Consider the following 61,913-nt stretch of genomic DNA (forward strand, 5'->3'; position numbering starts at 1 on the left):
AGATTTCATTATTTGCTGAAGCATGTGATAAATTGTTGTGCACAGGCATGAACAGTTTAGGCAGAGCATTAGTCCTGAATGGTCCACTAATGAGATTTTAACCCTGTGAAAGCTAAGCACATCACCCATGCACAAAATCCCCCTTATTTAGATATTGCTAATTTAACCTCAGAAGATGTAATTATTTGTTAGTAACTGCAGAGTCCCACCTAAAATAACAACAATAATAAAATTATACATATATATGATAAATATTTATATATACCTATGACAGTCTGCACCATCTAATAAAAAACTGCAGCTTCATAGGACAAAGGTTATTGTTTGTCTGTTTTTTGTTTTGTTTTTTTCTGAATGATATAAAGGGGATTTCTTTCAGGATTCAGAGGATTAGAGATCAGGCCTTCAAAGTTATTTCCGGGGATTTTTGTTTAATTTTTGCTCTCCACCGTAATAATAAAAACTACAAAATCTTATTTGTACTGTGACATACCTTACCATGCCCAACTACTGCCCAAGCTTTCATTTTCCTCATGGCAGTGCTCTTCAAGCTTTTATGGCACTAACCCCCTCTAGAGGTGATAGAAGGAAATGTTTCTCCCTCTGCTGATGCACAGAGCAGAGGGGCAATCTCCCTGTACATGAGAACCCCCCCTCCCCTGAATTCAAATATAAAAGGCCTTCAGAGGTTGTGGTCAGTGATTAGACCTCCTTCTCCCTCTGCCCTTAACCTATATGCTACCTGGTGCAAGAGGCAGTTATTTCCCCAGGAAACATCCTGAGCACTGCTGTCCCCTGTAGTACTGGAGAATAACTTTAGGTATCTCAGTCACTTTTAAATACATAAATAAATAAAGTAGCCTAAATATACCACATCCTGTACGCACAGATGAATTCATCTCGAGAGCTAAAAAGAGCTGCGGTGATGCAGTAATAATTTACACATTTAAGTCTCCATAGGAATGTGATTTTTGCGGTATAGGGACAGTGTGCTCTTTTTAATCTCTGTATTGTATTGCAACCCTCTGTGGATGAATTATTACCTTACCTCGGTGAATAATAGCCTAATAATCTGTCTTTTGAGCGCCCCCCCCTCCCCTCCTTCTCTCTCTCTCTCTCCCTCTCACACACACACACGCACAAACTCAGGCACAAAATTAACTACACGAGTTAACACCTCTGCCACTAGATCATTAATTTTTCTCATCCAGATTTGATATAATCTCACCCACTGGGAACTGAAACTAGAAAGTAGAGGTGTTTAACTGATCCTTTTGGTTGGACAGAGGACTGCCAAAGCTGACATCAACTTTATTGTGTAAAAAAGAACTGTCCTGTCAGATCTCTAGAGCTCTTTTTAAAATAATGAGGTTCACTCAGTTGCAAGTATATCAGAATCATAATTATTTGAATCAGTGTATGTGGAAAAAAGGTCCATCTTTGTCTCGGACACGGATGAATCCTGTCAGGTTCAAGTGGCCTGCATCAGCTCATGTTAACAATAAATGCGACGTATATGAATAAATGTACAGATGTTAAAGGCAACAGTTTTAACATTTTAATAGCCACCAAAGATCTAAAGAGTTCATATTTCTAGATTTCTAAACTCTGATAAATCGGCTCCTCTATAAATAACTCTTGAACAACTTTATTCTCTCTCTCTCTCTCTCTCTCTCTCTCTCTCTCGACAGAGAGAGAGAGAGAGAGAGGGAGAGAGAGAGAGGCTTGCCCTCTAAATAAACTTTGGAGCTCAGAGGGGGAGAGAGAGAGAAAGAGAGACTGCAGAGGGCTGAAGTCATCAGCGGGCCGGCAGGAGTGGAGTGAATGGGTCCTGCACGCAAAGCAGAAAAGCGCTGAAACTGCGGAGATTTACTTTTGGTTCAATCGCCTGCCGCCGACAGCGAGGAGAGGTGTGTGACAATCAAAAGAACAACAAAACATTCAGCATAGCAATTTATCGTACGGTCACCAGTAGTGATCCTGTGATGGCTTGTAGCTTTTGTGCCACCTCTGATGCTGAGATGAAGCCGGGACCCTCTCCGCGCCTGGCACAGTAGAGTATCCCGGGACGCACGGCGCATCTCCACAGAGAGAGAGAGCCAGGGAACAGAGAAAAAGATCAGTTTGGAATACAAGGCAAGGATAAGATGTGTCAAACTCTTGGGGAATTTGTGTTAACCCTAATTAACCATTTTAATTAGTATTTTGACTTACACTACACGATTGAGTCTGATTTCCCTTTGCGCGCAGTGGATGATAGTCGAGTGTTTTGTGGTGGGAATGCTTTTCATCACGGCACGGATAACGGCTACCTGACTCAGTCTGTCTTTCCTGGTACATATGAGGATTCTGTCCAGGATGTTACTGTCTAAGGGGCCCAGGCATCATTGGGCCACCGTACATTATCACCACCACATATCTCATGCGTCTGCATCGGGTTGGGGGTCCTGCTCTGTCTAGGAATTACATACCCTCTACCCTCTGCCTCGTCTGGGGGGGAAGAAAACGGAATCATATCCAATAAGTGATTTGGTGGACATTGACATTGGCTTTAGGAGTCTCACCTCTGGGCTACTATGCAATTACAACTGATCTCCTTTGTTTTGATCATCTTGCACTGCATGGAATACACTGGTTGTCAGCAGCACAGCAGCTCCAGGCACCGGCAACATAAACGTGAGTAGGTTAAAGCACTGTGTGTGGGGCGAGATGCTGCCTGGTGTGTGTGTGTGTGTGTGTGTGTGTGTGTGTGTGTGTGTGTGTGTGTGTGTGTGTGTGTGTGTGTGTGTGTGTGTGTGTGTGTGGCGCACGCACTCGCCCAGTCAGCACGTCTCTGTATAACCAGTTGGTATCACTCACTGCAAATTCACCATCGGTTTGACTGTTTTCCTCACAATAAACACTTTGACAGGCCTCTGGCATCATTTGCCACCAAAACTTCGACATATGGGGAAAAGTGGGTAAATGACTGATGACTGGCAGAATATTAATATTTGGTCAGTGATAACTTGTTAGGTGTAGGGTGTAGGTCACTGACGTGGTGGGACGGGGGGCAGAGCGCTCCTCTCACTGGTTTGGCTGTCTAAATCAGATCGGTGGGATCTCATTTGCAGAGCTGCACACTTTATTATTATTTTTTTAATATCATGTGCATCTTTTATCTGTAGACTACAGCACCTGCAGTTATCCTTGGACACGTGTTTTTTTTTTTTTTTTTTTTTTTTTTTTTTTTTTTTTTTAGTGTTAAAGGAGATCACTGCTCCTGAATATCCCACGTTTATTTTCTTTTTCTAAAAAATTCTCCCAAAGTTGACCTCACCTATAGAGCCATATCAAGCCGAAAAAAGGTAATTATTGAGAGCATTAACAGAGAGCATTAACGCTCTCTGATCCTTTCCACAAGCCCACCGGTTACATAGCCACAATGCTGGTAATCATGTATGTAAATCCGTGTGATGCCGGACAGTTAACACACTCAAGTCTCACAATTTCTCATTTAAATTGGGTTAATTGACTATTGATCTAATAAACCCTAATTTTTACACTTAGAACAGGCCATTACTGTTACTGTTAATGACTGACCGATTGATTGATTGATTGATTGATTGATTGATTGACACCTGCAACCGTGCTCCAGCCCTTGCGCACTAGCTCTTTGGGAATTGCAGAGTCTATAACAGGCTCATTAGTTTGGATAATGGTACAGTAATGATTTCAGTCCCGGCGGGTTTCCTCTGAAACTTGGTCGGGGACACCTGAAGCCTCCCTGGCCGCCGCGCTTCGCCCTCACTCTGGCTCCCGTCGCTCCCTAGCGGTCAGAGCTGAGGACTCACGGCGTGTGCAGCCTCCTTCGTCATGATATGAATCACTGCTGCAAAATTCACAACTTCCCCCATTGTTTTGAATATGCGGTTATCTGACAAATTACTGTCTCATGTGTTAGGCGTATCCTCTTTAATTTAATAAATAAACTAAATGAATAAATAAATAAGGTATGAGAAAAGTTCCTTCTGAGCAGATCATAGTTAGACTAAACCATTTCACATTTAGCTACTGAATGCCAGGGAGATATTGGAAACAGTCTACCTTATGTCACACAAGATCTCTCATTACTGCGAAAAGTAAAGCGCACAGACCTTCCTTTTTTTTTAGTTTATTAGTACTAAGCTGGTCAAGATGCAGATCCTTTTTGTTTATATTCATTATTGTTCAGAAACCGCAGTAATAATGCAGCATGTTGGGTCCATCAAAAGACTAAAGAAGCTCCATACTGAGAGACGCTCTAAATCTCCTGGTATTTCATATCCCATATATCTCTCTATGGTCCAACAATATGTCTCATCCCTTGAGCTATGACCAGCCGTTTTCCATGACATTATGAAATGAGTATCAATAAAGTATATTTTTGTATTCTTCCTACGCACCCTTTATCACTGAGGGCCTCCAGATGTGCTTTCTGACTAAGTCTGTTAGAGGAGAGCGGCGATAACTGGAATATTCCATGTATCACTTGCCAGCGTGGCCGAGAACTGTCTGTGATCTGCTGTGATAGACCCTGAGAGTGATGTTTTTATCTCTGCCACCTGGGCTCAGAACATCCCTCAGTATCTCTTTCTACAGCTCTTACATACAGCCCTGATTGGCACCTCTCTGACCTAGAAAAGCCTTGAGTTTGTTGTTGTTGTTTTCTCCTGAAACCCTTGCATGAGCACCAAAGTGGATGTTTATCCAAAGTGGAACATTGCAGCTTTTGAGGTCAGTTATGTGGTGTTTATTGTGTAGTTTTACAGTGGTTCTGAGGTTACTATCACTTTTGGAAAAGTGATCCCAGTGCAGAATAGCTTGTTTCATCCTTGAAGAGCAAAGCTTGGATCAGACTGCTGTGGTTCAGCGCTGTGAAACACCCTCTACAGCTGTAGATGACCCCTGACACTATCACTGCTCATAAAAAGTCAGGGAAATTCAAGATGTATATGGCTATTGTAGATGTCTACCATTTTTACATGCTTGCTTGTTGCACTGGGGTTCATATAATACCAGTGCACCATGGATGGACAAAGCCTGTGCATTTTTATTTCTATGAATTTTTAATCTTCCTTTAAAGAATATTGAAGAGAAATCATTTTTACTTTAGAAGAATTTTAAACTGTGCGTACTGTACAGTCTGAGTGAGACTAACAAAACACAGCTGGCCAGGGAAAACCATGTATCTCAAACTATATATTTTAATTTAATTTGAGGATTTACCTGCTTCTCTGTGGATGCAGAGAGTGCTATAGCCCTTGGGTTTATGAGAGTTTTTCAAAACTAATTATATGAACAATGTAAAATGCCTAGTTGTTAAGGTAAAAACAAGATTTTCCTCTTTTGAAAAAATAATATATTGGAAATCATGGTTTTCACTGGACAGCAGTGATATCTATATATACTGTATAGACATTACGAGAGAAATACTAAAGCAGTCTTTTGGTTACTGGGCTGATAAAGTTAAGAGCTCCTGTTGTAACACTGAAGCATATCTACATGCTGAACCTCTCTTTCTGATATAAGACCTAGTTCACTTCTGCCTCAGGAATTTCAAGGCTTGATTTGAGCTTTGGTGTAAGGAGCAGGATGAACTTCTTGCCTTCCAAATTGGCTCAGCACCCCTTAATTGACCAGTGCCTCTAAAGGTCCAAACATCCACCAAGGATACAGATATCCAACACATCCAGAGGATGGAGGGATTAGTGGGTGAGGGGGGTGAATGAGTACAGACTTCAGAGAGGAAGAAGGGGTAGGAGAGAGTTGAGAGTCAATGACCAGTCAGTCAACTGGCCAAAATTACCACGCGGAGGCTGAACCCGAGCTCCGGGCTTCCTGTATGTGTTGATGCATCCAAAAATGAATGCATATGGGTGCCTGGGTGCTAACACCCCAGAGGTCACGGATTATGAAGAGAGGGCAATTTACTGGGAGGCGAAGAGGGGTGGCAAAATACACCCTGCCTCCTCTGTTAACTAGGTTTAAGAATAAATCTCATGTAACATAATGACAAGGCAATGAAATTAAGTTTGTGGCAAGATGTGAAAGAGGTTTATCACTGTATACACATCAGATTTTATTATTTGATTGTAAAAAGTCCATTTCTTTTTACTAACCATATGTGTGCATGAGTGTCTGTGTGTGTGCGTGTGTGTGTGTCCACACGTGTGTTTTCATGTGTGCAGGCATACGAGTGCATTGGTCTGTATAAGTGTATGGGTATGTTAGAAACGATACCACTGCCCACCTGAGGTTGTGTCAGTGCACATGCAAGGGCAAGGCCAAATTCCTGCGTCTTAAGACTTCTGCGAAGCGGCGTAGCTTGGCAAGAACACATGTGGGCAAATGGACAGCAGTTGTAAAGATGGTGGAGATACGTCAAACACAGTATTCATGATCTACGGCAAACTGGCAGATAAATCCTGGACTTAAAAAAGTAAGAAAAAGGCCAGCTAAACCCTGTGGCACGAAATGCCCAGAGTCTCAGAGGGAAAAGCATCACCTTGGATATTTGCAGAGGTAGACTTTGTAGAAAGCAGCTTTCACTTCATGGTTTTCCAAATAATTCCTTTGGGGAATGGAGCAACAATGCCGTACATACTTGATACATACTTGTCAGTAATGTGAAACATGGGACCAAGGGCGGCTCGGTGGCACAGTGGTTAGCACTGGGTCCTCTCTGTGTGGAGTTTGCATGTTCTCCCCATGTCTGCCTGGGCTGAGCGTGCTTATTTGTCTTGTTTTGTCTGTCTTCCCTGTGATGGACTGGTGAGCTGTCCAGGGGGTTCCCCTGCCTTCCACCCAACGAGTCCTGGGATAGGCTCCAGACCACTGCCACCCTAATTAGGATAATCAGTTTGGAAAATGAATGAATGTATTTTTACCAGAGGATATCACTGAAAATGTCCAATAAAATATGAAAAACACATCAATCAGTTTTCCAAGGTCTTTAAAAATGTCTTTCTGCAGGTCACCGACTGCATGAAATTCCATTCTCCTTCATCAATACACTCAGTTCTTTAAATGTGCAGTAGTTGTTGTGAAACCTAAGTATCATAAACTTCAGGTTTTTTGACAAAAGCGCCTGCAGCAGGCTAATAGCGTGACACACAATACCCATATGATTTAAATCATCGTCTTAACCATACACTGTCACATTAGGATACATTTATTGTAACTAGGGAGACATTTGTAAATGCCTCTGACAGGGCTGTCTTCACAGGATTTAAATGATTACAACCTCCATCCCAGGATTTCATCCATGAAAACCGCATGAAAGAAAGATCACACAACATTTTCTGTGCCGTCACAAAGATTTATACTCTATCCTGAATTAGTCTATAAAATATCTTGTTAAGTAATCCTGTGTGCAGTAATGTAGCTGTCTCTGTTCTTCTGCTTAAGAGCATGTGAAACAAAGTTTATACTTTTCTTAGTTAAATAGCACATCAATATTTATCAGACGGGAAAAGATGCAATGCCCTGTTGTTTCCTTATCTGAAAAGCGATGTGGGCACATTAGTCTGTAAAGTGTGAAAATCCTTTTTCTACTATAAGAACAATTTTTCTTTTGAAGGACAAGTTTACTGATATTATAGGTTTTGTCAAACCAGGCCATCATGTCCATGTCTCACCTCCTTACTGCACTTATCAACTGAAAGTGATATGAAACACACTAATATTTTTAATATCCAAACAAAAGATGCAGCCAGTGTAGTAGTCTCATATTTAACACGCTTTCTGAGTGCTGTTGTGCTGTTGCTCCACCCCAACCTTTAAAGAAATGTTTGAAAATCCTACAGTACTTGGTGAGCGGAGTGCTACAATGGAAGTGATTGTTGGTGCTTGAGAAATGTACATTATCTCCACCAAAAACATAATGTAACAATGTATGCCAGAAAATTATCATTTTAAACAGCTAGACTCACTGCCACATTCTTTACATTCAGCAAATGTTTTCTAGAGGCTCTCAGATGGGAATAATATTCGGACTAAGTGAGAACAGTCACGGTAACTTAACAGACAGGAATGAAACTGGCTTTTGACGGTTTCATTCTTGTCTGTGAAATGTGAAATCAATTTTTCAGACACGTTATACGAACATGTTGTCATTATTGTCTTGCCTCCCTGAAGACAATACAGTACATATTTTAATTCACCTAACCGAGTTCACTCGGTTTTCTTTGTGATTGGTGGTTATGCAAAACATGTTGTGTTAGGTGGTGGCATTTCTCTTGCATGTGAAAGTAAGAGTGCATGTTGTTTTGTGTCTCTGTCCACAAACACAACTATGCTGAACCATGACAATGAATTTCAGCATGTTCACTAAGGTCATGGGACAAAAATGAGTCCATTACTTGATCCCCGCTGGCCTGGGAAGGTACATTGTAATTACATATGAGATTTGAAATGTTTTCAGGGCCGTAACACCCACACCATGGGTCCAATAATTATCACACTAAATGATTACATAGCCTCGAAGTAGTAATTGGTACAGCTGAACGTGCTAGATAAGGTTACCAGTGGGATCATCAAAGTATCTCATGAAGGATTTGCTCCCTTCTGCAGTTCCTTGAAAATAAGATACTTCCCTCAGGCTTTCTATTTTAATTTGGATTTATACACTTCAAACCTGGAACATAATATTATTGAACTGACAGGACATACATACATCATTTTATACAATCATCAAGTGTGTTATGTGCAAAAAAAAAGAAAAAGAAGGAGCCAGGGCTGCAAAGCCATTCAAAAATCAACTGACAGGTGCACCACAAATGCCAAAAATGTATCTTTTTAATCTGTCCAGTTGAAGTTTATAAAATATGCTACAAATCCTATAGAGCCAAGTGCCTGTCCAAACCTAAAATCATGTTTGATTGTTAGATGTGGGTACGGTTTGTCACGGCAAGTCTATAACTCTGCATGCCTTCGACCTATATTGTTATAAATTACAGGACCTCATTTTGAATGTATATACCTACGTTTAAGTGTAAGAGCTTGAACAGCTGCAGGCATATGGGAGAATACTTTGATCTGTCTGGGCAGCAAGGTTAAATAAAAAAAAAAAAATTGCCTCAATATAGGGATAAGTAGTTGCGAGACAAGTATAGAGGGAAGAGAGCAAGAAAAAGATAGAGAAACGCAACAAATTTTGCCAGCTATTTCTCTGAGGTTAAATACTTGTTGAAAACCCGCAAAGTAGAAATAACTGTATGCACAACAGTGTTGACAGTCCAGTGTTGATGCTCAGTTATCAACTGACCAAAATAGATGTTCATCTGAATATCTGTCTAACTCTAACTCTATCCCTGACCTCAACCCTGATGTAATTCAGACATTGCATATATACAACTTTTCCCTCTATTGTATCAGCTGAAACTCAGTGACATGAAATTGTCAATTGATAAGTAATTTCATTTCAGTGACTGAAATTATACATCTGTGCATCATTACCTGCAACTTTAGGTTAAGCTTATTAGAATTAAATCATTAGGCATGCTGGGTAGGAAAGCTGAACTTGATGCGCTTTCCAACCGGAGGAACTTTTTCATGGCTCTAAGAACTGTTGGAGGAACTACCTGCTCTTTTTGCACCACAAGAACTGGAAACCATTGCACTACGTAGTTGAACTTCATTTTGAGGGACTTTTTTTAGCTCCTATTTTAGGGTCTTTTTCTTCTCAAGCAGAAGAGGACCCTTGAGTGACTCAAGTGTATGTTGATTGGTCGAACACATGAGTCAATGCAGCACAGGCTACTGCTATTTTTGAAAAAAAGTGTTAAACGAGAGCCGTGTGCAGAGCAGCTCTTAGCATTAGCCTTTAAAAATGGAACAAAATACGGTCAGCTATCCAGCTCCATTATTATCTTGAAACCCATGACACACAACAAATCATGGTCTCCTCCATCTTGTTGTTGTTGTTGTATCATGAACAGAAATGCTGTTGGATACTAACCACCAGTTTACGTCACTTCAATGTTCCTGGCACTGCAAACACAAACATAAAAAAGCCCTTGAAAGTTCGGAGATCTCAGGGAACCTCCCCAGTGGGTAGTTCCTCTCAGAAAAGTCCCTGGAACTGTCCAGTCAGAGAGTGCCTTCAGCACTAGAATATACAACCTCATACTAAATCTTACCACGTGGTTTCTTAAATTATGGTCTGGAACACAAAGTGGTCTCTGAACTTCATTTTTGGTTTCCCAGATGATAATAGAAGTAATCCATTTCAATAAAGTGTGCTGCATAATGACACTGAATTCAGTTTTCATTTGTCTCTGTGATTAAAACAATATCAAAAGTCATTTTTGTCCTAAAATCTATTGGTATTTGCAGAGCAGCAACTATTGCTCCCTCTAACACGTCCAAAGTGCCTTTTGGAAATGCACTTAACATGGGTGCTGTGCTGCAGCTGATTCTACATGCTCTGATGTCTCTGATTAAATTTATGTATATGTAGTTGCATGAAATTACTTGTGTAATATGTTACACAATATTTGGTGTAATACACTTGTATAATATTTTAACTTTACTCTTGATTTCTCCTCGTGCTCGTGTCAACAGAGATCTCTGGTGTGAGCTCAGGGTGCCAGCAGGGCGGCTGTCTGACCTGCTCGGACTACAATGGCTGCCTGTCCTGCAAGCCGCGCTTCTTCATGCATTTGGAGAGGATTGGGATGAAGCAGATCGGGGTGTGTATGACTTCATGTCCTCCGGGCTTTTACGGCACGCGCTCCCCAGACAGAAACACTTGCACAAGTAAGTAATTACAGTGAGAATAACGAACTTTATTTGGACAGCACTTAAAATAAGAGTTAGAGTTGCAAAACACTTTAAATAAACAACAAAACGAAAAGCCCACAAGAACAGAGGAGGGTTATTTCCCCTTAATCAGACAGAAAGTAACATGTGGTCTCAGAACAAAATATTTTAATGGCATTTTTAGACTTTATATGGCTTCTGTCCATATAAAGCCTTTGGCAACATCAGCTGCAGAACCTGCATGTGAAATCTTGACTTTACCTATACCTTTGTACTTGTTAAACTGATCATCATAAGTAGTCATGTTCCTTATCCATACTCACTTTTTAAATTACAAAGCAAGGCAGAAGTATATTGCATTTTGGTGACTTCTCTGAAAACATAAAAAACATCAATCTGTCTATAGAAGGTTACATTCCTGCATCCCAGTGGCACAGATGCCTGCACACACAGTGATAAACTTTGCAACTCCCTCGAAGTATATACAGACACAAGTGGTTTTCTTGCTACTGATGGGTTTATTAGAAGGCTTCACTTTTCCTCCAACTCCACCATGAAAACTAAATAATAACAAATACATCACATTAACACAACATAACACCAGGCACGGCAGGTACAAGAAACATTTCACCGGAGCAAAATATAGACAAAACAAACACATACCTCGTTGGCTGCATGCTATACGAAGGAACAAATCCCCAGAAGGTCCCCACATCTTCCCACCAACTGCACGAGTCTCTTTGACCAGATAACATGAAGCAAACACACCTTGCTGCTTGCTGATTCCTTAATTAATGATCGGAAAACTACAGCACAGAGTTCAAGTTGTGAGCACAGCTCAACCGAGACACAAAGTGACCTTGACCCTTCAAAATCAAGGTGTCACGACATGAAGTGAAATAATATGAACACAAATAACTTAAATTACTAAATTATGAATTCTACCCACCATAACCTGGTTTCAGCTGAAATATATAAATTATATCATATGAATTTCAACTTATTAAACTTTAACTTATTTAACATGAACTTAAACATGAATTTACTAATGACAGCAGTTACACACTTTATATTTAAAATGCACACATACAGTAACTTGTAAGGTAAGTAAATGCAAGTGGTGCATCTGTGTTTCTCTGCCAGAATGCAGGCCGGAGTGTGATTCCTGCTTCAACAAGAACTTCTGCACGCGCTGCCGAGCAGGATACTACCTTCACCTGGGCAAGTGCCAGGAGAGCTGCCCTGAGGGGCTCGTCCGCAGTGACACACAGAGGGAGTGTGTTCCCAGTAAGTATCTATAGTCCATATTCACCTGGGACCTGGCAGTGACTTGGAGTCCCCCCCGTCTTGCATTTATCTCACACAACTTTCCAAATAATTCCCCAAAGAGGGAATGGAACAAAAAGTACGGGTACATCAAGCATGTCAGCACGCCACGCCATGTCACAGCATCAAACAATTGCAGGTTGATCATTTTAAATTCTGATGATACACACTTGCGATGACATGTGTGCCCCTGCAGAGTGCCCTGCAGAGTGTGACACATGCGTCAACAGTGAGACGTGTACACGGTGCCGCGCAGGCCTGTACCAGCTGATGGGGAGGTGCCACCATGTCTGTCCTGAAGACTACGAGCCCAATGACAAACTCATGGAGTGTACGCCACAAGGTCAGCCCCGTGTGTGTGTGTGTGTGTGTGTGTGTGTGTGTGTGTGTGTGTGTGCATAACAGGATGATTTGGTGACACATAACGTAGACTGTCCATCATAATTAACATAGAAGCAAATTAATATCAACCTAGTATCAACCCTAATGCATACAAAGTGGATATTAAGTTAAAAATCAACTCTCATGATAGTCTAATGATAGTTTTCACTGGACGAGTCGAATGTAAGTATCTACATGCACTGAAGTGTGAAACCCAGGTCATACCAATAAAGTGTGGATGATGATTCCCACTGCAACCATGTTTGCTGTCCTTGAGCAAGGCACCAAAGCCCCACAATAGCACTCTGGTTAAGAAAAATGCCTAAAATATAAAAATGTAGTTCTTCATCTAGCAACACTTTTAGAATGTGCACACGAGGCAAATGAACCTGAATTCAGCTCAGCGAGGAATAAAGCTCAACTGAGGCTGCCTTTAACATACACAGCGGTGGTTACATACACACTTTAAATGGTTATGTTATATCTGATGATATACATGATACATGACCTGAGCATTGTGAAGTAAAGGGAAAAAACAATAGGGGTACAACAGAACAGAATACATTATGCTGCCTTCCAAAGCCAAAGAGCAGCAATTATGTGGTGCTGTAACTAAAAAATAACTCCATACTGCAGTTTTTCTCTTTGATACTTGTATTATATAAATGGCAATGGATGATATATCATTTAGCAGTGATTATGGTTATAGTTGTCAAGACATTTATTCATCATTTGACTTGCTCTCTGCCTTTGCCTTTTGGCAGGTAACAAAGAACACAAAGCAATATCCTCAACAATATGCAAATAGAAATACACAAATACACAAATTGAGAAAGACAGTACAATAAATATATGTCACACAAAGGCTGTTTGCCTTTGCAGGACAAAACAGAGAAAAACAGAATAAAGCAGTAAGTGTGGACATAAACACCCTGACAAAAAATGAATAATGGCTGACATTTCTACTTCCCCCACATCCACATATGGTCCAGTGCACTGTGAGGTGGGCGAGTGGAGCGAGTGGAGCCCCTGCTCTCGGTCTGGTAGAACCTGTGGCTTCAAGCGGGGCCAGGAGACCCGGACACGGCAGGTCCTCCAGTACCCGTCACCCTTCGGCAAACCCTGCCCCGAGATCTCCGAGATCAAAGAGTGTCTGGTCAAGAGGAGGAGATGTCCAGGTAAATACTCCAAGAATAATGAGGAGGAGAGAGAAAAAAAATCCTTTAACTCAGCTATGGTGTGATTATGTGTCCTACCTATGTGGCCAATCCTCCCGCACACATTCAGTGTTGTGACTGTGATCTACTGTACCTTTTGCAAAGCGTCCAAAAAACATGCAAAATAGCTTTTCCCTGACCTCACGAAATTTCAAACATAAGTACATATGGTAACATGGCCTGTTTGAATTGCCTCTGACCCCATCGTGCTCATTACCGATATTGTATTTATGGCAGGATTTTACCTCTCTATGAATTCCAGACTTGGCTGCTTCAGCTTGTACAATCAGAGCTAGTGGTTCTTCCGTTGGGGACTATGACTGTTTACTCAAAGGATTGTCATTGTGGTTAGAGTGGAGGACAGTGGGGGGAACACACATGTGTGATGTTGCAATAGGGTTGTTGTGTGTTTTCCCACGAGACCTTTTCAGATTTTTAAACAGTGAAACCGCTTTCTCTGCTTCTCGTAAACATGGCATGGCGTGATCATCTCTAATGAATTGAGTGAAAAATGCTTTCAGACGGGCGCAGAACAGAGAGAGGGACTGGTCTCCGCGCAGAATTCAATGCTGTGGCGTATTTACAATAGCTTTGTGTTATGTATATGTGTGCGTGTGTGGTTACTGAGGTGGCTGGCGGCTGCGGCTGGCTGTTTTTTAGGCTGAACTTGGTAGTGTTAAATGACAGATCGCAGACAGGCTAGGAGGCTGGGATCCAGCCCCCCGGGGCCTCACACTTACAGAACAAACACAGTGTGTGTGTGTGTGTGTGTGTGTGTGTGTGTGTGTGTGTGTGTGATGCAGCAGAAAAGCAGTTGACTCTGGAGCAGAAACAGCCAGCTCAACATCAACATCCTCCCCCTGGGAGGCACGCGGCGACCAGGGGATCAGTATTGGTTTATCCCCACAGCTGCCAGTACACACACACACACACACACACACACACACACACACTCAGACATGCACACACACTCACACACACAGACATGTGCACACTCTCACACACACAGTCATGCACACACAGGCTAGCACATGCACGTGGAAATCCAGCTAGTGATACACTCTCTCCATTCTCTCAAACAAATGCACAAACTCAGACTTGCACGCCTGCATGGGTACACACACGCACATACACACGCGCACACACACACACACACACACACATATATTACATACCAGCTTGTCTCACTAAAATAACTACACGCTCACCACTCTAGGTGGTAATTTGTAAAGAGAGTCAACTGGGTCAACATGATTTGTAATGCAGACTGTGAAATGTGCCCTCTGTCACCCCCGTCCGGCTCTCGCTCTCTCTCCCTCGGCCTCCCTCTCTCTCACTTTCTATCTGTATCTCTCTCCTGATCCAGTCCCCCAGACTCATCGCCTCCACACACACACACACTCCCAAACACACCAAAGAAAACATCGTCGTTCATTTAAGCTCCCCGTTGGCGCTCACAGTCAGTCGGGTTGGGGCCAAGACTTAGTGTGGAGTCGAGCGCTCTGCTGATCCTGCCTGAGCCTGCTGATAGACAGAGAGAGAGAGAGAGACTGGAGGAGGAAAGAAAGAAAGAAAGAAAGAAAGAGAGAGAAAGAAAGACAGGCTCATTCTGAGAAGATGGAGAAATGCAGCTGGGTTGAGCGTTACACACCACAGGCCCTGTTTATCGACCTCACCCCCGCATGTGATTACCCAGCTGCCCCAGCTCCAGGAGCGTCTGTAGCGAATGAGAGCTAATTATCTGCTCCGGCGCGTCCTCTCCTCGCTGTTTACGTTCTGCACACGCTAGGGGGTCAGTGGTCCGACCTCGGAGAGCCCCCAGTAATCCCCAGCAGCCCTCAGACACTGATACATCCTCCTCCTACTCCTCCTCCTCAGTTTCACTCTATTTTTTTTCCCTCCACTTCCCCCTCTGTTCTTCCTCCCCTCTTCCTTGCCTCTTTCTTCTTATATCCATTTCCTCCTTTTTCCCCATCCACATCCTCCTCCTGTTAGCTCTATACATGTTTTACTTTCCCTCCCTCTCCTCCTTTTCTTCCAACCTCCTCTCCTCCAACTCCTCTAAACTGACTCCTCCGTCCAATTCTTTTATTTTATTTTAGGCTAGAGAGATCTGTTTCCCTTCCTTCCACAGTTTCTTCTCCTTTTCCTCCTTGTTCCTCCATCCCTCCTGGCCATCTCCACGCTGCTGACCAGACTCTCTGTCCCTCTTTCTCCGTCTTGTTTTCAAGTCTTTTTGGCTCGCTCCACCAGCCTGGGTTGTTGCTGAAGACTTTGTGACCTCTCATTCTCCCCGGCCCTCTCTTGTTTCCCCTCACTCCCACAGTTTCACTTCAAACTTCGAACTTCGTGTGTGACTCTGCGCTACTGCTCTGAAGTTCAAGAGTCATGACTTATTGATATGTGAAAACACAAGGTGGTTTTGAATTGTGATGAAGAAGGAGTGTCTTATTCCATCTAAGCACAAATTAAGAAATGCATCATGTGTATTTATTTATGTAGCAGCCCTTATTTTACGTGGAGAGCCCCACTCAGATTGAAAATCTCTTTTTCAAGGATGGCCAAGATGACCAGCAGCAAGTTTCAGACAAACACATTATGAGTCACACAGTCCAAACATATTATGCAACATTAAAAATATACAATTATACACAAATAAAAATAAAAAAATAAAAATAAAATAAACTGAAGCAAAGACAGCCTAAGTTATCATCTTCAAAGTCCTTCAACAATTATGTAAAAACTCCAGAGGGGACTAAATTCATCATGCTGTAAACCCTATTGCATTTTGTCCTAAGCATTGGGAGCAGCATATATTTTATCTATATATGAATTTTAAAATTTATGATTTGAATATACATTTTAGGTCCATGCCTCAGTTTCAGCAAAGTTGAAAGTACACCATTTTCCAGGCCAAAAATAAATAAATAAATAATTCTGTTTGACATTTGACGCCAGTTAATTTGCCTGCCCTAACACATACACAGTCATTCCTTCTTTACAGTAGACTCAAGCCATAGTCCCATGCCTTATGAGGCGTGTAGACAACACACTCCATGACCATCAAATACTCAGTTCCTTTAGGATATTGATTAGAAAACATTACAATTTGCAGTTAGTACTGAGTAATCCCTATAATCAATTGTTTGAAGTCACTGATATTGTCTCAGAGCAGTTAGAACAGCACCAGGAAACCAGCAGAAAATTTCAGGCTCTTAGTGTTAGGAAAACTTGGCTCCGTTCCCCCGTTATCCATGCCTAGAGATTGTGAATGTTTACACACACATCCTCATCCGCCGCCATCTCTTTCAAGTTAATGCTGGCTAATTTGTCCTCCGATCGACCCACTGTTCACCTCTCTATCTCTCTAGCCGGATAGACTGCATGCCCTCTGCAAACCCTAGCCCCCTTTAACACCCCCCTATCATACATGCACACGCACATACACACAACTCAACACACACAGAGCCCTTTCTACTGATATACACAGAGAAACACAATTTACACTCACAGACCCACACAGATCCCCCCGCATGCAAACATATAAATACACACACACATACACCAGCCAGCCAGCACAAACCAGTCAGTGAAGGGGGAATGTCACACACACGCACGCACACACACACACACACACAGAGCCCCCCTCGTGTTATGCTGGCGGCCGTGCGGCGGGCATTCCTCTTGTGGGACAGCCCATAGCCTATAATCCCAGCCTGGCTCCCGCCAAAAGCTCCCCGGACGACAGCACGCCTGCCACGGAGGATGTGCCATCATTACAATCACTGTGCCCCTCCAAACACACACACAGACACACACACACACACACACACACACACACACACACACACACACACACACACACACACATACACACACACACAGATTCACATCCTTCCCCTGTGTTCTGTTTTACTCATTTAGGCTCTGTCTGTCTCCTGCTCTTTTTTATTCTCCACCTCTCCTCTAATATTCTCTCTCTCTTTCTCACACACCCCCTCTCTCTGTGTGCCTTTCTTTCTCTCTCTTTCTCTCTTTCTCTCCCTCTCTCTCTCTCTCTCTCTCTCTCTCTCTGTCACTGGCATGCTCGCTTGCCCATTGTGCCAGCATGCCAGACAGTCTGTGTGCTGTGCCGTGTGTGTCCCACCCAGTAAAGCCCCCTAGCTGTGCTCTCCAGCGCAGTTTACTGAGCCGTATGCTCTGTGCATGTGTGCTGTATTTCTGTTTGGTTTCTAGAAGTTACATGGCGGCCACAGTCGATTCAGCAGGTCCACACTGGTGGGTGTGTTTACACTATACAGGCAGGGATTTGAGGGGGAACAACAGGGGATGAAAGGGATGACAAATTTGTGCATGCAATCCCCTTGTTAACTAGAGATTAGGGCAAATGTGTTTAGAGATAATGCAGTAATTCATCTTCTCATTGCGTCCTGCTTTGTTATGTTTTTAATGTGTACACATGAGTGATGGAAATTGGGTGTGTTGACTGTATGGTGTACAGAGTGAGCCATTTAAGAGCAGACACAAGGTTTTGATTGGATTTAGGGTTGCAAACAATCGTCTGGAATGTCAGTTTGTACTTAATTAGTTCAATAAATGTTTTATTATGTAACCCCTGCAAAGTACAAATGTCAAAAGCTGAAGTGAAGCATGGCATGTATATTGCTTTGCAACAGTCGGTGCAAATGGATGTGCATCATATAATGTGTTGAGTCACTGGTTAAAGAGATCACCAAATGCTCTCTCACGTCACACCATTGTTTTTGTCTTTATATTTTGTAAACAATCAGTCCCAGATGAAGCTGTTGTAACTGTGCTGAAATGCCTATTTGTGAGCTGTTGCTAAGCAACTCCAAAAAACATTAGATTAAATTATTTGTAAGCAGAAAACAAACTGGGCAAAGTGTTTCCATATTATTATATTTTCTGAGTTGCCCTGATATGATACACGAGGATACATTGTTTATGGACAAATGGATTCCAAACAAATACCCGCCTATAAGGTTAGCTGTACATTGTATATGAACAGATAGAGAGATGTATTGCTGTTACATTATGGATTGTTAGGTTGTTAAGTTCTTACATTACATTGCAGTATTACTGTGCACTTATATCATTTAATAGACTCGAATGAGACAACTGAAAAATTAATTATTACAATCTATTCCTTTAATCTTGGTGGACACTTCCATCAGTGTTTGATTATGATGCCTGCATGTTTCGGCGAAAACTAGGAACCTAACAAATGGTTGCGTGTGATGTGATCAGTAACTGTTCTACAGGTGTTCACTGACAGTGATCGAAGGTTTGCACAAACCGCTACACGCAAATGAAACTATATCGCTGTGTTGCATAATGCTATCGGGTCATCTTGTGCTGTCCTGAGAGATGGTCACTCATTTCGCCAATCTCATGAAGAAATGCTCGGCTAAATTACATATTTAAAAACATGTTTTTACGAGGTGCTAAATATCTGTTGAAAGTTTTCCACAACCTCCAACGGTGTCTCATTTGGGGTCTATTATACACTTGTCAACACACAGTTTACTAAACACATCACAAACAGTTCCAACTAACAAAACGCAGGTTGGTTTGATAAACAGGCTCCTAATCACCTCAACATTGGCATGGATTAAGTTTCTCCTCCGGCTCTGCCGAAACACAGGGAATACAGTATGACTAATCCACTGATCTTGTAAATAGTTATTGTGTCAGAGTAGAGAAAGCAATGTGAGCAAAGGGGACTTCCTGTGTTTATAGAGGGGAGAGGGAAGACCCTGAATGAGTCAGTCCAACAGAATACGCCATCCATCCATCCATGCACCCATCCATGTCCCCCATCTTTGCTTTTGATTCTTTCTTGTCTTCGTTCTTTCTCACTCTTGTAACAACCCATTTTGCACAGTATATCACACCGTCCATACTGTGTGTCTGCATGCATATAATGTGTGTGTGCACTTAACAAGCATGTGCATATGCAAGCGTATATGTCGGATGCCCATATGTGCATGTATAAAAGGGCCACCCTTCCACCTCCCAGTCACTTCTGTCCTTACCTCTGAGGTCTTTCACTGCTAAAGAGAAGACTAAACACAGCAGGCTGGTAGAGGCCTGTATCGCTCTGAGTGGAAACCTGGAATGTGTGGGTCGGCCCTGACCTGGCAGACAGGCAAGCTAAGAGAGATCTTCTCCTTGGTCCAACCAAAGAACTTGGTTGATTAATGAACACCCTGAGAGAGGGAAAGGACGAGAGAAAGGGGGTAAACATGGGGCAGACAGGAGGGAGAAAGAGAGTGGGGAGAGAGAAATGTCTCTCTCTCGCTCTCTATTTATCTATCTCTCTCTCTTTCCCAGTGTCTGTGCCTATTGCCTACTTCAGCAGTTTCACAATCCCCATCCAGCCAGCCAACCATCCAAGCAGGCTGTGCTGCTCCGCTCCGCTCACACATGGCCAGCAGCAGCAGCAGCAGCAGCAGCAGCAGCAGCAGCTCAACAACAGGAAAAGGGCCTCTGGGTTTCTCTAGCAAGATCTGTCTCCGCTCTCCCTGGGGGTGGATCTTGTTATTATCATTAATAACTTTTGCTCTAACAGAGATAAACCCCCAGCATTCCTTAACTCTTCGTTTTGTTTATGAGATGGTGTTGCAACAGCAGATAAATTGGGGGTTTATTTAAAGGCTTTCTATTTTGGACAAAGCCTGCTGATCATGGGGGAGAGGATAGCAACAGCTGAAAAGTCTGCCAGGGTGTGGCTGCTGTCTGCGGTTGTAGACTGACATCTAGTGGTGTGTAGGGAATACTGCATGAACCAGTGGCATGCTATAACGGAAATTTCCACACATTCATACTGTAATGCTGTTAAATACCAATATACAACGTTCAGTGCATTCAAGGAGTTATTTTGTAATCTAGCATTGTCATTTTTTTTTTTTTTTTTTTGTGTTTATACACTTTCCCTCAACTTGCCTTTTAAGCTTATTTTAATCGGTGCTCTCCAACTTTCAGTAACCCCAAGAGAAGAGGCCTAAGCTTAATGCCATTGCTACTACCACTACTAGACCAGCACTTTGGAAAATTGTGGGAATGTTATACATCTCTCATAAAACTGTGTCTGTGATTGCACCGTTCATGCCGCAGCTGTTTCTTAACTTATCACTCTTCACAGGTATTTGGTTTACCTCAGAATGCTGGATGGGAAATAGAAGAGCTGATCTCTTTCCCCATTTATTTCCAGGAGCAAGAAGGAAGGGTGAGGGACGAGGAGGGAGGAGTCGCAGCAACCGGCGGGACAAGGAGAACCAGGAGGGACGGCGGGAGAGGAAGAGGGAGAGGGACAGGGAGCGAGAGAGAGAGAGGGAGAGAGACCCGGGTGAACGTGATGACTCTGAGAACAGGAACAAAACTGAGCACAGGCATCGCAGAGGCCAAGACAGACACCCCGTCTCGCCCGACCAAGGCCTTGCACAGTAGTGCACAAAGTGTAACGCCTCCCCACCCTCCTCCTTTTGCTCCCTCATTCTTTTTTTTCATCCTGATCTTCCCCACCTCCCCACCCCCACTGTTCCCCCCCCTCACCCCCTCACAGCAGGGGTGTTGCTGCTACCTGTATGAGTTGAATATACTGTTTATGCACAAGCGGGACGGGGCACATTCAACCACAAGGCTTGGGCCGCTATGGACTTTAAAATAAATATTTTTGTTTTCTACCTTCCAGCCTCTACTCCTTCACTCCCACCACTGAGATAGTGTCTTTTTTTTTTTTTTTTTTGCTTTTCCCCAAGTTTGAACAATGCAAGAGACACTGCTGAGACTGCTGTTGTGACTTGACAGATCCGAACAAAACAAAGCAAAGTGGGAAATGTCTGTGAGGACTGGCAGGCAGATGGATGGACATGGACATGCGTTGGAGCGACAATGAGGTTATATTATGTGCTTGTTGATATGGTTATTTAATGGGGCCCAGGTACAACATTGCTCATCTTGGTTTTTTGAATGTAGATTTTGTGACATTATGTAGAACCATTGTTTATTGTTGTTCCTGTTCTTTAGATGTCTTGCATTTTTGTTTATTTGGTGCAAAATTTGTATTAAAAAAAAAAGGACAAATGAGTTTTGCTCTTGCCATCTTGTAACATCTTCATAATCACCAGCACTGACAAAGCAGGGCAGATATAGGAGGATCGGCATACTGTCATTATGTGAATCAAAGAGACTGAATCTGTTTTGTCAGTGGAATAAGGTAAAAAAAAAAAATGAAAATCATTAACATTTACTCTGTGTCTCTTGAAGCTAATTTTGCCCAGATTAGTGGTAAATCCTATCTACCGCTGGTTTTGCATATTGGTGTAAATGGGATCTGTGTTCTCAATAAAGCCCCTTGGCTAGAAACCAAAAGCAACTGTATGTCAAATAAAACTATACTGGGTTTTTATCTGTGTGTCTGTGTTATTTATGTTGTCTTTGTCAACTTTGGCCTTGATCTTGTGCAACAGTTTAAATAAACTAATTAGAACTTTGCTCTGTTGAGAGTGCTGATAATATGTCATCAGAGCCATCCAGCAAAATGAGCATTTCTTCATCTTATTGCACGCTTGCACCACCGCTGGTCTGAACAAGCCCCTCAGTGCACAGTACATTTACTCCTCTGGGAGTGTCCAGGTTGGATCATTCATTCTTTTACTCTCTTTTATGACATTTTAAGCCATGGCCTTGCTTGGGAGAATACTGGCCTCTCCTAACTTACATAATAACTGAAGTCTTAGTTACAAATCCTGACAATACAGCACTAATAGATTCACCAGATTATTGTGGCCCGTCACTACAAAATCTTGGAGAAATATATTTAGAAATTAATAAATGGGCCTGCAGCATTCAGTAATGAACATCAACAGTGGATTCAGTTGTTTAATCTATGACAGTAAGGCTGAAGAGGAGTCAGACTGTAAGACTCTAAGATCTTTTTAATTTCACTCTTACTAGTCTAATCCACTTTTGTTCAGTGGATTCTGTGCATCATTAAACTAGGTCGTCTACAGGTATTAGAAAGTTAAATTTAATGCTTTTTAAGACCCTTTCAAGATCAATTCTAACAACATTTGAGACTAATTTTTGGAAAAAATCTGATTAAAGTGAACATCTAATTTGGTGAGTAAAAATAGGTGCACTGTATTCTGTCTTGTGCTGATTTCAGTTTCAGGTAGGAATATATTTGGTTATTGACAATATGATTTTAACAGACTCTTTTGGCTCAGACAGCAGCTGCTGGTGGACAAAATTAGGATTTTTTTTTTTTTTTTTTTAAACTGAACATGGAACAGTAATGCTAAATCCAAGTATATTTGTAGATTTCCCTTCACTGATGCCAAAGTGAATAATGTAGTTTGTTTTGTGCATGTAAATGCAGTACAATGTGAATAATCTGCAACAGGTATTTTCCCAACAGGTTGAGTGCAGCATGTCACCATGAAGAAAATTGATATTTAAAAATTTTTAATGACTTTGAAGGCCTTTACTAGATTTAAGACATTTTAAGACTTTGTATGGACCTGCAGACACCCTGTTAAACAAATGTATTATATCAAACATACTGCAGTGCTCTTTAACATGCAACCATAATCAAATGTGTACTATTTATAAAAGTTTGAATATGAAGGGACATGACTTTCCTTTTATTTTTGGTCAATATTTAGTGAGACCAAGACCTTAGACAGCCAACTACTTGAATCAAAGTTTTGTCATATACAGTCATTTATGATGGATCTGTATGATTTGTAAACTATAATTTACTGCATTGTGTGCATATCAAACACATATGCAATCCTGATGGTGTTGCATAATCAATACCTCAAGTGATTTTTTTTTTAACTCACCCTCAGCTACATGTTAGATTCATAGTTGAGGTGAACCGACACATAAGACCCAGTGAAGGATAAGAGATTTCACCTAGACGAAAAGCGAAGGTAGTTCTTAACAGTTTATATCAGGAACACTATTACACTGGAACTTTTAATGGTATTTCTAAAAAAGGGAAGAAATATTACAAGTAATCCTTTTCAGGCTCATGTGTTTATTGATGTTAACATTTTGTTCATCAGTAACATCTAAGTGCATCAACAGGCATGACAGTATTTCCTCCTCATTCATACAGCAGAGAAATCCACACTACTAGATCAATGTAAATATATGAAATTTCATCTAGTTTTGACATTTGCACAATATAAATAAAGGGCAGTCACAGTACAATGAGTCCATGTATCATATGTATGCAAATCAAAGCCGTGTTTGAGCTACAACAGGTAAAGGAAATAATACTTGGGAAGCTGGACCAAGGACAAAACCAGGATCCATGAACCAAGGTTACCCCGCTGCTAAAATAAGAGACAAATCAAGGAGGAAACACTGCGCGAGATTTTGAGATCAACCCGGACACCTTTCTTGTAAGTCTGGACAAATTAACAATCATAGATGCTGTTTCCAGCTAACTCAATGCCCTGCTGTTCACTTCATGTTAGCCACAAAATCCTCGCCTTTCTTGATGGAGGCCTTCAGCTCGCCCATGGCTTCGGCCACCAGCTTCTCCTCGAAGGCGGACAGCTTGCCAAGCCCAAGGTTCTTCTCGATGCCGTTCTTGCCCAGGAGAAGGGGTGTGGAGAAGTACTTGCACTCCGTCTCCTCTGACCTGACATAGGCGCACTCCACCACGCCCTCCTTGCCATTCATGGCATCCAGGACTGAGAAGGTGAAACGAGCACCAGCATAGGCCATGGACAGGGTAGCAGAGCCAGCTCCGGCCTTGGCCTTCACCACCTCGGTGCCGGCCTCCTGGATCCTGCCAGTCAGGGCAGACAGCTGGTCAGCGGGGAACTCAACTTTGGGGGTGCACTGGGAGATCAGGGGGATGATGGTCTTTCCTGCATGGCCTCCAACGACTGGGACGTTGACGCGTGCAGGGTCAAGGCCTTTAAGCTCTGCCACAAAGGCGTTTGCTCTGACAATGTCCAGGGTGGTGACACCAAACACTCTGTTGGGGTTGTAGACGCCATGCTTCTTCATGACCTCTGATGTGATGGGTATGGTGGAGTTAACAGGGTTGGCGATGATGCAGATCATAGCCTCGGGGCAGTTGCGGGCACATGCATCAGCCAGGGTCGCCACGATGGTGGCGTTGGTGTTGAAAAGGTCATCACGGGTCATGCCTGGTTTCCTGGGTACACCGGCGGGAATGACTACTACTTCGCAGCCCTTCAGTGCGGCGTCCAGCTGGTCGGGACCCATGTGGCCGCTAACCTGGGCGCGGGTCTCGATGTGGCTGAGATCGGCGGCCACCCCGGGTGTGTGAGCGATATCATACAGGGAGAGGTGACTCACCAGCGGGCTATTCTTCAGGAGCAGAGACAGCGGCTGGCCTATACCGCCTGACGCTCCGAGCACCGCCACCTTCGCGTTGTTCTGCGCCGAGGTGGACAAGCTCCTGGCGAAGCCGATCGTAGGTCTGACCGCTCTGGAGAACATGTCGGGAGTGTGTTGCGGATTTTTTGCTTTGTTGGATGAAATTAAAGTTGAAGAGCCCCTCTTCCCTGTGACACCAACGTCCTCTAGCCACGAGCGTACCGGAAGACCTCCTGAGCTGTCATGCGTCGAAGATAAGGGTCACGCGTGCGCCGTTACGTAAAGTTACGCGCGTTGCGTACAGTGACGTCAGTCGTCTTCATCTCAGCTTCTTTTTTCGGAGGAAAACAAAGCCAGTTAGCATTTCGAGTCGCCGAATTAGCATCGGGAATTAGTGCTGCTACTCGATTTTCAACTTTACACCAAACGAAGACAGAGAAATCTTACGGCACGGTATGTACATGGTAGATGTGTTGTGTGGAACATGGGGAAGTCTTTCTCGCCGGAAGGTTAGGGTTAGGGTTAGCTTGTTATTTGTGTCGACCAGCTAAGCTAGGCTAGCGCTGTCAGCTGAACTCCGTCTATTTGCTGGAGTCAAAGTGTTGCCCCCAGCCCAGCCACAACAGGTCTTATTGTTATGGTCGCTGTCGCCAGTCGAAGAATACACTCATTCTGCTGAACTTGGCTTTGTGTTTGTGTACTAGACGCCACCCTTTTGAGTTTTTCCTTCTTTCCTTGCCTACAGACTTAGCACATAATCGGCAATTCACGTCTTCAGAAATTAAGAGAGAAGAATGGTTAGGTGGTGTTTTACTTGGGTAGCTGGGTTCATTACTGTCAGCTGGGCTGCAAACTTGTAGCTGCCACAGTCTCAGTGCTCAGACAGCCAGGACACAACAAGCCTTTGTTCCTCTGTGTTCGCTGTCAGAGAAGCACCAACTCCTGGTGTTTCGGTAACTTGTAATCGGTTTGTACATCACGTTTTCAAATTGCCAGTTAGCCATTATTTCAACCTATTAAGGCTGTAATAGTTAGGACATGTGTTGCCATAGATGCAGACATTTTCAGTATCCTGAGCTCAGATGAAATGCACCCTCACAGGCGGCTGTTTCCCTCTTGGCAGTGGCGAGTTTGAAGGTCCATCAGCGCTCCTAATGATACAGCAGCATTAACACTTCACCCAGTAAGTAACTGATGATGACTGTGCCAGCTGTGTGTGAGGATACAGGAGACATATAGACCATAGATTATAGTTATTATTATTACATTATTAATTGTCATTTTGATTTTGACCCCCCACAAAACAACATGCATGTTGGATGTCACTTCGCCAGTTTCCTTTGTATGACATTTAAATTGTGCTCTACCCATTTAACACTAATAACAACACAGCAGTGATGATGATAATAGTAATCGTAAAGTAAACTTAAGTTCAGTTCTTTTCTAAAATTAGAATTTGAAATAAAACCACAGGTGAAATCTATATACATGCCCATTATAACCACCTCTCACAATTTTCACCACTCCACAGTACTTCCCCAGGATGGCTAGTTGTGGCGAGGTAGACCACTCTGTTAGCTCGCTTCCATCCAGTAAGAAAGGCAGTAGCAGCGGAGGTGGAAGTGGGAACAGTGCAGAATCGTCATGTTCTGGCTCCAGCAACTCGTCCCCGGCCCTGCCAGTACCAGAGTGCGCCATCTGTCTGCAGAGTTGCGTCCACCCAGTGCAGCTGCCGTGCCGTCACGTTTTCTGCTTCCTTTGTGTAAAGGGAGCGTCCTGGCAGAGCAAGCGCTGTGCCCTCTGCAGACAGGAAGTGCCGGAGGACTTCCTGGAAAGGCCCACACTTCTCTCCCCTGAGGAGCTGAAGGCTTCAGCTGGAGGTCGGGGTGGGGCAGCAGGTGATCACGCCTGGTACTATGAGGGGCGTAATGGTTGGTGGCAGTATGATGAGCGCACCAGCCGTGAGTTGGAGGACGCTTTCTCCAAAGGCAAGAAGACTGCCGAGATGCTGATCGCCGGCTTTCTGTATGTAGCTGACCTGGAGAACATGGTTCAGTACAGGCGTAACGAGCATGGTCGTAGACGCAAGATGAAGAGGGACGTTGTGGATATCCCCAAGAAGGGGGTGGCGGGACTGCGTTTGGACACAGATGGCAGCACTGCGGCTGTCGGGGCAGCAGGCCGAGAGAACTCAGCTGATGGGGCAGATACCGTAGCTGCAGGTGCACAGCAGCAGGTCACAGGTATCCCTTCTACTGCTGCAGCCCCTCCAACCACTGCCAGGCCTCCCACCTCTCTGGGAGGCCAGCCTGGCAGCAGTAGCCCCTCTCTGGAGGATGCTCTCTCTCAGCTGCAAATTAGTCCTAGGCCCACACCTTCCCAGGAGAGGTCTGAGGCTGGGGAAGGAGAGGAGGAAGAAGAGGAGGAGGCATCACCCTCCAGGTCCTCAGACCCTCACACCTCTGTGGACGAATCTGGCTCTGGAGATTGGAGCGATGATGAGGAAGAAGAGGATGAAGAGGAGGAGGGTGGTGATGGGGAGCGTGTGGAGCCCTGGGATGAGAGGCCAAGGAGGCAAAGACTGAACCCAGAGGACAGAGCCCCTCCTGGGGCAGAGTCCTCAACCTCTCCTGTTTCCTCATCCAGTAGCAATGGAAGGTCCAGAATGCCCGATGGCCAGTGTACAGTGACTGAAGTGTGAAATGAATTTATCATCAGTACCATCACCACCAAATGGCTGTGCTCCATTCCATTAATTTATTCCTCAATATATGCTGTTGTTCACTCCCTGTCACAGATCTGATGTGGGTGGCTTGCCTGGTACTGGAGAAATGAGGCATGGCACTCTCAATAACAATTAATAGCTCGCTATTAGAGTAAAACATGATTTTAGTCAGTTTTTAGTGGTTGAGTTTTGTGCCTCATTTTGACAATTTTGATAATTTGGTTTGTCAGTTTCTTCCTTGTCTAGTCTAGTTCATTCCCAGCCACTTCAGTTCAGGTTGGGTTTCAGAGTGTTCTAAGGTACATTTTAGCAGAAAACATCAGGTGGGTGTGGCATGTCAGCCCCGGAAACTCAGCCTCATAGTTGTCCATCCAACACAAAGTATGAAGCAGCTGTTACAGGCTTGTGTTCAGCTGGCATATGTGCTGCCCCTCTGCGTACGTGCAGCCAATTAGCAGGCATATTCAGTATGTCTTTTGAAATTTAAGAAAGTAAAATAAGTCACCAACCTGCTTCTGCCCATTTAGGTCATCCGTGTCTTAAAATGTGTGATCCTGAGGGCTTTAAGGAATCCCAGCCTAGATCTGTGACATGTAGTGAAGGAAGGTACAAATGGGGAAGTTACTTGGTGAAATGGAACTTGGTCATTGTCATGATTATGAACGTCTGCACTCTAATCTACAGTTTAACTCTCTCAGCTAACATAGCATTCAGAAACGTCCCTCAAGAGCTCAACTCATCTGACTCCTGTCCAAAAGAGTAATATGGCGAAAACCCACTTCCCCACCTCCACCCACCTGAATAAAAAGATCTTGTTCCAGATTCAACTGATTATAAAGCCTTTCTTTTGGAATTTGGAAGCTAGTTCATGACTGTTAACTTGCTGAAATGTATTGTTTCTGGGTAGATGGTGGTTGGTTGAAAAAATTCTTCTGGTTGTTTGTCCCCTTAAAGAAAGTGAACCAGGAATATTTAATGACCAAGTTGTGATTCAAATGGTATAACTCACTGTATTGGTTTGTTGATTCAGGACCAGCAAACTCTTGAGCTAAGTAGATATGGCAAGCTCCTACTTTATGTTTCATAACAAAGTCTGTGAGCAGAAACCCACAAGGTCATGTGGCTGCTGGCTTCGGGTTTGTCTTAGATCTGATTTCAATTAACCTGCAGCTTTTCCAGTATCTAATTAAGAATTCAGTGGAGAATTTTATTTAAAATGATGCTCACAATAGAATTGCGCATCAATTCTATTTTAACGTTTTCTGGCTCAACTGAAAATTGGCTTTTTAAATGTGATGTAATTCAGTGTTTTCTTCTAAAGCTGTCGGGGTCTCTGGAACCTCCTAAGTGTTTTTACTGTCCCTGACTGAAGTATTCTCAATTAGTGTGTTTCTAAAGCTTCATGATTTGCGCATGTGTTTGAAGAGAGAGTTATTTAACACTACTGGGTGGGACGACGTTGAGAATTGATATTTTTGGGTTTAGTTTAAGTAAATGTTTGTATTTTATGTTCTTGCTTTTCTTCTAACTGTAAATCCTGTCTTGTGTCAAATGTCTGAGGCAGTAAGAGAAGAACACGCCATCGGTATTGACCGTCTCCTGCAGAAATTATGTTATTTTTTACATTTCTTACCGGCTTACATCATCGTTTAACTCAGCAGCTCAGTTTTAGACTTCTCATTCTGAAAAATAAAAAATTTTGCTTGGCAACCTTTTTGTTACATGGTTTGTAATTTAAGAATAAATTGTCATTTCATCATCCTAAAAGGATAAGGTTTTGTGTGCTGTTGTCTCCTTGATCCCCAGCGTTTTTTTTTTTTTCATTATACTGCACAAGGTGCAGTTCATGGTGGATTAGTTCTTCAAAATTTCTCTGACTTTGAAAATCACTGTTACGTAAGCAGGATTGAATCAATAGGCCCATTGTAAGCAGGGTGTCGTAATAGACCTGTTTTTCTCTACACTCAACCTATAGAGATTTTTTTTAGACCAAAACTGTCTGATTCTCTCCATTAAGTGTCATCCTAGCATGAAGAATTACCTTGAGGATAAAACTGCATCTCCAGTGAAGGGGGGGGCTGAGGAAAGTGCTCAGCAAATATCTTGTTTTCATGGACTAAAACATGGCAGCTACATCTTCAACTTGGGTGGTTATTGTATTGTATTGTATTGTATTAGGGCAGGATCACTGCAGATTACCTCATTCACTTTAATAGAGAAAATAATTAATAGTAGAAAAATATTCTTTGTATTAGATCATTTGAAACAATAGATGTGCACACCAGCTTTACATATGGAAGGATAAAGAGGCCTGCTGTGCTCTTCACCTCACCTTATGGTTGCTTAATATTCTGACCACAGTAGCTATTAGCACTCCAGCTGGGTGCCTGGCCAGGAAACACATGACCTTTGGAAGGGGAACTGGAGACAAAAGGATTGGCATCCTCCGGGGACCTGTCCAGTTCTCACCAAGTCTGTTGTCTCTGCTGCTTCTGCAATGCCTCATTTATGAGCAGCGTACTAACAAAACAGAACGGAAAACATTTCAAATATATGCAGTGGAAAACATGAGCTGCAAATTAGTACCTAGCCTTGCAAAACATTCAGCACTCGTGTATCAGTCCTTCAGCTCTGTTCATGTTTTCAAGGTTTCTCAGAGTTATGCATAAATGAGAGCCACTGTGCAGTGAGAGCTTTGCAAATCAGCCCAATAATGATCTGACCTGCAGAACCTCTGGCACAGAACAGAAATATGGAGTCTGGCATTATCAAGGCCAGCAAGACGCTTACAAAACTGAGGCAAAGGAGTGCAGCAGTATTAAACTCAGTGCTGCAGCCTTCCCAGATGGATTCTGATAGTTCATGCTTGTTATTCCCCATCAGTATCTGTCTGCATGCTGCTATGCTGTCTGTCTACTTCAGTCAGGCTCAGCCTTGCATGATAGAATCATTACCATAATCTCATTTTCGGGGGACCTGGAGGGAAGACAGTGTTCACTAGTTTGACTGATGGAGACAGAGAGGTTTTAAACAATGCAGACACATAGTCCTGGATGTCTTTGTTTTATTCCACCTTGAAAACACAGGGTTATTGAGATTGTGAGAAAATGACGTGGAATCGTACTGTATAACTTTTTATTAAAAAGATCAATCAAGATTTCATGAAAGGGAAACATCTAAACTAGATTTCAAATGGGTCTGTGCAAGACAGCAGTACACATGATTCAAACGCAGTAACCGTCACAAGAGGTAAACAGGATGGTGATGCTGACAATGAGGAAACGTCCAATTTTGCCCCAGGAGAGACCATGGACATTAAACATGAGAGGCTTTTTCTCGCAGTTCTTCATGTACAGTATCAGTCTGGAGTATCAATGAAACAAGACTGAATCGATCTTTCAGGTCGAATGCTGTTGCATCGCAGCTGATGTCATTCGTTGTGAACAACAGGGACTTGTCTTCTACAATACAACCTCAAAGCTACTGGGGGATTTTTAATTACGGTGTTGTTTTGTTTTTGCCTTCCTCTTTCCTACAAAACATAAAATGCTAATTCCACCTTTTCCAGCAGAACTACATTCTGTGGAACATGACCAAAATAGGCACAGTAACAGCATCACTGTTTGTAGACTCGTGTCTCAGCTCCTGCTCTTTTGTACGCCGATGAGTAATCAACGTGTCATGTTGAAAATCCACACAAACAAAACCCATCACAATGCACAATGGGCAAGCTTACTTTCTCAAGTGACTGGAAGCAGTCTTTGTTGCATCCTTAGCCCACATAAAGAGAAACTTTTGTATTATCTGCATCTCTATTCCCAAAGTCAGTCCTCATTAAAAATGCATCATTTTTAGAAAACAATTTAGCTAATTACAGCAAAGTCCTTGTAGGTGTCCTGAGCTCACCGCGAACAAAGGCCTGTGGGTGACATCAAGACACTTTAATTAAGGGTAAGTGCCTCTCCAAAAGTAGCTGTTCTATGTATGATGTCTTTTTCACAGTTTGGACCGTTTCAGAACTTCCCCAAAGTAACTCAGTTGAAAATCCTAGATCATGTCTTGACAAGGCTGATTTTGAGAAACTGGCTCACTTGTGTTTGGACTTGCTGGCCAGGGCCTGCAGGTTAGCCGGTCCGCCCCACACCGTCCCGAACACGTCCTTCTCAGTCCTGAGAGCCTCTGACAGAGGGAGCTCTCTCCCTGACAGCACTACCCTCTTCACGGCCTGGATTACAGGGGCGGGCCCCTTCGTATAGCCACCAAGCCAGTTTTCAACCTGCTGCAGGAGCTCGCTGGTATGGCCTGCGCCCTCCCCCGCCCGGGTGGCCTCAAGGACTCCATCTGCTAGTCCAATCCGCATCCCCAATTCAGGGTCCACTTTCAGAGCGCCGCCAAGGAGCTTCAGTGCATTCTGGCTTCCCACGATGCGGACGAGTCGTGCGGCGCCGCCCCAGCCAGGAACCAGACCCATGTGTTTGTGGACGAACTGGATCACACTGCCTGAAGCCATCAACCTGTGAGTGAGAGGTGAAGTCAAACATCAGACGTTTTGGAATCTGAATATTTTAGAAGAGCAATGTTGGGTGATGTTTGGTGTGAGGGAAATCCAGATACAGATAATACTCTTTTTCTCCTGCACCAACTGCATGTCTCTGAAACTTTGCGAGCCACACACACACACAGTGATGTATTTATATAGATTCTTTGACACGGCTTTGGCAACCGTGTAGCCTCAACATCCACGCCAATATATCTGAACTGAATTATGAATTACGACATACACACACTTACTGTTGTACCTGAAATCGCAGGCGGTGGTGAGTTCTGCGCCGCCTCCCAGCGCTCTCCCCTCCACCAGAGCAACAGAGATCAGAGGCAGCCTGCGCCGAGAAAACAACTCTGTCAGCACACTGTAGTACACAGCATTACATAACAACTCAACTCCAACTCCACTAACTTCACACTGGCTGCTGAATCATCCAAGTCATCATCAAAGGTTTAGTCTGCGATAACGATCGCATACTGATGCAAAGAGCCAGCGAAGGCCACATTCTCACCAGCGCGCAGCAAAACAGTGGAAAATGAAGAAGCTCTTTACCTCAAAAGTCTTGTCAAACTATTCTGCATAAACATACACATCTTCATTCCATCCTACGAGGCAAAAGAAACATAGTTTAGCACTCTGTGGGTGTTTACATCGCAAGCAGAAGCATAATGTACTGTAAAATCCGCATATACGCACAGGCAAGAAAGTGAGACAAGCAGTGACCGCGGCACAGATGCAGGCATACAGAGACCTTTTTATCCTAATTTGATACCTGTGGGTTGGATATCGCCCTGACAGCGTTCAGGTCTGACCCCGAGCAGAACGATCCAGCAGCCCCCTGGACGATGAGGCCTTTGCCGTCTGTCCAGTTCTCCAGCTGGCTCACCCTCTCCTCCAGATCCACCATCATGCTGCCTGGGAGGAAAGCAGACTGCCTACGGTACGTCATTTGTCCCATTATTTATTTTTTTTTTTCTCCATACACGCAAACCACTCAAACGGGCTGTATTGTGGTAGCCCGGATTGCGTGGGAGATGTTCTACATGCAAGGAGTTGTGTTTGCAGAGTTGCAGGCCCTTGAATCATCCATTTAGTCACGCTCACATTTGTGCTAACTCAACTTGAGCATCAGGCGAGAGTTGAGCCGCACTTCAGTGGAAACAGAGAGGCTGCAACTTCATTTCCATTAGAAAGCAAATCAAGTCAGGCCGCATTGAGGTGATGGAATTCTTTTTTTTTTTTTTGTTTGTTGAAAGAATGAATTTAGAAGAACACTTGCTGGACAAAGAAGCTCACAAAGCAGTTTAGTCCCCAGAATACCCAATCCTCAGTGGTCCAATAGGAAATGTCAGACTGTAGTTGCACTGGGGTTGTCCTTACCAGAGAAGGCGTTCATGCGGGACGGGTTGTTGATGGTCAGCACGGCGATGCCAGATTCCTGTTTGAGCAAATCAACGGAGCCTCCGGGAAAGGCCCGCAGCTTCTCTCTGATCTCCTCCTGGTTGAAGCCGTGGCTGCTGGAGTAAACACCGCCGCTGCTCTGTCTCTGGAGCAGCCTGGGACCAACACAGTTTATTAGAGCACAGAGCATCATCACATGAGCCCCACTCTGCCACGGTATCTACAGGTGTCAGAGGATTTCACTGAAATTTTTAAATACCTTTTCAAGAGAAATTTGAATAAAATGTAAGCTAAATTCTCTTTTTCATATTCAAATAAGCACAGCACGTAAACATCAAGGTACGTACGATACATTTGGTCTAGTGCAGAAGTCAGTTTTAGGCAGGAACATGTGCTGCTGTATTAAATGTAGCCATGACTTTCTTCCACATACCAAGTGGGACAGGTTAGGACAAAGATTTTCTTGGATTTCTCTCTGACGGTAGATATGACAGGCATAAAGTGAGCAGGGTTTATGTAGAATAAGCACCTTCCCAACAGGTAAGCCAAGCCAGTTAGTATAAAGTATTAGGGTTAGTGTTAGACATAGTGTGCTATGTTAACTGTGACTAACTTTGACACAAATAGATTCATGGAATTAGAATGTTTATGTTGAGATTAAGGCCTAAATAATTCAAATTTAAGCCTATTTAATGTCTTTCAAGGCCTAATATTTATAAAATGGATTTTAAGACATTTGAAGACTTTGAAGACACCCTGTCGATCTGCACTGTGAATATATGTAGGAAATTCCTTGGCTTTATACAGATTCTTGTCACAAAAATACCTCACATACTTTGTATGTGGTCATGCACATGTGTGTCCTATGATCATTGCACTCTTGTGTGTTTAAAACCAAATGAATTGTTTTGTTGCTATTTTTTATTTATTTATTTTATTTTATTTTATTTTATTTATTTATTTTTGATTAAATGATCAGGATGTTGCACAAAATGCCAGTAAGGCCTTGGAAAATAAGCAGCATATTTTGTATAATAGCTGAGTTTAATTCTAGGTTTGTGTTGTGAGCTCAGTGAGGGCTGGTTAAACAAAGTGCATGATGATCAGATTAGATCAAATCAAATTAAAAAAAAAAAAAAAAAAAAAAAAGAAGGAATTCCATGCATAGCTTTCTGGAGGAGACCAGACTTTCGGCAATAAAAGTAATGTCTGCACTCACAAAGGAGGAGGAGGAATGCTTTTAACTCACAGCAGTAGCTAGACTCAACGTTTTCTGCTGGCACATGTCATGCAACTCCTTATCCCTCCATAAATCATCACGATGAACGTATGGTACCAATCCATCCGGATAAATCCAAAATAAAAACTAAACTAGCTCTGAGTTGGACTTATTGAATGCGCTGCCTCATTTCAAAGAGATTCATCTTTGCCTGTCAGCTCCTGAGAAAAATACATTTGGTTACATGGACTCTGCAACCCGAGTGATTTTATTTATGAATACACAGCCCCTCGATGTTAGGCCAGCACAACAAGGACTGATGTTGATCAGAAATTATTCTGGCGAGGTTTCTTTACCTGGCCCAGGCCGCACAGCTCCCAGCATGCTTCAGGAGGCGTCGCTTCGCCGCACAAAGAGCCATTCTGCTGCAGCAGGAAGAGCAAAGTGTTTTTTCAGATAAGAAAATAACATCACTTTAACCCTCATGAGGGGAAATTATCCCTGACACACTGTGCGATGTAATGTAGGTCGTAAAATCAGTCCTAGGCTCAGTCATCATCTTCAATATCACACAGGGAATGAAAAACATCTCTCTCTCTCTCTCTCTTTTATAAGATCTTATAATTATACAATGAATGGCTTGATTCAAGAAGCACAAATGAATAGGAGATGTGGGTCATGGCAGAGAGGCAGGAGTCCAGGAGGAAATTTCATTAAAATACTAGAATGTAAAGTAGAGAAAAACATGGTGGTTAGAAATTCTCAATACCATACAAGACAAGAGAAATTGAAAATATTACATTTTTATCCCATTTATCCCACAGAGTAATTTACAGTTTACAGATATTGATCCTTTGAGACAGGTAATGTTATTAATGCAATGATAGACAGATACTGATGTGGATATACATATACATATACATATAAAACCTAGACGACATGGATAATGCAGTCATTTTAATCACGAAAAAATAACAGGTTACAAGCCATCTCTTTCTGTTTGTTTGTTTGTTTGTTTGTTTGTTTGTTTGTTTGTTTGTTTGTTTGTTTGTTTGTGTGAAAATTCCATAGCTCAATCTACCCGAACAAAAAACCTACATGGAGGCTGACGTTTATGACTCATGTGTTTATCCTTCATATTCAAATGTGCCTTGAAAGGACACAAGTCAAAAATACGACTCTGAGGTCCTGAACCGTAAAATGAGATCATGACCGTGGAAAATGATCTCAGCCACTGCCACTGTGTTCCCATTCATTTTCAATGGAGCATCTCCACGACTCGTCTCTTGATGTTTATTCTGTTAAATTGCTTGGACGATGCATTAAAATCCTCTGTTATCTTTAAATGCTGTTGGCTCTCATGTCTCTGAGTGTCTCAGTAAACTGCTCTGGCTTTGCCTTTCTTGTTGTCACCTGGAAACTGAATGTCACCCATGATTTTGTTTTAGTCCGTATAACACCTTCAGATGTCAGCGTGAATGTAACGACGTGCAGAGAGAGTGTATGAACTGTAATCTTACTCCAGCATGATACTGTGGTGTAGATAATGTAGAAATATTAGAAATAATGGGACAAAAATTCACCAACCTTTGGTTTAGGTGAAAGTCTTGCGGTGTTACTCTGAAATCCTCCCCTCTGGAAACAAGAGCCGGTCAGAAACTCTTCATGGTAATGCGATTGCATTTCACCGTTTTTCCCACAGGGGGGCATAATAGGACAGCCATGCAGCACGAAACAGATTCATTTGTATGGCCACCTCCACCGAGCGAAACAAATCACCATGTGGGTTTGAATATAAAGGTGCATTAACCATGCAGTTGTGATAGTGGACTGTTTTCCTCTCCTCCTTCACAGTTTTCATCCAAAATGCCTGGCACTGGCATGCAGAATGAGTCTAAAAGAGAATAAATCTGTCACTTGCTGTGGCCATGTGCAAGTATCACTGTCACAAGTGCCTTTGTAGCCAAATCATCTTGTTAAAAATACTTTGATAGTGTTTTTATATATATACATTTTATGTATATAATTTAGATTTCCTTTCCAAACCACAAAGCCAGACTTTATATATCTCCAAAATGTAGTGATGACAAAAATGGGATATTCCTTATTCAAGGATAGGGTTTTGGGGCATGAGGTCACCGCCGAGGTTAATGTTATGGTGAAGACAGAAGTTATTTTTATTATTTGTTACCGGGCAAACACTGGTATTGGTTTCTGGTTTCGCAGCCTGGCCAGAAAGAAACATTCTTCTGAAATGCAGCTGCAGGTTATAATAATTTGTGACGGGGCACACCGTGAACTACCTAGCAACATGTAATGCCATACCAAGGGAGGCTAACACCTTTCTAGGAGTAGTAAAAAGTGTGAATTGCTCTGGGATCATAGTACTGTCCAAACACAGACAGACATAAAGCGCTGCAGACTTGTGTCACCAAGTATGTGTGGCTGACAGGAAGCCAGCACATCAGCATCAACACAGAGGAGGCATGCGGAGCTGGGCAAATGATTGTGAATTTTTACAGTGTAAAGGAGTTACATTAAGGATCAAATGGATGATAGATGTAGGTAGAGGGAAATCCTTGGATGAGGACAAGCTGCCCAGTGTTAACCAAACATTTGAATCAATCTTTCAATCAAACAAATGCAAATGGATGCAGGAGTAGTAGTTGGTACTGCACTCATGTACTGTATCTGACCAAGGCACATCCCAGAGTGGAGAAATGAGTCATAATAAGTGGGAATAACAGTAACCAATATCACTGCATTTTAAATTATGATCAAGAAAAAACTCCACAAAAACCCTGCTGTAAGAGATGATATACTCCACATTCCCACAAAGTTCTTCATGACCTGAAATGCAAGGAAAGAGTTAGTTCGCTGTGGGGGAGCACCGCACTCTGAGCCCACTCATGTCCGGACAGGTGGGCAGCAGGTGCCGAGAAACGCAGAGAGGCTGCTGGAGCTCTCTCTGGGAGGCTGTTCCGGGGCCTCGACTGACAGGGCTAGGACTTGTGGTCTAATATGACCCCCTCACTACTGGAGGCTGGCCCAGGTCCTCCACTTGAGCAGGCCGGGACCGTGTTGGGCTGCAGGTCTTCTACATGGCTATATGTTAGACTGCAAAGTTCTTCACGTCCCACGAAATGTCCATCTCTAATCCAACAACGTGTTTTACTTTGATGCTCCACACTGTTTCAAGAAGCTCAAGCCTCAGGAGGGCAGAACAGTGTTGCATTTAGTTTCATGTTTCTGTGTTATGGGATCAGAGGGGAACATGATGGGACATTTTTCTGATAAAACAAGTTTGTATATGAATGAAATGTAGTGATCCCAGGGCTGTAGTGCAGTGACAATTGACAACCATTGAACAGAATATTTTACTCAAGAATGCGGAGTGAAGCACGGATGCTGTCTAAGTCCTACATTATTCAACATGTGTATAAATGAACTTGCAGAGCAGCTGGAGTGTTGAGCAGCTCCAGGCCACACTCAGACACCTGCTTCATGTAGATGACCTCATTTTGTTGTCTCCAACACAACCTGAATATCCTGGAACCATTCTGCCATAACTGGGCATTAGGGGTCAATTTAAGGAAAACCAAGATCATGATGTTCCAGAAAAAAAGGTGTCTTGAAAATGAATGACAGTGTACGAATGTGCCAGTGAAATCTGGGGTCCACTCAGTGGTTAGAATTTGACTCATGGGATAAACCACAACCGAGACTGTCCATACTGAATTTTGTCGAAAAGTACTCAGCATTCAGAGGAAAACACCAAATAACATCCGCTGAGGAGAACTTGGATGTTTTCCAACAAAATTAAATACACAAAATGTGCACTAACATTCTGGATACACCTAAGCCAAAGTCCAACACATACACTCCAATCAAAGCACGACAGACCCCAAGACCTGAACCCTGAAAACAGCCCCCTCAGTCAGCCCAGGCTCCCATCAGCACTGATCCAAAAAAAGAATTAAAAAAATTATGAGCCAATCAAAAGATTGGTATTTCCAACACTGGACAAATGAAACAAAAAGCCAAAGCCGACTAAATTGTTATATAACCGTGAACAGAGAATATAAGATGACTGAACATGCGCACTCTGAGACTGCTCAGAGAAACAGAGGCTGATCCTGACCAAGTATCCACTCAGTGACCACAAACTGGCCATAGAAACAGGAAGGCACAAACAAACATGGCTGCCCAGAGAGGCACAGCTCTGTGCTCACTGCACATCAGGGGAAGAGAAAACAGAGATGTACTTTTCTCCCCTGCTGTTATACATTCTCCTCACTCAGAGAGCTCCATTTCAAAGAAATAAGCTGTAAAAAAACAAATTTCCCCACACTGAGTCCTGAGGAGAAGCTGTCAGTCCTCCTGGCTGAAGCAGCCACAGCACCGCCAGCTGCCAAATATGTCACACTGCAGGATCATCACTAACTGGCTTATATTAATTAACTGTATCTTAATTAACTGCCTTAAAATGTATAAATACTGAAATGTATATCATCTATATAAAATATGGTATGTATTATAACTGTATTAATTGTTTTTGTAAAGTGCTTTGGCGATAAACATGTCATATGACAGAAACATGGCCAGATACAGAAGGACAGACTGAGAACAGAAAGACACACAGAGAGAGGGAGAGAGATAGCGCCTGGAAAAAAACAAGGAGGAATGGTGTCAAAGGAGGTTAAGCCACTTCCTGTCCTGTGGGTTTATGTATGGGCAGTGGGGCTGTAATTCCTTCACTCACATCCACACATCCTCTAGCACTCCTCCCTGTCCTGCACATCTCTGTGAAAACAAACTGAGGAACCAGAAATAGCTGCTGTTTCTCTTGGGCCGGTTGTTTAGAATACCAGCTCCATGCCTCAACACTGCTGAATCAAATCAGAGCTAAACCTCGGGGATTAAAAATGCACTTGAGGAACCTTGTGCATGTGTGTGTATATAGGGGAGGTGTATGAGAGTGTGTGCATGCCTGCGTGTGGGTTGGCGTTTAAAGATACATAGCAATGAAAGCAGGACAGATAAAGCCCTCATGATGGAGTGGCCCGATAAACCTGGATTAGTATTTAGCACAACATTGTTGCAGCGTTTAGAGCTTCCAGCTCATGCATTTACGTGCCAATCACCCTCACTCATCATGCGTTCATGCATCAGCTCACGAGTCACATTTGCACAGATTATATCATTTAAATCTACTTTTGAGTATTTTTTTCCTCCAAAATGACTTTCAAAGGAATCCACTATGAAATATTTCACACCTATGTACTGTACTTCCAAGCCTCCAAAGAACTTGTTGGTGTGAAAGTAAATCTCAGTATTATAGTATTATTACTACATTGTCTTATTTTTTCTTTTATTTTTATTTATCATTTATCATTTTTGTCATTATGTCTTCTTAAATTTTATATAAAGCACTTTTAATTGCCTTTTGTTTGAAAGGTGCTGCACAAGTAAACTTGACTTGCCTTGCATGTATTAACCAGTGTATTTTAAGATCTTAGCCAGAAAAATAATACCACTATATTGGATGTAATCAGTTGCACTGTGTAAATAATGGTCTGTAAACTTTTTTTCCCCACAAATTGTTGGTTTTGTGGTTTCCCATACTGCAAACATAAAAGGCCATTGACAAGAATACACTGCGATGCATTCAAGGCCCTGCTGGAGTCAAACTCTGTTTCAGCACCCACACCTCTCCGGTCTATTTAAAAGTGGGGAAGGAATTCAAAAAGGTCGGTGGACAGGCAGTCATTCCAGACATGCTGACTCTCTCCTTTCTGATCTGTACAGTACAGTCAGTTAGATCGACGGGCTGCAACCTGTTTCTAATCATCAACTCTGTGGAGTGTAATAGCACCTGGAGAACAGCATGGTGGCTCGGTGGTGAGCACCGCAGCTTCACAGCAATATAAACTCAAGGTCATTGCCCCGGTCAGTCCCTGTCTGTGTGAAGTTTGCACATCTCCAGGTGTTTCCTCCAAACTCATGCAAGTCATGTGGAATGGACTCTCCAAATTGCCCTGAGATGTGAATCTAAGTGTGAGTGTACTGATGTTAAATCGGTGATGGACAAGCAGCCAGTCCAGGGTGTCTCCCCTCCCTTCACACACATTCATTCTCCCTTCAGGCCTGGCCACTTCCATTCATCCTCTCATTTTGATTAAAGGCAGTGATGTTGTTTTATGATCCATCCCAGAGCGGAGGAGAGTGGACGATATCAGTGCTGCCAGAAACTCCAACTGATAATGGAAGTAAGTCTGAAATTACAACCTAGCTAATGGGAGAGAGAGAGAGAGAGAGAGAGAGAGAGAGAGAGAGAGAGAGAGAGAGAGTGACCCCTGAAGTGGTGCATCAAGGCGTTGATCAATATGCAGCTGTCTACTGCTCCACAGGAAGTCAGGGAATGCGCTTCAGTCAGCTTGGCTCTACACCAACCCACCAAGATAAGGAAACACACACACACACACACACATACATACACACACAGCAGCTAAGTGCCAGTAAGGGTCTATTTCAGGGCAGGGAGGATGGCAGCTTGGCAGGTGCCAGAGGCTGTGTATGGAGGTCAGTTGGGCTGGCGGACTGACAGCCAGGAGCCACTGAAAGTCTTTGAGGGCCAAGGAAGTCTTCAAAACAGCAACACAGACCGGGGCTTTTTGCCAGCACCACCGCAAAGTGTCCGGGAACATGGTATCAAAAGCAGCCAAGTGCAAATCTAAAACTAGTACTCAGTGGTCAAAGATTTAACATACAACTAAAGAACAGGGTTTATTTGTTTCAAACTAGTTTATTAGGAACTAAGCAACTATTTAATCTCTGTTGGCAAATGAGGTATTATACTGTGCAGTGAATCCCAGCTGACTTGTTTCAGTGAAAAATACAGCAGCATGAGTAATGACTGATTATTGGCTATATTTATGCTTGGCAATGTATTGGAAATCACACTAACAAGGGCAAAGGTTCACTGCAACCCAAGCAAGCTCAGTTTTTCTTTTACCATGCATATAGCATGCAATGGTAAACACAAACAGGGCAGTGGTGCTAAACTTTATTTACAAAGTGCAGTAAAGTGACCGAGAGCCAAAAGGACATGTGGTAAGTATGATTGCTATGCAGTATAATGAATAAAAACTGCAACTTTAGTTCTTTGACAGAGCACATAAGAGGATGGGACTTAGATCACATCAGGCCATGGTAAGTGATTTAACAGGCCCGGGAACAGATGTAAGCCAGTCGGTGGTGTGTGCCATGTGTGTGTGCGCAGTGTTAGTGAGCATAAACATACAAAGAACCGAGGATATCACAGCTGCTTGTGAGTTATGTGTCTAATTCGAAACCGTCTGCTGTTGGAATTTGACTGAGCATCAAGGGGAGGACGACGTACACAGCAATCATCTGAGACCGTTTGCCACTGAGCGTCGTGTGTATGAGGGGTTTTATTGCAGCAGATGATTTCACTGATTAGTTCCCTCTCTCTGGCTGAAGGTGTGCTAATCAGTGGGATGAGCTGCCGTATAGTGTTTGCCTGCGTACGTGCCTCTCGGTGACATGGTATGCTATTATTAGCAAAACAACAGAGGAGTTGTGTGGGTTTGCAGGGAGTGTCTTGATTGTGATTGCATTGTTTACACTTTTAATCACATTGTACATTCTTTAATTGCAGTGAGCACCTCAAATGTCTTCAAAGGCTTGCTTTTATTCTCATCATTCATTCCCTTATTGTTATCATCATAATATCACTTGCATCACCATCATCTCAGTCAACATCATAGATGATAAGGCCTGACATAATCACACTGCCAAGGATTGCATCATATGAATCTTTTAACTACTTTTTCAGTTGATTTACTGTTTGACAGCCTGTAGCTACTGTTTTGCACATACAGATAAGCGTTACCTGTGCCCACACTTTGGATGACTGTTTTTTGATGAGAAAAGTCAGTGTAGCCCTGGATGCACTGTTATGATGGGTTAAGAACACAAATTGTTCCGTAGCTGCTCCAGTGAAATTGTTTTAAACTGCAATGAAAACAGAACAGCCAGTGCTGGTTATATAATGAACGCTGCACTCCGAGCCATCTACACTCCCACCCAACCTTGACACCGGAAAACATGTTGAGAAAGCCAAGGGAGTGCTAGGCTGGGTATCAGGAAAGGATGACAATATTAATTTCGGCAGCGGGGTAGGATTTCTGGCACCAAAACATTGTAGCACCTGCTATTTCAGTCAACCTAGAGGGCCAGGTTTCAGACTGAGGGGTTAGATGTCTGTGCCGCTCAGGGCCAGGGATGCATGCATGTGCGTGCATGTGTGTGTGCGTCCCTGTGTTTGTCCGTGTGTGTGTGCGGGCATGACTCTGTGTGTGCAGTAAAATTTCAGAGTGACATTTTTATGCCTCAGCCAGACAAACAGCAAGGTGAAGAAGTGAGATTAGGAGTCTAGCTCATCACAGAGCAGATGACACATGATGTGACTGTGTGGTTAATTCTGGCATCACACACATCTCGGAAAGCAGAAAACATACATGGAGGAAACACACACACTCAACCAAAAAAACACACACAGGCACACAGCATCATAATGATGGACTGTCCCACTGCTGCTCTCACGTAGCGCTAAAGTCATCATTCAGAGGAAGAGACCCCAGTGTCACCAAGGGTGTCAGCTAATGAGATTGAGGGTGCCAGACACCGCTGAGTCATTTGGCTCTGGTAGTTAATCTTTGCGGGTCAATCAGAGAGACGGGAAGGGGGAGTCTTATCACCTCAGGAATCCTCTTGGTACAGTTTTTGATTGATGCTCAGAACTTACCAAAGTTTTTCCCAAAGAGTACCAGTTACCAGACCCGGCTACACTCAGGCTATGCAAATACACAGTGCATAAGGTCAGCTTACTACAACAACCACTGTGTAGATAATTGAAAAAATCAAACCTCATGAATAAAATGATTCATGTCTGTTTGAAAGGTGGAAAGGTGGAATTTAATCTTCCAATGAATACAGCAACTTCCAAATTTAATGAGGTATAGTCTATTGGTGGTTTCACAGGCACCCCGTCTCACATGCAAGCTTCATCAATGAGCTGAAGTGACCCAGCAGCTATTTCTAAACTATTTCTATCAACAATTCTCCACACCGTATCCTGTAAGTCTGGAAACAAAAGCAATGAATGAAACTGTATTTTCTGCTCTACTTCAGTTTGGAATGTGAACAGACGAGAAAATGTTATGTCCTTGTTATATTTATTACACAAAATGAACAGCAAAGGCATCACTTTCATCATGATATGATTTTACCACTTTGACCCAATAGACTGTACTACTCAACTGAGTAATGTCCTGCTATGTGACCATTCAGAGTTAGTAAAAGTAGAAAAAGAGTTTTGTCCTTTTTTTTTTTTTTTTTTTTGTAAGCATCATTAATTTCAGTTATGCACAAAAGCAGGCTCTTATAAATGAGACTCCATCTTGAGACACATTTTGACTGGAAAACATCAGTAATGGGTGAAGAGCAAAAATAAAAGCCATAAAAATAATGTATTTAATCTTCAAATTAAGGAACTCTATATAAAGAAACCAGCCTTTGGTACAAAGTTAGAAAAAAGCGACCTTACATTTTATTTTATGTTTTGTTGGTTGTTTCTGCATTTCTGCAATTATGTAAAATGTAAAGCCACACATGAATGTAAAGCAAAATGATTTAAGTCACAGGCAAGGTACAGTCCAGGCATGTAAGCCATACTCGAGAAGGCAGAAAACCAACACTGTTTTATACATCACACTGACAAAAGTGATGCTAGGGAAAGCTTTACTCCAAAAAATGCCTTTACTTTGAATGCAACATGATGCTGAATATTGTGTATGCAACATATTCTGTGCCAGGAGCAGAGAAATATGTTGCACACAAAATACACCATCACTCTGGACTTGTCTGAACAGATTAAATTGGATGAAAAACTGTAGACCTTTTTTAATCAGAGCTAGCATCACTTTTATAGTGTAAACATACAGTACAGAACAAAGGACAACATTGAGGGGTTGTAAGATCTGCAAGGCTACACTAGGCAAGGCTAGGATCCAGACCTGAGCAAAGGATATCAGATGGTTGGCATGAACTTGAGGTGCATTTGATGTAATTTGTCCTGGAAAGAGATGTTTTCACAGTCCTCTGAGGCTACACAAGGTGCCTGGCAAGTTCATCTTTGCACACCTCCGAGCATTTGAAACACTTTCAGGTCTTCGTTTTCATGCCCAGGTCTGCTAGGCTCCTCTGGATGCCGCGTACATTCTTCAAATGATTGGTGAACTCACAGCTAAAGCACTTCCGAGTCGATAGCGGTGAAGAAGCAATCAGGATTTGGTATGTACAAAGGTGAGATGGAGAGAATGAGGAAGTTCACCTTGTTGGTTCGGGCAAAGGGACCGGATGGGGATCAAATGATGACTGTCTCCATGTGAAAGGCATGTGAGTAGGTAAAGGATGAAGTGTGTTTCTGGTAGGAGATGGATGGTGGAACAACGGGGGTGGTGGACGGAGAGGAGGAGGTGGAGGAAGATGAGGAGGGGGAGCGGCTGGCCCAACGGGAAGGGAGGCGGCGGTTGGCAGGTCGGGCAGGTCTTGAGAAGTTCTTCTTCTTGGTGGAAATGGTGTTGGAAGACTCTTTGCTTTCCTGCGGAAAAACAAATTAATTAAAATTTAGGATTATCACACCTTTCTATCAACTATCAAATTCACCATCTCAGATACTTTACATTTTCTCACTTGTGCCATCTGTAGTCTTCTCGCCCCTAGGGAAAACAACAGGCATATTTCAAACAGGAACGTTTTAATACATTAACCTGCTCTGCGAGAAACAGAAACACATGAATCCAGTGCGCTCCTGTGAAAACTATAGGACACACAAGTAGATCCCTTTTCTTTCACTCACCAAGAGCAAAAGCATCTGACCTCAAAAGATTTTCTATATGCTGCAGTCCTATTGCTATTTGGCAGACCCTCAAAATCTTCATTTTATTTTGGGAGATAATACTCCTTGGTCAAGGTTAAATGAACATCTTATCCACTCTGACTTGCAGAGATAGCTTCTAGTTGCATTTGCTTTGTGAGGCCAAAACAAATTGGCCTGATAATCACTCCCACCATTTCTGGTAACATTTGCATGACTTTAAAGCCGTTTAATCTCTCGAGCTGTCTGATTCCCGCGGCCTGCTGAAGGCATTCAGTCAGCTGGCTGTTTGGAGATATTTCTGTAATTACAACACAAAGGCCTGAAAACCGCTTCCACTAAGAGGCCCTCGAGATTAAAGACAACTTTTTGGGGGGAATGAGTGGTGAGGCCGATAGACGTTCTGCCAAGTTAACTTTGTGCGCCACACTACCAGTTCCCTTTGTTAGGAGCCTTTTAGCAATGAAATGGCCCAGATGCCCAGATTATAATAGAGGCTTTGGCCTGCTTCTGTCTCTGAGCACATACCAGAAATAAACAACATTCCCTTTGGATCTGTCCTCAGCCAAGGGCAATCACTGAGTATTTCAGAATGGAATCAAACAGAACGAAATGTGTGCGGTCGTCCAGGTCCACTAGTGTAATTGGCCTGAAATATTTTTGTCAAAATATTTCAGTAAAAGCAAATTGGAGGCCTTCACATTACAACTGAAAAGAACACTTAATAGCTTGATGTGTACAAAAGCGAGTGGCACACCTGCTTGTGGTATGTGAGCGGTCGTGAGAGCGTGCACACAGTCTGTGTATATCAGACTCTACCCACCTGCACCGTGAGCCGCAACTCTTTCACACCCATGGCACTGCGGCTGCTGAGTTGTGCATGTGTGGGCTGTGTGTGTGAGGCATGTGAGGAGTGTGTGTGTCTAGGGGCAGGAGGTAAGGGCAGAGGGTCCATGTCCAGCATGTCCAACAGTTCTATCACCCTCTCCTCCTGCTTGGGACTGCGACTGGGACTTGAAGGCATCTCATTCTGTTGGTTTTGGTTCTCTTGAGCCCAAGCTGCACTTTCATAACTCTTCAGAATCCTTTCCACTGCCCCATAGTTGGACCGGGACCCCTCGGGCCGTGGATAGGCAGCCAGAGTAAGGGGCTTCCAAGGATGGTCATTCATCACACGAGGTCCAGGTCTCGGGGTATCTGACTGGGATGAGGTAACAGATGGATGCCTTGGCTGTGTCTGGTGTCCCGGCTGAGTCATCAGTTTTGATTTTGTCTCAGCAGAGGGCTGCTGGGGTGAGGCAGTGGCCTTGGCTGTGTGAGGCCTCTCCCTCTTAGGGCTGGACCCAGCCACACTGTGAGCTAGCTGGGTATTTGCAGGCAGGATGGTCTCAGAGAACAGAGGCTCTGTGGCCGCTCTGTGATGTGTTTTCCTGGAAGGACTGTTTGGGGTTGGAGCTTTGTGCTTGACCTCAGAGTGGTGTGAGGGATTGTGAGAGGTCACTGAGGGTGCCTCCCTGAACTTAACCTCTGAGTGTTGGGTTGAAAGGTCAGAGGGGATTTCCTGCTTCATTCTGACCTCCTGGCCTTGGGAGTCACACCTGGTTCCCCTTGGTTGCATGTCAGGATTCTGAACAGGGGGGTCAAGGATGGAGGGAGACAGTGTGACTTCAGGATGAGCGCTGACGATGCCAGAGGTGACCTCAGCACACTGTGGCCGGACGTCAAAATTAGCTTCCCTAGGTGGTGTGACCTCATCTGACACACTTGTTGTTGGACAGACTGGTTTGCAAAACACAGGGGAGACAGTGGTAAAATTGTCCTGTTCCTCTACCCCCCGACCCATCTCAGCCTGAAACAGAGTTCGGTTGAACTCGGCTGTTTTCTTCTCCAGCACTATGTTCCTTCTGGAGCCCTGGAGGCTGGGACAGGCAGATGGTATTTCCAGAGATGGCAAGAGCAGATCTACAGGTAATTCTCTGACAACAGGAGGCATTTCATGTCCCTCTGGGCTTTTTAGGTTTCCAACACCAGGCCTGTAGTTTGGGCTCAACTCTTTCCCAGCAGTCAGTATGTTGACTTCAGAGAAACTTTTCTGGACAGGCAGATACGGAGCCAACTTGTTGCTACTGAACTTGCTCACATCACAGGACCAGCGGCTGTGGCAGCAGCCGACATTACAGTTAGAGTTAGCAGGTACAGAGCAAGATGCTATCACACCATCGGTCAGAATTTTACCTTCATTCTTTTGTAGCATAGCCTCAAACTTCCTCACAATGGACGGACTGCTACACTTCCTGTCCATTAGAGCACAGGGGCTGTGGCACTTGCCACCTGAGATCAAGGAGGATTCTGGGATGTGGAGTTCTAACTCCGGAGGAGTGGGGCTGCTCAGACTCCAGGAGGAGATACGAGGAGGAACAGGTGGGGCGTCTGTGTCTAAATCAGAAAGTCTTTTGAAATTAGACTGACTGTCTCTGTGGCTGTCTATCCCAGTGCTGTTGGTTCTCCATGTGTTATCTGGTGACAAGCTGATCCAGTTTTCCTTCTCCAAAGCCCGGAGGTCATCATAGATCTGGTTGAGATCACAGGGTGAGTCATCCAGCTCCGGTCTGGGTTTCACGTGACTCCTCAGCATCTCCCTCTCCTCAGGAAGATATAGAGACTCACATCGATTCCTGGAAGAAATTAAACAAATAGAAAGCTGAGTTTATTCTTCTTACTTTATGTTGCATATTTATATTTGATATATATTAATAACTCATAATTCATTTTGATCTTATTCTTAAGAGACATTAAAAAAAATTCTACATGATGTTATTTCACAAGTAAATTACCGTAAATTCATGATTGTTGTCCTAAAACAATTACTGTGATTGCATTACAACTATGAAATGTACTGCTGTACAAATAATGATAAATTACAAGACATGACAAGTACAGTCAAGTAAGGATTTTCATAGTGACATGTTGAAGCCAGGAAGATGACATAGCAATGAGGATTTATATACCTCTTATCGCCAGTTTTTCTCCTGATCTCATCCTGGTAACTACAAAGCTCCTCGCTCACACGGGCAATCTCCTTCAGAGCCTAAAGAGATAGAGAACAAAACAAAGAAAGACACAGGAATGTGGGATGCTGCGTGTTGGTAAAAACACGTAAAAACAGAAACTTGAGAGGTTGAAATGATGGTGAGGCAGATAAACAGGACTGCGTATTGGAAGCAAGCAAGGTATGATGGAGGCAGATACGCAGGAGGGAATGTGGGGACACCAGTGATGAAACAACAAGATAGTGATAGCAAAGCAAAAGAGCAGAGAGAAGAAATGGGCATACTGGTGTGTGCATTCTGTAAATCAGTGCAGTGTTTTCAGCAATTAGAAAATTAGCGTTTTGAAGACATACAGCATTGAGTGCAGTCGTGTTCTTCTTCTTATCACTGCCATAATTCAGCTCTGAACTTAGATGACTTTCCTGAGAACCACCATGGACGTTTTTCACATTCCCTTTAGAGGTGCCACTGTTCCTCTGTGGCACTCCACATGCAGGAGCTCCGTGGAAAAGAGCCTCCAGCTCTGCTGTATCCACAGTGTCCTTGCTGTCAGTGACTGAGTCTCGCTGCCTCGGGCTCCTGAATCTCAGTTCATCCACCAGCTCAGGTTTTGTACAGTCATTCTGGGTAAACTGGCCATCGATATTAGGTTCAAAGAGGCTGTTTCCTTGGAAACCAGAAGAGTGGTGACTATCTCCACTTCTGCCACTACAACCAGCATCACTGATGTTACCGTGGCGATAGAAACCAGGAAATGGTGGGTGTCTACTGGGTTCTGATTGGCTGCTGCTGCTGATGGGCTCAGAGTGCGATTGGTCACTGTGCAGACTGGAGCCTGTGCTGGTGGACCGTATGCTGAGCCTGAGTGCAACGTCATCATCCTGGGCCCCGTTGTCCACTCCAGTCTCCAGTTCAGTCCCCTCTCGTTTGGCCCTCACCTCACAGTACAGCTGGCAACAGAAAGAGGGAGGGAAGGTCAGAAGCAGCGATGAAGAAGTAGTTTGGTATTTTATATATTCACAGCTTTGGTGCTGCCGAGCAGCGATTGCTCCGCACAGACCAGCTAGCGGTTAATCCTGAGTTGTCAGTGGTGTAATACTGAACCATCATATTCCTCAATCGAGAAGTTCCTGTCCTCTCTCTGTGTCAATAAATATGTTACGTGAGTTGTCTGACTGAAATACTGGTGCTTGGTAAACACAATATCTCAAGTTATCCTTTGTCCAAGTTCAATTTTGCAATAATGTTTGAAAGCAATGTCATTAATTAAGTAGTTTGCTTCATCTGACTGGATTATTAGGTCCCCAAGAATTTCTTGTCAGGCAAATGGTATGCCTTTAATCTGACTATGTGCTGAGGAAAGAGGCTGAACACTTTCAGCAGTATCTCTTCTCTCATTGGACACACAGTCAGAGCTGAAAAAAGTAACAAATGGAATGAAAAGACAAGACCCAGTAAAAGCAGGGAGGAGCTTGATATCATAGCATTACAAACTACAAGTCATGTTGGATCCACTGCCCATGCAAAATAACAGTAATTCTGGATGATGAGTAGCCAGTCATGAGAGTGCAGCAATAGCTTTTATGAACATACTTAGAAGATATTTGAAAAAAAAAAAAAAAAAACAGGCCCCTTTAAAAAAAGAATGACCTCTGGCCTCTTACCATGGAATCCCAAAATAATAACTATTTCATGTTCGCTGGGCTCTGTTCCCATCATGCAATAACTGGATGGGACTACTGCCTTTTAGCCTTTTTTATTCCTCTGCTGTTTTTCCTCTTTAATTTTCTAGTCTTCGGGGGCCAAATGAGAGCCACATGTTCTTTTCAAAGCAAATTGTTCCAGTGCCTTAACACTTTTGTCCAACTTCTTTTGTATGACTTCCCTCATTAAATCACTAATCTGCTTTTCTGAGCATGTTAGATTTTAATCCCCTGGCAGACTTGGCCCTCGTCACCACCCAGGCTAGACTGTCCCTCTCTGTACCATTCACCCACTCCTTCAGTCTAAATTACTCCCCACACTGTCCTGTCCTCCAGTGCTCCTCTACTTATCATTCTCTCTCCCCTAATCCCCGAGCTCTCACCTCACATCTCATTTTTCAGCCCAATCTCCTGGCACAATTCTACCCAACCAGAGGGAAAATCCATCTGAAAAGCTAAAACAGAGCTCTTAATAAGTTAGGTCTTATCCTAAGACAGTTCATTCAAATTTCTGAACATGAACAGGTCTCTTCCAAAGCCGGACACAAGGGAGCCAAGGCTGTCCTGATGATTCATTCATTCAGTTCTTCATTCAACAGTGAATGCTTGTCTTTGAACACATCTTCTAATTCACGAGCAGTAATACTCCAATCAAACTGGGCCTAACGCAAAAATTACCCACAGTTTCCACTTGATTACTGATGGATCCACTCGTTTCCAGTCAAGTCACAGATTAGAGACTTGGCTCTCTGTTTAACCTGCTTTGGGGGAAATTTGCTTGTGTTAAATTAGGTATAATAGGTACCTTGATTTTGTACATTTGTAAATTACTTTAAGGTTTAGTTTTCAGTCAACTGCCTCCCTTCATCCATCCACCTCTCTGGTAAAACTCTCCCTCTCATCTGTAAACGTCCCAGTCTACGCCGCTCCAGCTCAGAGACAGTCTGGTCGCCCACCTCTGTCCCAGTGCACAAACAGAGATCTGAGCAATGGCCAAACCCCCTCCCTCTGCGTCCCCCTGCCTGCTCTGCAGCTGCACTGATCAGCAGATATTGTTTTGACAGAGTGCATGATGAACAGGATGTGTAGGAGGGACGGCTTATGGTACACACTGTAGGTACGACGGTGTATAGGAAGCCGTATATCACACACAAATTAGGTTCGCTTCCTGAGGACAACAAACAATAAAAAGGACGAAACTGTTTGGAGATATTTTGTGAGCTTGTTAAAACAGTGTTCTATCTGAGTCGAATGCATGTCCTGAAAATATGAGCATCAACAATTTAACATCCCATCTGGCAAATGTGAAATGGTGAATGGTAAATATTTAGTCGCAAGAGGTTATTTTGGGAGCATAAATAACCTTCAATGAGCATAAAGGGAACATAAAGTAACAAACAAAGTGTATTAATAAAGTAGATAACTCAACTATGATTTCAAAAAAATCAAACAGCACCTTATATTTACAAGCTTACTGTAGGAGTTAAGTGTGTAAAAGTAATACAAATTGTAAATCATTAAACATAAGAAATAAAAATTCCATAATGTTACATGTTTACAGTTTAAAAAAGATTATCTACTAACCATTAAGTGCTGCAATAATGCATCTGAACCATCATAATCACAATGCAATCTTGCTTTACAAAACTACCATCTGGGATTCTTGGTAAGATGATGGCACCTCAAAGCTGGGTCTGCTAAATGCCTCTGTGAGCTACAGCTCTGGCAGCAAAATAACAAATACTATCCAAACAGATCAGAGTCAAAACATCACATCACAGGACTATCACAGGAAGGCCAACATGATATAATTCAAATGCAGAGTAGTCCCTGCTAACCGTATGTAATTTGGTTAGCAATTAAACTTGCAGTTATAATTTGGGTTAACCATGATCTGTATGAACAGCTGCTATAAACAATATCAAGTGCACCAAGTGAATGAGACACCGACATTCATCATTTTCCTGCCTGTCAAGAGTGGCGGGACACTAATACTGCTTCTAACCTGGTGATGTGTTTTTGTTATGTTTTTTTGCTGAATATAACATGCATGTGTTGACATAGCATCTCGCAAAATACACCATTTGTGAGGACCATACTAATTCCCAAACTCATACGTGCATAACCTTAACCTCAAACTCAACCCCTAACCCTAATTGACCTCATGAAGAAGTGAACAACAAAACAGTTTCCTCACTTTGTAAGATTTTTGTATTTTTTTTTCTATCCTTGTCAGGACATTTTATCCAAGAACACACACTCTCTCTCTCTCACCTCCTCTATCTTCCTCTGCATGTCTCTCAGCTGGTTCTCCCATTCCCTCCTCTCTGTGTCGAACCTCTCCAGCAGCTCGGCTTTCTCCCTGAGCCAGTCCCTCTCGTTGTGCTCCAGGCGACAGCGCAGGTCCATGGCCGTGGAGTGTGTGTCTGCCAGGAGCCTCCGCTGCTCTTCCCTCTCCCGGCGGAAAGTTGAGGTGTTGCCGTGACACTCTGAGGTGCCCCGTGACCCCGCAGAGCCAGGACCTGCTGCTGTCTGGACCCCTTCACTCAACAGCCCAGCACCTTCTCTAGCCTCCAACTGGGCAGGGAGAGAGGGGGAGGGAGAGAGAGAGAGAGAGAGAGAGAGAGAGAGTGAGAGAGAGAGACCAGAGGAGATAGAGGAAGAAAGGAAAAGGAGCAGGGGTACAGAGTGGGAAAGACCATCGGGGAAAGAGCCGATAGCGATAGAGATTGTAGTCAGAGGAAGGGAAGGAGAGAAAGTGAGAGAAGACAGGACAAGCGAGACGAGGGAGAGAAAAGAACCAGAAAAAAACAAGTTGTTATAAATGGAATTAAGAGAATGAAGGAGCGGCAGGAAGAGAAGGTGGAGGAGTGGGACGATTGAGGGACCACAGGGACGAGTGTCAGTGGGTTCAGAGGAGGGAAGAGACAGACAGATGAGAGAAGAGAGGACTGAAAGATGAAAACATCCTGTTAAGATCTCACACACCGGGGTTCAGGGACAGTCTCTCCTCTATGGCACTTCTCTAGCACAGGATACAGTGCAGGATATGGCAGACTGCGTGAGACACAGTCAAATATGTCTGCAGAGGATGCACGTGGTTGCAGTCAAAGGATACTCGAGGCTATCAGTGTGTAGAAACACACACACACACACACACACACACACACAAAGGGAATCTTTCTCCTCAGCACAAACAAGGCCTGACTCGCAACTGTTTCCTCTTGAAATTACATAAAGATGTCAATTTGTTTAGCTCAAGTTTCTCATTCTTGTTTAAAGTGAGACTACTATTGAATGCCTCTATTCAAGTTTGTTTTTCCTCTGCCCTGAGCGGTTCAATTGGTGTTAGTGTTTCTTGATTTCTGCGATATCACTCCATGGAGAATGAATTGGAAAAGCTGCACGACTATGACCCATTTTCTGCAAGTCAGACACGTTAGCACAGTAAAATAAACACATTTACACTCCAGTGTAAAAGCTAAAACAGATTCCACATAATCGGAGTCATATTGCCATTGACCATCAGCAAAAGGAACTGCACAAAGTACACATTCAAGACATCAAAGAAGTCTTGGTTGTCTTAAATAAATGATTTTGAGAGATCTTCACTGAACTGTTTCTATACCACAGGCATTACATATGGGAATTCTTTAATTAAGAGGCATTTCTCTTTTAAAGTATTTAAAGCTAAGGGTGGGTTTGTGGCATCAGATCTGCACATTCTGTGGTAAATGTGCTTTTTGGTGTAGCAAAAAGAGAAAAATCATGCAGGGTTTGGAACTGGAATGAGCCCAAGACAACGCCTGACTATGTGTGTGTGTGTGTGTGTGTGTGTGTGTGTGTGTGTGTAAGAAAGAGAGAATGCATACATGCATGCCTGCCTGTGTGCATGAGTGTTTTTTTCAGTATTCAGACATAGACATGGAGCACGGCCTTACAAACCTCGGTCATGGTGCTATTTCTGCTTGTGGCCTGGGGTCATGAAATTATGGTGTAGGGAAAACAAGACAAGCCTTTCTGTCTGTCTGTGGCTCTTCTGAAAGTTCTCCACAATTACAGATGGATGATGACGGGTGCTGTCCACAGTCTATTTAAAATCCCTAAGGTAAACAAACAGTGGAAGTGCCAAAACAAGACGGCTGGAGGAAAAATAAAGAACTCAGGAGCTCCATTGTCCAAGATGACAAAAGCAAGGGTTTTGCCGAGTCTTTTTGGAAGAAATATTGTACTGCACAAGAGGAATACTGAGTTGTTCATATTAGAGGGACCCAGGCAAGCTAATGAAGCCAACTCAGGAGAAATGCACTTAATATGCATTGATGCACAACCTGAAAATACAGCACAACTCCCAGGGAACCACCTCCTGCTACTCTTGGCTACCCTTTCTGTCGCTGTACAGTACAGGGTATATAAAGGTAACTGTGTCACCATGGTGTCCCGCTATAAATAGAGGACACACAACCAAGACTTTACAATGTCACATTCCTTGGGGAGGTGGAGAGAGGAGGAAAAGGGAGGTGGGGGAGCTGGCTGCTAAGCCAAAGTGAGATGTCTCTCGCTGCCAGCAGCTTTCATAAATCAGTGGCGGAGAAATATGCCTAGAAATATCCGGCCAGGGACCTCTGCCTGGGACCTTGGATGCTTGCTTGGTATTTGGGGGTGTTGGTGCCGAGACGGCTGCGGAAACGCACATAGATATATAAACAGACCTACTACGCTGTGGAGACAGGGTGTGCATTCACTAAGAATCTCAATGTTGGAAAAGTGTGTTCTTCAGAGAAATCAAGATAAGTAAGGCCTGCAATCTGTGCAGCGGTGACAACAACTTCCGCCTCGCATGAGTTTGACCACTTGTCTTGAACAGGCAGGAAGTGATAGTGATATTTTGCTCCCATGAGAAGTGTGACAACACCCAAGCATGTCTGATTATACCACTTGACACACCACAGAAAGCAGTCAGAGTGGTGGTAACAGCCTTTATGATTAGCGGTATCAGTCGGCTTTTTCAAGCCTGGAAGGAAACCTGAGAAGGGATTCAAATCAGACTTTAGCTTTCCATCCCATAAGCTGTGGCCACTGGGCCAGACATTCAGCATCGACCTGCCGCAACAGGAAGCTGAGATACAGAGGGAGGAGACATCAAGGGCACAATTGCCTACAGCTGGAGCTCATCGATCATCCCACCTGATGTCGATCCCAGAGCATTACCGGCCTCTCTGCCCTGATGAATCCTAACCACCTAAATTGACCCTCAAACCTCAGCTCACTGGGCCATTGAGCACCAAGGTCCTTCACTATCCTCCACCTCTTCCCCTCACTGCCTTCACTCATTCTATCACACTTCCCTCACCAGCTTGGCTGCACTGTTTCACCACAGCATTGAATGATGAGATGCTGTAGATCACGCATAGATATCCACATCACCCATTTCTCTACAGCAGAGACAACTGTATCGCATGGTTTCCACTAAACTCATTTTTCATGCTTTGCTATCATGGAAGCCATAGCCATGTCTTCTGTGGAATCTTGCTTTTGTAAACTGCAGATGTCGTTGGTCACGAATACCCAGCGGACGTTCTTCCTGCTCCGAATATCGCTGGAAGCTGATTAGCTTTTTGCTCTACTGCATCAGGGGAATTTCTCCCTTAAGCTCATTTCACGACAAAATGAAGTCCATCTTGATCTGCTCACATGCTATTGATTTTGCATGCATTCACAACGTGTCCTTTTTTCTTGCTTTGTTTGAACATAGTCTCACAAAATGAGTCATTTTCGATGGTCGCAGGTGAGCTTGCGAACTTCAAACTGATTCCAACAAACCGGTCTAAGATTAGCAGCCGGATGACATGTAATGTCTTTCTTGAATTATGGGCAGACCAAAAATGGGTTGCGGACCTTTTGCTGGCCTGGTACGTCCGCACATGACAAGAATAGTAACATGTTTTTAATAAGTCTGGGTCCCTGGGTAAAAGAAGAAACTCATCATTTAGTTAGTGGACTGCAGAAAATTTCAGAAACCCTGGCATCTGACCCTGCAGCAACCCTAGATTAGCACTTGGTGAGCACGTACCCAGAAGTATAAACTGTGGCAGGATGTGGCAGAGGGAGAAAACAGCTTTTACAATGGAGCTAACCCTGCCCTGCATAGCTCATCGGCAAGCCAACATTCCCCTCAGTCTGTTTGTGCAATCAATATAGGAAACTCTGTGTGTGTGTGTGTGTTCCATAACAGTATTGTTTGTATGTGATTGAGAAACAAATGGATTCCAGGCATTGTTAATATTTTGATCAGGCATATAAGCACATAACACAGACACAGCTTTGCAGAGTGCTCTTTTTTTTTTTTTTTTTTTTCAAGAATCAACAACTCTAAATAAACTGAGTGCAAATTTTGTGGGGATTAAAACATAATTTGAAATACAGAGCTGGACATACTCTGCAAGGCCTCACACACACACACACACACACACACACACACTTTCACAAGCACTTTTTCAAATATACAAAGAACAGACACACATACTGTAGACTTTTCCCTTTCCATCTGTCTTGACTGGCTCTCTCTCTCTGTCTCTCCATCTCAAACTCACACACACACAATCCACATTCCCCTGACTCTCGTGTGTGACAAAGCTCCAGGGAATGGCAGGCAACTGAAGTGCCTCTGATGTGGATGACTTGCATACACGCTGGCATCACGGTGTAAACGTGTGTGTGTGTGTGTGTGTGTGTGCGTGTGAGTGTGTTGACGCTGTGGTATAAACTCCTGCAGTAGATTAAACTTCCCTCTTTGCTCCGCTGCCCTCTGCCTCACTAGGCTTGAGAAACACAAAGCAGAGCACTGCCTGCCTCTGTCTTTATAAGGCCTGCAGTGTGTGTGAGGGCACGGCAGCCAGGAGCAGAAAAAAGAAGATTTGGACCGTCATATTGTACCAGCAATAAGAACTGGGCGAACAACATAATTGCAGTTAAACCATCTGGTCAGTCTCTCTCGTTCCCATCAAGGCTCTTGCCCAAGTATTCAGAATAATTGCACCGCCTCGTTCATTTCCAAAGCCGCATTATGGAACTTCTGACCAAGCTGATCACTTCAGTCAAAGAGACATCTGATTATTCTTTTAGCTTTGGAAGAGGAACAAGGGGAGATGTGTGTGAATGGGTGAATGTGTGGCCAATCAGTTGTAGGTGTGTGATACAAATCATATGGGGCTCAGATGGCAGATAAGGACACACAGAAAACAACAGGCATGGAGACCAGCTGAACAAATTACACATAAAAGTTGTCATATTAAATAAACTTCTATGTTTCTTCTTCAAAATCAGCCCAGCTCCTTGTGAGATAACTGGGACAAAATCCTAAATCTTTAAAGCCACTTTGCTTTCTAGTATAAATATACATTGTCCTGCAACAGACACTGGGCGATGTCTCACAAAACATGGCGTGGCTATGTAAACCTACCCTCTGTGTAAAACTCTTTTCTGCTCTTTTCAACAATTGCTTAACCTATTGTCACCACAGACAGCTGGTGTTAATAGTTCAACTGCTCCGACTAAGCTGCTGAAAGTTGAGCCGGGTGTCTGTGTGTCTGGTTGAGCTGGGATAACTGGGCTGGTTTCCTCACTGAAAAGCTTTTGTCTTAAGCTGAAGCCGTAGTTGGATGGGTGCCAGGGTGACTTATCACCTTGCCAAGTGGGTGGCAAAGGTGGCGAATGCAATTTACACCAAACTAGAGGTTACACTTATAGAGAAATAAGTTCATATATTAAAAAAAATACATTATAAAAACAAAATAAGTCTGACACATTCTGTATAGTATGGGACCTAAATACTGCTGTTACATCACTTTGTTTTATCACACACTCGCATCAGCACACACACACAAACACACACACACACACACACACACACACACACACACACACACACACAAATACAAACAACTACCAAATCTAAAACTCTACTACTGAGTAAATTATTTTACTATCTGAATGCAACCCCCCATCCACCATCACCAACACTCACACACACGCACACACGTACACATGCATAGAATCTCTGGGTCATCATCATTTGGCCCTACCTGTGCAATCCTGCATTTGAGCTCGGCCTTCTCCAGCTCCCAGGCACATTTGTCCCTGGTGTACTGCAGCTGCAGCTCGCTCCTCTTCTCCTCCTCTCTCTTCACCTCCACCTGCACCTCCTCCAAAACCGACTTCAGGTCCAGCAGAATCCGTCTGTTTTCCCCTCCCTGCACGGAAACACAGTTGGCGATAATTCTGATATTTAGACACAGCCCATATGTTCCCCAAATGGAGGCTTGTTGATGAAAATGTAAATTAAAAAAAATAAAGAGCTGACACCTAATTAACTTAACTAATACAATTACTAAAAACTAGACTGCTGATCAAATACTTTTAAATACATCAAATATGTCTAACAAATAAAGAATTTGTCAACTTTCATCTCACTGTTCTGCAACTCTCACTAACTCTTATACCAATAAGAGTTAATAAACAGGAAAAAAAATCAGGTATCAAATATTTTTCCAACTCTGTTGAACTCCGTCTAAATCAGAGAGACTACACAAAAGTCTTAACAAATCTAAAGTCCCATAAATATTAAGAGAGAATACAATTAATAAATGTAAGGTCACTATAAACCACAGCAAGACACCACAGACAAACTGCAATCCTTTGAAGGTATCTGTTACCGTAAGAGACTGAAAAATACCATTATGTATCATAAGACCATCATACACACACCAGACACACCAGACACACTAAGCACCTATAGGGAAATTAGCCTATACATTGTTTTTTCGTTAAGGGTAGTAACTGGTTCCATTTACTTGTATGTCAGCCACTTGTCTCAGGAGTAACTCTTTCTCGCGCATCCAGTCCTCTTTGTCCTGTCCGTGTCGCCTTTTTAAGTCCTCAAATTTCTTCTTCAGCCGTGTGTGTTGGGTTGGCTGCAGCTGAGGTTCGGGACCCGGCCAGATCTGACCTCTGAGGACCTCAAGTGGCGTCCCTCCTCCTCCTGATGAAGCACCGGACTGAGACTCGAGGATCTGACTGAAGACGGTGGGCGGAGAGGAGATCCTCCTCAGCGGACTGCGGCTCTTGCCCCTGCCTCTCTCTGCCCGCTCCATCCTGGAGCAGGGCACAAACTCCCAGCCCTGAGACGGAACGTAACCCCCGCCTGCACCGCCCCCACCGTGCAGACCAGAGCCGTTCCCAAACGCGCTCCACATTCCTCCAACAAACAACCAATCTCCCTCAGTTGACTAAACCCAAAAGTATGGCAAAGTCCCAGCATGCATCGTTTGCCACTACAGTTTCAGACATGTTCATATAAATAGACAAATTCCAATTGAGCAATGGCTGATGAGTGACCAGATGTATGATAAATTATTACACGCAGGTCAACAAATTATTTTAAGGTTTGCAGACTTCTGGTGGTCGTTGGTTGATCTTTGCTCTCCATTCTAGGCTACTAACTAGGCAACAACCAAAAATACATCACTTACTTTGCGGTGCAATATGGAAAATGCAAAAACCTCGCCATAACCAAAAGACGCACTACACAAACTCAAAATGACAGCTTTTTAAGTGGCATGAAGACTGCGCAGATTATCCAAAACCGGCCAATTCCCCCGTCGGCGGCTCAGCAGCTGTCAGGGCAGCCGTCGCTGCTCTGCTCCTGCGGGCACCGGGACAGGACGCAGTCCCCTCCATGTCTTTGTGGGGACAAGGTCAAGCCGTCATTCTGGTGCCAGGCTCCAACAGGTGTCCCCTTTTCTCTCTCCAAGTCTTTGTCACAATTGCACTCTAACGTTATCCTTCATTTTTTACATGTTTCATTTTTTTTTTCAAAGCGCGCTTTGTAGATCCTCTCTCTGCCAACTGCACAGGCAGCTGGTGTGTAGGCTACTCCACGATCCTGAGCGAGGACAGGCACCCAGTAACCACTCCGAAGTGAACGGGAGAGAGTACCCAAAAATATCACGAAGCGCCCTGATGTAAGAGCAGCGGAGTATTTTTACCCCCTGTAACCATGCATTTATTTTCCCCAAGCCTGCCAGGAGAGGCGTCTGGAAGAGGCTGCGGGGAGCACTAATTAATCAGCCCGAGCTCTTTTCTAATTACGTCTCTGGATAAGCCTTGCGCGGTATCTATGGCAACAAATCAATTTACGCACAACGCGCACGCTGGGCACACCATTCTCCATTGATGGGATCGGTATCAGAGTTCTGTTTTAGGGACTACACATTACTCACTTCATACAGTCTATAATTAGGGCACCCCAATTCTTATGGGGGCTGCAATTCTTGACAATACTGTCATTTACGTCACACCTGGAAAGAGACAGCATTCCTGGTGAAAGATCAAGACATCCAAACAGCGCTGATGTCCATTGTTTAATTCGTTTAGATGATAAAATCGTTGCAGTACTTACTCAATCTAGACAGGAAGACGACTAATTATGAGGAATGAAAGTTTCCCACACCTCACGTTGCTGGGACTAGCAGCCTGATAACTCTAATGTAACACGTTGCTGTACATCACCAGGATTCTCACTTTTAATGTGTAGGCTGTTGTTTCACATGTGAGCTCGGCATCCAAACGTTGCGCTCCTGCAGTGAAAACGGCAGCCTGCTGCCACAGATCAGCTAATATGATTCAATTTTCTATCTGGCGATATGTGAAGCATGTGGCATTTGGTTAAACAGCCCCCTTACCTGTCATATGATCCGGAATGTTGCAATAGATTTTTTTTAATTCGTCGTCAAAAACAGAGGAAACTCTTCATTTCGGCCAACCAAGTGGGTCACATTACAGCACATCTCGACTGGAATCCGGTAGAAATGAAAACAACTTGAGAAAGTTTGCCTAAAGCTGGAACGATGCTTTCATTAACGAGAGTAACTCTCTCTCTCTCTCTCTCTCTCTCTCTCTCCCTCCCTCTCTCTCTCTCTTTCCACAGCTGGCCCTAATATATGACGTAAAAAATCCCACCGGTGGGATGAAAGAAGCGGACCGGTTCCGCCCCCGTCCTGGTGGCCACATCCAAGCAGTTGGGTAAACAGAACCACATCCAGCACATTTGGGCTTCTTTTCAGGCCCAGACCCAAGGGCATCAGTGTTTCACAAGTCTGAGTGACACATGAATGTCGCAAACACAAATACGGGGACATGTCATAGCTGTTGG

At 43.4% G+C, this 61,913-nt stretch overlaps 5 protein-coding genes across 9 annotated transcripts; 2 read left to right on the forward strand and 3 right to left on the reverse strand.

Moving 5' to 3' along the window:
* Positions 1 to 1,827: 1,827 nt before the first annotated feature.
* Positions 1,828 to 21,787, forward strand: rspo3 (R-spondin 3). The gene is made up of 6 exons (XM_030071529.1): positions 1,828 to 2,676; positions 10,585 to 10,779; positions 11,926 to 12,069; positions 12,305 to 12,451; positions 13,482 to 13,667; positions 20,941 to 21,787. Exons 1-6 carry the CDS (start codon positions 2,577 to 2,579, stop codon positions 21,174 to 21,176), a joined length of 1,008 nt encoding a protein of 335 aa, XP_029927389.1. The 5' UTR covers positions 1,828 to 2,576; the 3' UTR covers positions 21,177 to 21,787.
* A 1,965-nt stretch (positions 21,788 to 23,752) lies between these two features.
* mdh2 (malate dehydrogenase 2, NAD (mitochondrial)) lies at positions 23,753 to 25,345 on the reverse strand. Its single transcript, XM_030071869.1, has one exon. The coding sequence runs from the start codon at positions 25,215 to 25,217 to the stop codon at positions 24,204 to 24,206; it is 1,014 nt and encodes a 337-aa protein (XP_029927729.1). The 5' UTR covers positions 25,218 to 25,345; the 3' UTR covers positions 23,753 to 24,203.
* A 42-nt stretch (positions 25,346 to 25,387) lies between these two features.
* On the forward strand, positions 25,388 to 29,589 carry LOC115373461 (E3 ubiquitin-protein ligase rnf146-like). 2 transcript variants are annotated; one of them, XM_030071867.1, is made up of 3 exons: positions 25,388 to 25,547; positions 26,196 to 26,277; positions 26,626 to 29,589. In XM_030071867.1, the coding sequence occupies exon 3, from the start codon at positions 26,638 to 26,640 to the stop codon at positions 27,793 to 27,795; it is 1,158 nt and encodes a 385-aa protein (XP_029927727.1). In that variant the 5' UTR covers positions 25,388 to 25,547; positions 26,196 to 26,277; positions 26,626 to 26,637; the 3' UTR covers positions 27,796 to 29,589. The 2 variants fall into 2 exon arrangements, with proteins under 2 accessions (XP_029927727.1, XP_029927728.1); XM_030071868.1 differs by having other exon boundaries at positions 26,218 to 26,277.
* Positions 29,590 to 30,897: 1,308 nt separating this feature from the next.
* On the reverse strand, positions 30,898 to 36,637 carry echdc1 (enoyl CoA hydratase domain containing 1). Of its 2 annotated transcripts, none has more exons than XM_030073461.1 (7): positions 36,573 to 36,637; positions 35,342 to 35,410; positions 33,746 to 33,921; positions 33,138 to 33,280; positions 32,918 to 32,970; positions 32,619 to 32,699; positions 30,898 to 32,333 (listed from the first exon to the last, which is right to left on the reverse strand). In XM_030073461.1, the coding sequence occupies exons 2-7, from the start codon at positions 35,404 to 35,406 to the stop codon at positions 31,907 to 31,909; spliced, it is 945 nt and encodes a 314-aa protein (XP_029929321.1). In that variant the 5' UTR covers positions 35,407 to 35,410; positions 36,573 to 36,637; the 3' UTR covers positions 30,898 to 31,906. The 2 variants fall into 2 exon arrangements, with proteins under 2 accessions (XP_029929321.1, XP_029929322.1); XM_030073462.1 differs by having other exon boundaries at positions 35,342 to 35,407; positions 36,573 to 36,610.
* Positions 36,638 to 44,232: 7,595 nt separating this feature from the next.
* On the reverse strand, positions 44,233 to 60,122 carry mtcl3a (MTCL family member 3a). Of its 3 annotated transcripts, none has more exons than XM_030072930.1 (8): positions 59,554 to 60,122; positions 58,786 to 58,953; positions 52,976 to 53,278; positions 49,352 to 49,948; positions 48,957 to 49,036; positions 46,772 to 48,623; positions 45,765 to 45,790; positions 44,233 to 45,672 (listed from the first exon to the last, which is right to left on the reverse strand). In XM_030072930.1, exons 1-8 carry the CDS (start codon positions 59,953 to 59,955, stop codon positions 45,399 to 45,401), a joined length of 3,702 nt encoding a protein of 1,233 aa, XP_029928790.1. In that variant the 5' UTR covers positions 59,956 to 60,122; the 3' UTR covers positions 44,233 to 45,398. The 3 variants fall into 3 exon arrangements, with proteins under 3 accessions (XP_029928790.1, XP_029928791.1, XP_029928792.1); XM_030072932.1 differs by having other exon boundaries at positions 45,607 to 45,672; positions 45,755 to 45,790; XM_030072931.1 differs by lacking the exon at positions 45,765 to 45,790.
* Positions 60,123 to 61,913: the final 1,791 nt, after the last annotated feature.

This window comes from Myripristis murdjan, chromosome 16 (genome assembly GCF_902150065.1).
Source record: "Myripristis murdjan chromosome 16, fMyrMur1.1, whole genome shotgun sequence".
NCBI classification, from domain to species: domain Eukaryota; kingdom Metazoa; phylum Chordata; class Actinopteri; order Holocentriformes; family Holocentridae; genus Myripristis; species Myripristis murdjan.

What these genes read in the sequence shown, in the direction of transcription:
- mdh2 (XM_030071869.1), bottom strand. Translation starts at nt 25,217, where the DNA reads ATGTTCTCCAGAGCGGTCAGACCTACGATCGGCTTCGCCAGGAGCTTG.
- mtcl3a (XM_030072930.1), bottom strand. Translation starts at nt 59,955, where the DNA reads ATGTGGAGCGCGTTTGGGAACGGCTCTGGTCTGCACGGTGGGGGCGGT. An exon ending in TCAAATGCAGGATTGCACAG is followed by an intron (nt 53,279 to 58,785) that starts GTAGGGCCAAAT and finishes CTCCCTGCCCAG; the next exon opens with TTGGAGGCTAGAGAAGGTGC. An exon ending in AGTTGCGGCTCACGGTGCAG is followed by an intron (nt 45,791 to 46,771) that starts GTGGGTAGAGTC and finishes TGTTTTCCCTAG; the next exon opens with GGGCGAGAAGACTACAGATG.
- LOC115373461 (XM_030071867.1), top strand. Translation starts at nt 26,638, where the DNA reads ATGGCTAGTTGTGGCGAGGTAGACCACTCTGTTAGCTCGCTTCCATCC.
- echdc1 (XM_030073461.1), bottom strand. Translation starts at nt 35,406, where the DNA reads ATGGCTCTTTGTGCGGCGAAGCGACGCCTCCTGAAGCATGCTGGGAGC. An exon ending in AGCTGTGCGGCCTGGGCCAG is followed by an intron (nt 33,922 to 35,341) that starts GTAAAGAAACCT and finishes TGTTGGTCCCAG; the next exon opens with GCTGCTCCAGAGACAGAGCA. An exon ending in CCGCATGAACGCCTTCTCTG is followed by an intron (nt 33,281 to 33,745) that starts GTAAGGACAACC and finishes CTTTCCTCCCAG; the next exon opens with GCAGCATGATGGTGGATCTG.
- rspo3 (XM_030071529.1), top strand. Translation starts at nt 2,577, where the DNA reads ATGCAATTACAACTGATCTCCTTTGTTTTGATCATCTTGCACTGCATG. An exon ending in ACAGAGGGAGTGTGTTCCCA is followed by an intron (nt 12,070 to 12,304) that starts GTAAGTATCTAT and finishes GTGCCCCTGCAG; the next exon opens with AGTGCCCTGCAGAGTGTGAC. An exon ending in CATGGAGTGTACGCCACAAG is followed by an intron (nt 12,452 to 13,481) that starts GTCAGCCCCGTG and finishes CATATGGTCCAG; the next exon opens with TGCACTGTGAGGTGGGCGAG.